Source organism: Lepidochelys kempii, chromosome 1, assembly GCF_965140285.1.
Source record: "Lepidochelys kempii isolate rLepKem1 chromosome 1, rLepKem1.hap1, whole genome shotgun sequence".
In the NCBI taxonomy this organism is placed as follows: domain Eukaryota; kingdom Metazoa; phylum Chordata; order Testudines; family Cheloniidae; genus Lepidochelys; species Lepidochelys kempii.
In genome coordinates, this window is record NC_136380.1 from 259231129 (window position 1) to 259301826 (window position 70698).

At 48.1% G+C, this 70698-nt stretch overlaps 3 protein-coding genes across 8 annotated transcripts in view; all 3 read right to left on the reverse strand.

The window, feature by feature from the left end:
• LOC140906462 (extracellular serine/threonine protein kinase FAM20C) overlaps window positions 1-1598 on the reverse strand; it is a 15115-nt gene extending 13517 nt beyond the window's left edge. The window contains exon 1 of the mRNA XM_073330460.2: window positions 1102-1598. Within this exon, the coding sequence (XP_073186561.2) occupies window positions 1102-1598 (497 nt within the window). The remainder of the gene's footprint in view (window positions 1-1101) is intronic.
• Window positions 1599-6524: 4926 nt separating this feature from the next.
• Window positions 6525-12510, reverse strand: DNAL4 (dynein axonemal light chain 4). 6 transcript variants are annotated; one of them, XM_073326650.2, is made up of 5 exons: window positions 12408-12510; window positions 10460-11983; window positions 8782-8865; window positions 7661-7727; window positions 6525-7100 (listed from the first exon to the last, which is right to left on the reverse strand). In XM_073326650.2, exons 2-5 carry the CDS (start codon window positions 10529-10531, stop codon window positions 7096-7098), a joined length of 228 nt encoding a protein of 75 aa, XP_073182751.1. In that variant the 5' UTR covers window positions 10532-11983; window positions 12408-12510; the 3' UTR covers window positions 6525-7095. The 6 variants fall into 6 exon arrangements, with proteins under 6 accessions (XP_073182751.1, XP_073182742.1, XP_073182720.1 ...); XM_073326641.2 differs by having other exon boundaries at window positions 6525-7727; window positions 10460-10676; window positions 11945-11983; window positions 12408-12509; XM_073326619.2 differs by having other exon boundaries at window positions 6525-7727; window positions 10460-10676; window positions 11840-11983; window positions 12408-12509.
• Window positions 12511-29363: 16853 nt separating this feature from the next.
• NPTXR (neuronal pentraxin receptor) lies at window positions 29364-56556 on the reverse strand. Its single transcript, XM_073326664.2, has 5 exons — window positions 55858-56556; window positions 37434-37656; window positions 36516-36769; window positions 35757-35936; window positions 29364-34936 (listed from the first exon to the last, which is right to left on the reverse strand). The coding sequence occupies exons 1-5, from the start codon at window positions 56470-56472 to the stop codon at window positions 34712-34714; spliced, it is 1497 nt and encodes a 498-aa protein (XP_073182765.1). The 5' UTR covers window positions 56473-56556; the 3' UTR covers window positions 29364-34711.
• Between the last annotated feature and the right edge of the window lie 14142 nt (window positions 56557-70698).

Genomic DNA, 70698 nt, shown 5'->3' on the forward strand with positions numbered 1-70698 from the left:
AACCACATGCCAACAGTGTGATCGTTGCACCACCAAGTCCCTTGCAGATGAGAGAACATCTCATGAAATGCAAGGCAGGAAGTAATGCTGAGATTGTAGGTAACTTAACTGTTGGTCATCTCATTTCAAAGGGGGGCAGTCTGGAGAACAGGAACGCAAATGGTGAGCGCTATGGAGAGGGGGAAGAGGACTTCCTATGCACTGCAAGATTAAAGACTATTGAGTTTGGAAAGGAGATGAGGCGATAGAATAAAGGTACCTTATATAATATAATGAATTGTATAGAGGTTCCCATTTGACTTCCTTTCAGGAGACAAGGACAAGGGGGCCCTCCCATTACAAGGAAGTACATTTAAAATGGACTAAAGGAAATACTTACTCACATCGTCTGATTTTGGCAGCCCAGTGAGACACTTTAAAGGGGCCTGATTGTCAGAAAGTGCCATGCAGCTGCCCTCTGAGGAGCCTCCAGTGCGGCTCGCAAAATCACTAGTCACTTCTGAAAACACAGGCCATAGCCAATAACCTGTGGAATTTACTGCCACAGGACAGCTGAGGCAAATAGTTTAGTAAAGTTTAAAAGGAGGCCCTTTATGAGATGTGGAATAACAGTGACTCTGACTAGGATAAAGTTACAATGGCCCATGCTCCTGGGCAGAAGCTGATCACCCACTGAATTCAAAACATCCCCACCCCCACAAAAATATGGTATGGTATTGCACAGTTAGGTGCATTATGGGGATTTTGTGCCTTCCTGCAGAGGATCTGACAATGGCCACTAACGGAGGAAGGCCCATGGCTGGCTTTATCTATACATGGGTAACAGCTTAGGATGCCACATTTATGGTAACAGCTCTGTGCTAGAACACAAGCCCTGCAAGGCTGGCTGGCCAGCTGGCATTGCATCCTCGCATTCTGGGATTGGGACCTGGCTCTTCTAAACCAAGGGGGGAAGAATGAGTTGGGACATCAAAATAATTATTTACCCAGGGTCCAAATACATTTAGGGCCAGCCCTGGCCACGATACCACGTTAGATGGACTATAGGCTGGTCTGGTTATTGTGTTCCTAAAGAATACGCTGGATTAGGTGGTCTCTCACCATTCATCACTCCCACTGTTTTTCAGTGTGAACTTCTCTTTGGGGTTGACACTGAAGAGCTTGTCTTCCTTCACCAGTTCCGGGATTGGGATCTTATAGAGGGGATGCTCAAAGAGTGCTGCCATCTTTGACCGCCCTGTCCGTGCCGACTTCACATCTTCCCACTGGTGCTCAAAGTCACCATCTCTGAGAACCATCTTGCTTCCACCACCTGCTGGTGGCCTCCCTTCCAGTGAACGGGAGCCTTTCTCCAAGGAGCCATTGCTGCCACTGAAATCCTGAAGGATCCGCAGGCTCAACTTTTTTTGAACTGAGACTAACGGGCCAGATGGTGGGAGGCCCAAGGGGTTTGCTGCTTTTGGGATACAGCTGCAGGAGCTGGGAGCAGCTGGGAGAGCCAAATCCAAAGCCATGTGCATCAAGAGAGCCAAGAGGAGGAGAAAGAAAAGCAAAATTTTAAATTTCCTCTGGAGCAGAATCTGCAGTCGGCGTAACATCCTCTCCAAGCTGATACACGTGGCAAGGAGCGAACATCCACGTGTGGGTAGGACAGAGTTAATACTTATGCGGTGTGATCCCCTTGCCAAAAACAAGAAGGATGGAGAAGTCCCAAGCAGTGTAGCACCCTGGATTTAGAGTTTCAGCGTTAAAAAACAAGGGCAATGCAGAAGTTGGGGTTTGCAGGTGAAAACTAAGCTAGCAACACCTGTCACCTTCTCTTCTGCTGCTGTTGCTGTTTCAGGACAAAAGGTGATTGTGTCTCTCCATAGCAGTGAGTCCGGAGCAGCTCCAAGGTCCCTTGTGGAGAGGACCCCCTGGATGTGGCAGCTGTCAGCAGGACAGAGAGAAGAAGGGAGGTTGCAGCTTGGTTTATCAGTGTTGATAAGAGAAGAGCAGGCAGTGCCAAGGTTAGAGTGAACAGGGCAAGTTCCAGATCAGTTTCAGCAAATTGTTCAATGACAGAAGTGACTGCAGACAATCCCCTCACCTAATCCACCCTGCAGCCTCTCTCCCGGACTGCTCTTCACATACTCAAATACCCCCCTCTGTTCACACTGACATACAATCATACATAGCCCCACACACTCACCCTGACATACCCACTCACATACCCCCCAGTCACCTTGCCATATACACTAATATGCCCTCATCTACATCTGCATTTATATCTACATGCATGCACCTACATATTCATCCACCTATAAAGAACTTGCTCCCACCTCCTGCTCGCAATGGGACACTCACAGATAACCACACACATATGTAAATATATTCACTCAACCACATATACACTAACATCCCCCCTCATACCTACAAGGCCTCTTGAACATACCAACCTCTTCACTGACATGCAGACACAGAGACACTCATACTGGATATATCAACAATTTAAGTATTGGCAGAGCTAGAAGAGAGGGACGGGACTGGCACATCAAGAGTGGCTGCAGATCAGGAGTGAGGTGTGCTGGCAAAGCTGCTTTAGGGGTCCCAGGCTTGTTGCTGTAAGTCAGGAGCAAGGTGGATGGTACAACTGCTTTGGGGAATCCTAGAACTGGAATAATAGAGGATGTTTTGGGTCAGAATTTAGGTACATCATCAATTCTGGGGTGGGGTTCCAGCACTGGAATAGCAAGGGGTGCTGATGTCATGCTAAAGGTGCCATGGAAGAGTTATTCAAGTACCTGCACTATATGATACCGGCCCCTTGCACTACATTGTTTCTGCTGATACCGCACTTTACAGAATGGGACAAGTAGGAATCAGAAGTGTGAGAGAGGAAGCTGCATCTTCACTCTGTTCCAAATGAGCTTGCTAGCAACTTTTTAAGCCAAATGGGTATGGAGGATTTCAATCTTTTTGAAGAGTTCCTTAACCCTGGGAAACCTTCCTGCAGGAAATTCACCTTTCCAGTGATGTATAGCACACAAAGCTGGTTCCATCAGGAAGGCCAAGGAGGTAAATAGAAGGGAGAGCTTCCCGGATTTAACCAACCCTGCAAAGCTTGCAATCACAAACTTAATGCAACAGGCAGTGGGACCTAGACCATCTTGTGGGTGAGAGGCCAGCACTGGGGTACAGGAGTCAAAGAGATGCCAGTTTTCTCTTTTAAATCTTCCTTTCACCTAGGAGATCTGGGGAAAGGAGAATAGATAACTCAGGGGGCTGGGGCTAAGATGTGAAGCCCTTCGTGGCCATGTCAGCAGATCCAACCTGGGCCCAGGTCCAGGGGGCTGGATGGCACCAGTGGGCACACACAGAGCCCCACTTTCTTTACACACATTCCTCTGACTCAGTATCACTTCCCTCCCTTTCACACTTTTCTTTCTGACACAGTCATACATTCTCTAGGACACATGCACACTCTCTTGAACACATACACACAGAGCTGCTGTGGAGAGAACGATGAGTTCTCTGCTTGCTCATGTCCCATGGTGCAATGGTTGCCTAGTAACGGTCTCCAGCTGACGCTTTTGGCCGCCCCAGATTCTGACAATGCTATATTTCATTCCTTGGCGCTGCAGTAATAACATGGCCGATAGTAAATGCACAGGTCTTATTTCCCCCTTTAGTCTCTGCTAAAGACATTAACTCTTAAGTGCATCCGTGTTCTGGGCTCACATGAGCAGAGCTTTCCAGCAAAATGACTGACTTCAAAAAGTCCTGCTGACCTAGCCAGGCAGCAGGGAGTGGATAAGGCTGAGGGACTGGGGAAAGGCTACAGAGCCCTTCACAGGGCGGCCACTGGTTCCAAGCTGGCCCTGGCCTGGGGGAACAAAGTGGCTCAAAGGGATTGCGGGTGGAATACAGACCCATTAGGTTCCTGCTTCCCAAAACCTTTTACCACCATAAGCTATTCAGTGGCTTATGTGAAATGAGTTGGTCACTGCTTTGTGAATGGGGACCCCCCACAACTGAGCAGTGGGGTTATCTCCTATGTCACAGGGCCAGGTCCGAGCTGGGTCGGTGTGTGGGGACCCCACACCTCCCCGGGTCACAGAGCTGGGTTTGAGGTCAGTCTGTGTGCAAGGATCCCATACCCAGCTTGTGGGCTCATCATCATCATCAGTGTATGTGTGGGAGCCTGCCCATTCACAAAGATCCCAGCCTTACACGAGAAGTGTTCAAAACCCTCATCCCTTGTGACAACAGTGAGTTAGTGTCACAGTGGGAAGCAGAAAGGAGGCTGGGCACGGCGCTGGCAACCCTCAGGCTCTGCATCACTTCAATGCCAGCATTAAATATTAACCAAAAGATTTTTCATGGAGTCAGGTCTGAGCCTGCAGCGAAACGAGAGATGGAGCGCTTCAAAGCCAACACTCCTCATCTGGCTGTGTAGCAGTGCATCTGGTTGCCATGACATCATTGCAGGGAAGTGATCAGATTCATGCCTCCCATCCCCTGCCTGCTGGAGTTGAGTCACCTTTGGGGCAGGGAGTCCATGATGGTCATTCCCTCTGCGACCTTTCCAGTGCTTTCAAGGACTCAGGGACTCCCCACCATGCAGTCCAATAGCAGAACGTTATGGATCCCTGCTCCCCTTCGCAGTAAAGTAAGTCACAAATGATTCACTGCTTATAATTGGATTTTGAAGGATTGTGGCCTTTCCCAACTGGCAGATAGGAAGGGTCATGCTGGTTGGTGCCGACACATGCCACCCTGCAGTTTTCCACCTCCCTCCCCACCTGTGACTCAAGCACTGTTTGATGGTAGGATGATGGTAACAGCACATGGACTGGGTGCCAGAAAAGTTACACTAGGACAAACCTCTCCTCTCCCTGCCCCTTAACACAGGAGAAACACACTTGCTGCCAGCCCAATAGGCATCTCCTTGAAACTCCATTGCTGATGCACTCATGGAACACGTTTGTAAGGTACGCACTCCAGCCAATAGTGAAAATGACTGTGGCTACTCCCAGAACAGAGTAGGCCCCAGAAAGGCCCAAGATTGCTGTCTGTAGAGGGAAGTGTTTGTTGGGAAAGGCATAGAAGAAGATGGGAACCTCCCAGATTCCTAAAGCAAGTGCAACTGGGGTAACTGAGGGGTTTTATCTTCCTGACGTGGGGTCTAATTGCTGGGGACCAGCCAACTTCAGCAGAATGTGCTTGTTTTGTGCAGGTCACAGAGACATGGCTGCAGCCACATGACCACTGGCCAGATAACAGATGGCTGGTGGGGCCAAGAGATTGTTTGCTGAGGTAACCCCCCTCCCTCTGTCTGATCTCTACAGGTCAACCTGACCCTAGCATGGGCACCCATGACCAGGATGCGTGTGTGTGTGCGCACACGTGCACAGCTATTAACTATTCATTAGCATGAAAGAAATAAAATTAAAGAAACTAAAGTGTCGTTTCAGAAACACCATAACAGCTTGCAAACCCACAAGAGGCAGGGCCTTCCAGAGTCACTTGCCTTACTTACCCTCTGGGCCCTAAGGAACGTAAACATAGCACTGAGGAGGATGGAAGACTTAGAACAAAAGGACCAAGATTTTCATTGGCTAAATGTCTGGATCACCCTGGAGCCCTTTCCAGTAGCGCTACGTTCGTTTAAAAAAAGGGGGAGCTGGCTCATTTGTGGGATGCAGCCTGTAATTCCTATAAGGTAAGAGAAACGGGAGTAGATGGCTCAAGGGATATGGGGATTTGCTACTCTAAGTCCCCACTTCCACATTGGGAAGGGGAAAATTTATTTCCCATCTGACAGGTGAGGCCTATGTGAAAGGACACAGGGCCTTTGCTCCTACTGCAAGTGGCACAGATAGTCTCATTTAAAAAATAAATTCTGATGGCTTTTGTAATACTAGATTATTTGTTTACAGTAGAATCCATGGTATGCCAAGCATTTTTCAGATGTTCAAGAAAGGATGGGCCCTGTCCTTAGAGCTCACAGTCTAAAGTAAAACAGAGATTAGGGGACAAATGGAGATTTTTTTTTTAAATGCAAGTCAATTAGTTCCACTTTTTTCTTTCCAAAGGCCTTGTGGATAGACAAGACCTGGCATGGACTGTAGCATTGTTGGGCTCTCGTCTGAGAATGCCAACAATTCAATGATCCACAGAGACTCAAATCCTCTTTAGAGGTTGCCCCTTTAGATCAGGACTGAGGCAGATTGGCAGAAGGTGTGGAGCGTGAGTAGTTTGCCCTGCTGCTGCTCATATTGAACCTGCTCTAGAGATAAAACAGACGACTTTGCTCTCCAGCATTGTTGATCTGGCAACCTTCCCTCAGCACTGAATCCTTCCACCAGCACAAAACCAAAATTAAAGAGGACAGAACTCCTTCCTCCCACTGCTACAAGTTACCCAGCCAACAGCAGAATAGTGAAGACATATCCCAAGTCTGAACTAAGTCACAGTTGGCTGCCTTCCCTTTGGGCCCCCACCTTGATGGGTTCTAAAGAGAAAACCTCAAACACAAAAGCCACCATTGTAATAAACTTTTTATTGTTAAAAAAAATCCCCATATTCATATAAATAAGCCATATATGTAAAATACAAGTAGGTTCATTCTCTCTCTTAACACCTTCCCCACAGCTTCAAAAAGATAAAACAGACTCAAGAACAAATGTATATTAAATCTCTGATGACTGACAAACTGGCAGCTCACATGGAGCCCCCCCCACTACCAGCCTCTAAACAAGATATGGAGTGTGCACAATACTGGCACCTATGGTGTGCAAAGAGTTTTTGCCTCTCTTAAGGATGCATTCAAATGCTGTATTGAGTTTTCACCCACTCCCCCGTGTGCCAGAAACTGCAAACATTTTAGAGCTATGCCACTGCTCAGTGGGTGTGAAAAGGAGGGGTCAGTTTGCACAGCAACCACCCACTGGGTTTGGATTTCTAAATTGTCACTTTCTTCTCACACCCAGGCAGCTCAGCTGTCATGTTCTTGTCCCAGAGAGTGGGAGAGAGGTGCAGGACAGCAGACTTAGCCCCCAGCACTGTTTGGGACAGTGGGGGAGGATCCTTCACATGACCTGTTCCAAAAGGTCATCCTAGATAGGGACAGAAAGAAAATGAGAGGGGAGGAATACTGTCAACATTGATCATCACCTTTCCGTGCTGTAGGAGGGACTTCAGAGAAGAGAGAAAATAGTGTGGAAAGACAGGAGAAGAAGATGGCATGGCTGGATTAGCACCCTTTTCCCTTTCACACACACTCCTAGCTCTGATGTATGGCTTCATAAACAGCACCCCATGGGATAACCTACCCACCAGATCCCTTCCTGCCTAACCTTATTGTTTAAGCAACGAGACACACAAGATCAAAGTGAGATACCCCTTGAATTTGGATTAGATAGCTCAGCAGATTTACATACGCACAGACACAGCGTATGAAAAAGAATCCCCAAATTTTCCTATTAAAAATAAAGCCCTGCCTCAAGATTGTACAAAAACCTGTGAAAGGAATGAAGAAATCCCTTGTATGTGGTGAGCCTTGGACATGAGGAGATGTGTCAGGAGCACTTCCAGACACAAACAGCCAGGCTGCCGCCAAAGAACATGTACAGCAGGTTCTTCACCTCGTGGGTGATCTCAAAGCCAAAGCCCTCACCAATCACTACATGCCACGAAGAGCCAAACTTCTTGTCCATTGTCTCTTTGATCATCTTAGCAGCACTCTGAGGAATAAAGAGAAAGAGTCCAGGAGTATGCAGAGGGAGCAGCAGGTCAGAGAGATGGGAGGGGTGTGTTTGTGCATACAAATTCCCCACTGTTGCCCTCTCTTTAACATGACTCTCAGGAGGAGGGTGAGAGCTAGGGTGAGGTTACAGTACAGCAGAACTCCACTGAGGAGTACCCAGACTCCTTTGCTGCAGACTTCTGAAAACCCAGTAGGAGATATTAGAGGTCTGTATTTAGAACCTGATTCTCCTCTCACTCGTTTGAATCAGGACTTGGCCCATTTAAGTCACACAAGAATGAGTTTGACAGGAGAATCAGATCATTATTCTTTATTGTTTTTGAGGGAATTCCTTTTTCCTTGCAGTGAATCAGCAAGACACAACTTTTGTGACTGGGCCAGGCTGTGAATAGCTCCTTCCCCCCACACTACGCATCAGCTAGAGAATGGATGGGAGATGTGGGGAGATGCTGGAGAGTGGCACAAGGCATTTTTCCCAGCCTGAGGGGCAAATGGAAGATATGAAAAACTCCCCCACTCTCCCTTCTAGTTCTTACTCATTCCCAGCACTGAACATGCATTGTAACAAGCAGACTGTCCCCTGTTGCTCAGCCAGAAATCATCTGAGACCAAGGGATAACGGGATGTACTAGACCAAGTATGTTAATTCAGGAGGGAGCAAAACCCCCCTACCTGTACAGCACCGCCAAGTGATACTTGGATCAGAGACCTCTCTCCCACTTTGCTCAGAATACAGAAAACTGGCTTACAAGAGCCAATGGGACGTAGACTAAGTTAGAACAGGCCTGAAGCTTCTCTCAATGCTCGGAGCCTAGTCTGAGACTCCAATCACCTTTCCTCCCCCATCCCTTTTCTCCTTGTGCCCAGTGCAGGAACAAAGCAGCAGAAAATCGGGACCAGAGTGTCTGACCTCCTTTCTGCCTCCCCCTTTACTCTTGCTCCAGAAGACTCTCCAAGTATGGAGACATATAGACAGAGTGATTGCAACCAGCATGTCCAGACAAAATAACCTTCTTAGCACTGACTGTTACCTCATTGTTGGTGGCGTATTTCTCACAGGCGGTGACACACAGCTCCATGGCCTCCACTCGCATCTCCTCTGGCATGTCTGTGTGCTGGGAAAAACAAGAGGGAGCTCAGCAACCCAAAGAGCTGGGCACAAGACAGAAGATCAGATAAACTGGTGTCAGCTGCTCCCTCCATCATGCCACAGCTGTGCCCTACAAATCACACATGCTACCTCCTCTGATCTGTACCACAGAGGACGCAAGAGCACCACCAATAGGAGCTCAAATGCCAAGGGTTTGAGATCAGAAATAGCTCTGCCTTTGGAGAAATGCAAATGTTCAAGATGGAAGAGGCTTATTAGGTCACCTCTTGTTCATCCCTCCCTCCCAGTCAATGCAGAATTGTTTCCTTCTTATATTCCAAAGATTCAGTGATTTAAGTTACAAGTGATGAAGTTTCCAATTTTTCCTTTAGGAGAGTATTCCACAGCCTAACATACCTTGCAGTGATAGCTATTTGAGGCTTTCCCTTCGCTCAGTTTCATCCTTTCACTCCTAGCTGTACCTCTGGGATCCTCCTAAACCATTCCTTTCCCTTCTTGGTGTGCTTCATTGCCACATAGCCAAGTTAGACATATTTAGGGCCAAATTCAGGAGTGTTGTGAGCAGTGGGGAGAGTTGGAGAAGAAAATGGGTGTAAGTGACAAAGCAACGAGACTTGTAACAATTTGGCATTCCTTGTGTTTCCAAGACAAGCGTGACACATACAATGAGTCAAGGTCTGCTCTCAGTGGCATCAGTGTAGTCAATGGGAGACCAGAGTAAGTGAGAGCAGAATAAAGGGTTGAGAAGAGGGAGTATATGAGAAAAAAATAACTAAAGGGGGAATTAAGATAAAGGGAAGGTGTGTTAGTTGTTCTCCTTCTAATGTCTTTTTCCTATACATCCCAACCTCTCCTGTATGGCCTCAACATGTCAGCTGCACTCATTTCTGCACAGCCACTCAATGCCAAATAGGTAAAAGTTATGCTCCGTTACTACTTACAACTAGTTTCTGAACAATTTATACTACTATTTACAACACTGGTGATTAGAGCCCTGACACTCCCATGGAACTGCACCTGTTTATTCCAAGCTGAATTTAAGATTTATTTATCTTAACCTTTCCTCATAGATCATAATATTTTGTGCTCATATTTTGGTAAAAGTAGGTAGGCAGCCCTTGGATATTACTGCAATAAGCCCTACAGGGAAATCTAAGTTACACATAGTTTCCCCTCTGTTCCATTATCTCATTGCCTAGAGAGGTTTTTTTTCCAAGCTCCTCTGAAAAACCCCAAGCTGCACAGAGTACCCTGAATGTGGTGGGAGTGCTGTAAAGGCAGCATGTTCAGTGCTGAAGGAGTGGGGTCAGAAAGGGATTGCTTTCTATTGCCCTAGCTTGCTGTGGCTGACTGAGTGGCAACATTAGTAAACTTTGGAGCAGGCTGCTTCTAAGTTGCCTCACAGTAGAGTGGAACATGGGGAAATGGTAGGAGGGTGCAGTCCTCAGGCAGAATTGATATGATACGATCATATTCTTGTAGCTACTCAGAAGTTGAGGACAAACTGATTTGGAGGGTAGGTATGAATGAAATACATTTATCTCCCATCCTTGTACCTTGACGTTCTCATGATCATACATGCCCACCCTTGTTCTTACCCTGATCAGCGGGAAGCTGTGAAGTCTTTTATAATCTGCCTCCTCCTTTTTCCCCTCCCCGGTGTCTGCCATGGTCCTTCCACTGTGACCCTGAGAGGGGGCAGAGGTGCCTACTTAGGACCAGCCAGATGCTGCAGTGCAGGTGGGCGAGAGGGATGGAACTCTCGAGAATCAGGGAGAGCACAGTTTCAGCAGAAGCAGGTGGTTCTCTGCCCAACTAGTTAAAAGAGGGGGGGGGGGGAGAAAGTTTAATTTTAAAAAGGTTCAGTTTGATCACTATGAGAAGCAAGATGTGAATCCTGCCATCTCCTCCATTGCTTACTGCTTCTCCATACCTTTTCCAGGGTATATAAATTAACCTGGAGAACTCTGTTACAAGATATTACAGAGACAAAGAGCTTACAAAAAGTTGTCACTTTCCATAGTCAAGACTTCAAATGTGCTGCACCTCTCAGGGCACAACTCCATAAAGAGACATATGGCTCTGACTTGATGGCAGCTTGGTTGCTAGTGAAGGGGCAGGACACAGTGAAATTACAGCAATGCTTTCCAACAGCCGAACAGAGAGCATAGCATCAACCATCCCCTGCCTTAGGCTGTTGTCCAATTCAGGACACAATACAGTTTGCAATGCGGCCAAAGTATGCATGCAACAGGAACAGATTTTGTGTGCATTTCAGGATGGAAATAGTTAATGGGTTGTTTTGGTTTGTTTTTCGACTTCTTTTTTCAACTCCAGGGTTTGCCAATCAGGGAAGTGCCACATCAGACTCTGTTGCACCACTTCTCTGGGCCTGTGCCTGGCCAGTCGCTCAGAAGGTGACGCAGTCCTACAGCACTCTCTGATGGGCAAATTCAGAACATTTCACCTTGGTCTCCTCTGGTTCTCCTATCTGGCATAAGACACTCCCCTATCCCCTCAAAGAAAACAGGAGCATTATAAGAGGTCCTGACAAGCTAATGATCCATCACTGGGCAATAACACACCCAGCACCTCTTTGAGGCCATAGTAAAGCCAGTCTACAGACACAATAACTGAAGTAACAAGTACTACGGCTACGGATTCCCCCAAAAGGGATTGTGGGAGTTTTACACATCCCTCTGAAATACTCAGTCAGCACGGAGTCACAGATGGTGGAAGCCAGGATAGCAAACTAGATGGCTGGAATGAGGCAGTTCCTTTGAGTTGTTGCGGTGTTTCAGGTTTATCTCCCAAACGTCATACCCACAACCCCAGGCCCCATGACATACACAATCCAGCTCCGAGTCCTTCATATACAGCAGACAGTTTAAACACACAAACAGGTTGGGAAGAAATGCTGCTGAGAGGCATTTCACCCATAAGTCTTTTAATTTTAAATAGAGCTGGTTTATAACAACCCCACGGAAGCGTCCTTGGAGACCCGTTCCTGTTTTGCGGCATCAGACCCGCTTCTGAGCACAGCACCTCCTTCACACGCCCCCTGCTCCAGGCATTGGACCCACCTGACATGGGGGCGATGGGGGGTAGAGGGAAAAGATGGCCTGGATGGAGGAAAAATAATCACACACACACAGAGAATGCTTTGGGCCTTGGTGTTTTATGCAGGGATCCTCACTGGGTGATTGGCAAGGGCGGGTTATCAGAGCCCCCACACACACACACAGAGCACAGGGGAGACCCCCCACTGGGTGGCTAGGGCCATCAAGCCATAGAAGGACAAGAGCCTCCCCACACCCCATCACGGAGGGGCCCGGCAGATCGCACAGGCCGGGGGAGGGGTTATCACCAGAACCTAGAAGGGACTGGGGGGAGGGGACGGCGCTATCCCGGGCGGGGGCTGGACCCTGGCTGCGGCAGGAGCCCCGGCTGGGTGGGGTCCCTGGCTGGGGGGCGGGGGCCTGCCCGCTGACAGCCCTGGCTGGGGGGCGTGGGCAGGGGTCGGGCGGGGGAGGGACTCGGTCTCACCTGCGCCTCCTCGGCTCTGAACCCCAAAATATCAGCTTCGCTCCGTTGTTAGGAAGAGAGACGTGCTTGCCTTAGCAACCAGCGCCGGAAGTCCCGCCTCCCCTTTCTCATTGGTTGGTTTGGAAAATTCGAAACGTCTTATTGGTTCCAAGGTTTGTCGATGGCGTGAAAGGGTCCTTCCTTCTCCTCGGGGCTGGGGTGGTAGGCGTCCAATACCTGCCTGATCACATGTGAGCTCAAAGTATTGGGAGGGAGCCCCTGTGGCAGTGGTTCAGGTTCTTGAGGGGTTGTGCTCAGAGCAGGCACTAGCCCCTCAGCGTCACGGGATATAGCTCCCACGCCCTGGCACGGCACCCTGACAACACAGTGCCACCCACATAGCAAAACCCTGCCTGCAAGAGCATGACACTGAGGCTGCCGTGCCATGCCAGTGGTGTGCACAGCACCACCCACACTGAGATAGCAGGGTGCGGGGAGACCGCTGCACCGTGCACTTCCATGCCCTGACACCACCCATGCCATGACAGTATAGCACCAGAGGCTGCTCAACAAAATCTACAGTCCTAGGCAACACTTCCATGTGCCCCATAACACTCAAATTGACCCGGCTGCCAATCTGTCATGACAAAGGTGCGGCCAGGCCAAATGTGATTTGCTAGGCAGCTGCAAGTGGCGTCACACGCTGGAGTGCGGTATTGCAATATCACTCAAATTGGCGCGGCGGCCCCTCTGTCATGATGGAGGGGCCAGCTGGATCAAATCTGCCACCCTTGGCAGCTGCCGAGGAATCTGTTACCCTAGGCAGGTGCCTAGCTGATATATAGCTAGATCAGCCTCTGCATGGCACAGTGAGACCTGCATACCATCACATTGCCATGCCATGGCATAATCCATGCCATGACACTATGGCATTGTGACACGTCCATGCCACAACACTATCCATGCCACGGCGCCACTGAGACTGGCAATTCATAAAACTGCCCTACTGTCACAACACTGTGAGGGCATCATGCCTGGGCATCACTGTGCCACAGCACTACCCACTCCAAGACGCCTTCATGCTGCTGCAATGTGCAGACCTGCCATGCTGTGATGTCATGACACGTCTATGCCACCCCAACACCTTGTCTTCTCGTGCTGACATTACCTTGAGGTTCACATCCCTGTTCATTAGTCCTCTGCAACAAGATCATTGCATTAGCAGCAGTGCTGCAATGCCACCTCCTTCCCCCTTGGAGGTGAGGAGTGTAATATTTTCAAGAGACAATTCTTCAAATAGATCAGGGCAGTTCTGGGGCCACTTGAGGGCTTTATGAGCTATTTACAGCATTGCCACAGGCCATCAAGGTTTAAAAATGGGTACTGAGCCCAAAAAGGTTGCTAACCAATACTTTAGGGCTTGTCTACACTTGAAAGTTAATTAAGATTAAGGCAAGTTGTGAATTTACAGACCAATAGCTGTTCCTGAATAACTCTCTTAGTCTGGAATATGAGTGCTTTGTTCCTGTTTAGCTTTAACCCCCTTTCACCCATGGCTATGCCACTTCCTTAGCATGATTAAGGACAGTTGTGGCCTGGGAGAGGGATGCCCCTGGACACCAGATCTGTAGGGGAGGGGCCATTGCTACCTAACCTCAGGCTTTTGACTTGAGAAGGAGACTTTTCTAATCAGCCATCAAAACCTAAAGACCCTGAACTGTGCATTCTGATCAGACAGACTGCAAAGACAATAGACCTTGAGCTCTACCATTATCTGAACCCACTTAAATTTTGGATGTAATGTTTTCGGGTTTAAAAAAACATTTTTGATATTAGGCCTCCACCCCTTTTAAATAGCAGAGAGTGCGGCTGGGAAGGGTCTGGAAAATCTCAAGCTTTTGAGTTTCTCGTTGTAAACTCATTTGGGAGAAGCCTAAGACTTTCATGTTGGGGAGGAGAAAAACGCCTGTATGAATCTTGGGGGAGGAAGGGGGGGGAGGAGGGGTAGGGGAAGGGTGTTATGGTTCAACAAGAAGCTGGCGTGACACTAACCACTCCCCCCCCCCCGGCCTCAGCAAAGACCTTTATACATTTCATTTCTGCTTGCTTTGAGGGTTTTCTATACCTGTAATTGTCTATGAAATCCTCTACGTCCCCAAAGTGATGCATCTCTTGCTATAGAGTAGGTCTGGTAAAAAAAAACAACAGAATTTCTGTCCTGTCAGAAATTCTGAGATTTTGAAATTTCATTTAGTTCTGAATTGGGATGAATAGTTGAAAGCTCAGCATTTTTTGCAAAATGAAATATTCTGAAAATATTTTGTCGCCACCTTAGGAAAATGTTTCATTTCAATAAGGTTGAAACATTTCATTTTGACTATAATATAATACTAAGTAATCAAACAGTTTTAATGATTTCCCATTGAAAATTTGGACAAAATCAATATGTTCCTGTGAAACATTTTGATTATGTGGAATCAGCATTTTCGGATGGAAAACTATTCCTTCAGAAAATGTTGATCAGCTCTACTGTCCAGTTAGCCAAGCATTGACTCCCTTCTAAACTAGAGGTTGAACAATTTAATAGGGCCTTTGGGCTAGATTAGCCCAAAGTCAATACATGAATGGCGTCCCCACCAGCAAGCTCCAACAGCAACACCCTGAGGAGAAATTTAGCTCCCCAAGCCCAACTGCTAGGCAGGGTACAGGCCTTTTAAGTGGGATGCTGTCCTTGCACTCTGCTTGCAGGCTCCATCTTTCCTATCAGCTTTTGGCTAGCATGTGTTTGAAGCTTCCGCCACCCCTGTCCAGCAGCTGGAAGAAGGAGCTCTCTCTCCCCAGAGATGAGTAGTGAGGAGTTCTTTCTGCTATTCTATCCAGGAGTGATTTCTAGAGGTAAGGGGCCATCCAAAAGAAGGCACAGAGGTAAGCATGAGAGAACATGAAAGGTGTAGTCAGATGCCCCTATCCCCAGCCTCCACATGGGTCTTCTTCCCCTCTGAATAACTTCAGTGCTCATCTAGGCTGCTGCTTATGCCTTTCCCAAGCAATAGTAGAGTGCCCTGACTCTTGACAATTTAACAGCTGGCCACAGGTTTCTAAATGCAGCAGCAATGAAACTGATCAGAGCTTTGTTAATATCATTTTCCTGACTAAGCAGTAGAGGCACTGGAGCTGTCTGTCTGCAGACTCAGGAAGATGATACCGCAGTGGTCTTATTTGATTTACATTAGGAAACTTTTTCCGCCACCATAAAGGATAGAAACTTAATGCTGCCTCTTGTCCTTCACTCATTTACAATCACTTCAATTCCTTTCACCACTTGATGTTTTACTCACCTCTTCCCTTTTTTTAATGTCACTGTTCTCTTGGAACGAGGCTGTAGCAGCACCCTGGCCATCCAGGGATGGGTAAAAGCTGGAGATCGTCTCTTTTGCAATGAATAGATAATTAAGAACAGGATCTCTGGGAGGAAGAAGATCTTTTTATTGCGATTTTGTTTCCAGGCAGCTGCTGTGATCTCTCCAGGGATGACATGAACTCTAGAGTCAGTTGTTTTTTAAATGCTGTAATCCCTGTGTAGTTCACCCACCCCTGTCATTAAGCAGCAAGTTAGAGAGGATTTCTTCTTCTTTTTTCCCCCCTCAATCTTTGATGCTGCCGAGTGAATAGATCCCACTGTATGAAGGTTCAGGATATGACAGATGGGACTAGGCTCCTTTGGGCATTCAAAGAAAGTGGCCAGAGAGGATGCTTTTCAGGGTATCCTGGGGCCTACTTGCAAGGGTTAGTCATTGGCAGCCACAAAATATAGGTGTGTTGCCGGCACCCAGTGCCGAGAGGCTGAACAACAGCTTGAGTGGTTTGTTACCCGGTGTGCTACACCCAATAATTACAACGGGGTGGAGAAGCAGAAAAGTTTATTTGCAGCTGCAAAAAGGTACAGGGAGAATAAAATCTCAAATCCTGCACAACAGAGCAGGAAGTTACACAGGCTTTTATACATTTTTTTTTTAGCATATTTATTTAATAGCAAGCTGCTTTAAGTATTTATATAGCCAGCTAATTCAGTTCCCAGCTAGTTCCCTGATTCTCTGTATCATTTGTTAAACTATATATAAAGCTGCTTTATTTAGCATTGTTTTTTTATATTTTTTTTGTTTGGCTTTGCTTAGTTTTAGGCAGTTTGACTTTGCAACATACTGTTGCAGATTTTTAGCATAACTGCTGTGTGTGCCTCCAGGCGGGGGGGCCAAGGACACTTGGGCCTAGCACACAGAGCTGCTGCGAGTGCCTCCAGGCAGGAGGGGGGGGCAAGGACACCGGGGCCTAGTGCGAGGGGGCTTCATTGACACTTGTGGTCTTCCATCCCCTCGAGTTACCTAGTGGCCATGCCCCAGTGTTCCCAACAACTCCCCCCTTTGAGAACACTCAACAGCCTTGGCTCTGAGTTTTCTCACTTGGGCTACTTATTTTTTTATAATATGACTTTGCATAAGCACTTTGTGATAGCCCTGAAGAGAATGACTTATTAACTTTTGCAAAAGGGCCCTGACACATGATACCGCACAGCATAATACCAGTAATACAAGCAGTACAGGAAAGAGAAGTTTTAATAGCAGGCTAAATAAACCATCAAGCCAAGACGACAAACCCCAGCCTGAAAACAAGGTTTGCAACCAATTGTTTTTTGGGGCAGTATAGGCAACCTGTGCTCCGGCTCGGGCATGGGCTTCAGCCTGTACCACCTTTTTTGTGGTAAGATTATTTGTAAGTGTTTTTTTAAAAGGGGAGGAACCATTACACCCACACTGTTGGCCTCCCCTGTTGGTTTTTATTTAATACCCATTAGCCCACTGTGTAATAACACAGGAGCTTTTTTTTACAGGATGCCTATAGGGATTAGATTGGTTTTGGGTAAAACATAACACTTTTTTAGTGAGTACTGCAACTGAATACTTCTGGTCCTAATAGGTGGCTTGCTGTAAAGAGGTTTTGTTTTAGAACGGTGAGTCCGTTTTTTTCTGCTTTTTGGTGGTGGCTAATTTTGCTAGGGTCAAGGGCAGCATGTCAAGGGGCATTCCCGTTTTGGGGGATAGTGGAGTTGGAGCACACACCCAGCAATCAGTCTGGTTTGTTAAAGTAGCAACATGGTGCGCAAGCAAAACAAAGGAGTTATGCTTCCGATATGCACAATTTGGAAATATCAATACAGAGAATAACAATGTTACCCAATTAATTATTACCAGAGTTTTTTTAACCCAGGGTCTCCAGTACCTGGGTGGGCCCATTTTAGCATTAAGGTGCCCGCTATTTGTGCCTTTTAAACAGTAGCTTTAGCCCGAGATTGTTACTAGATGAGGAGTCAGCAGGTTGGACGGTCCACTGTTCTGCTGACGAGGGGGCAGGTACTGCCTTCAGACAAGAGTGATGGATTCAGTTCTTGTGTTTCTTGATTTTTGCCGCTGTATGGGAGATCAGCAGGATGGTATAGGGTCCTTTTTACTTTTTTTGGAGAGGCTCGTCTTTCCAGGTGCGAACAAGCACAGAGTCACCGGGCTGTAAGGAGTGGACGGGAGAGTCCAAGGGGAGAGGCTGGGAATCCTTGGTATACCTGTGAAGAGACAAGAGAACAGCAGACAGGGAACACATATACTGTGACAAAAAAACATTACACAACTCCCATTCCCCTGACAGAACCGGGGTGCCATTCATGGGCCATGCCCTTTTAAACAATTTTAAAGGGACTGAGCCCTAATTTACCCTTTGGGAGAACGCGGATACGGAGTAGGACGAGGGGCAAAGCATCAGGCCATCGCAGTGAGGCTTCTTGGTACACTTTTGAGAGATGCCGTTTAAGGGTCTGATTGGTCCGCTCCACTACCCCACTGGCTTGCGGTCTCCAGGGCGTATGGAGTTTCCAGGGGATCTGTAAGGCATGTGAGATGCTTTGAATGATTTTTGACGTGAAGTGTGTCCCATTGTCAGATTTTATTTACAGGGGGAGTCTAAAGCGAGGAATGATCTCCTTAACAAACTTGAGGGCCACTGTTTTGGCAGTGCAGTTACGGCATGGGAAGGCTTCTGGCCGTTCGCTGAACCGATCCACTATAACAAGGAGATATTTGAACCCTTGGGTCCGGGGAAACTTAGTAAAGTCTATTTGCCACACTTGTCCGGGGCCCGGAGTGGGTTCTAGGGCAGCTGGTGGCACAGGATGTCCCGGTCGGGGGTTATTTTTTTGGCAGACTAAGCAGTCCGCTTGTACCTGGGCAGCCAGGGGTCGGAGTCCGGAAGTGATAAAGTATTTTCCCATTAGCTGGATAAGTGTTTTTCTGCCAGCATGAGTGGTTTGATGTAGTTTCTGCAGCACTGGCCGGATTAGGCCCTTTGGTAAGAGGACCTTTCCTTCTGGGGAATGGAGCCATCCCTCCTTTTCCCGGAGACTGAATTTGTCAGTTAGCTGTTTCTTCTCCCCAGAGTACTGAGGGGTTGGAAGCTTCCCTACTGATGGGATAAGGGCATGCATATGGGCGTTCTTAGCCTGAGGGGATGGCAGGGTGGCAGCATGCTTAGCCTCTTTATTTGCCCGGGCGTTACCTTTGGCCACATTTTGATCCTCCCTTTGATGGGCTTTACAGTGTACCACCGCCACTTCCGAGGGGAGTTGTACAGCTTCTAGGAGCCGGAGGATTTGGGGCCCGTACTTGACTGGGGAGCCTTGGGCTGTCAGCATTCCCCTTTGCTTTCATAGGCCAGCATGAGCATGCAGCACACCAAAAGCATACTTTGAATCAGTAAAAATGTTGACCCGCTTTTTTTTTGACAGTTCAAGTGCACGGGTCAGGGCTATTAGTTCGGCAAGCTGGGCAGAGGTCCCCGCAGGCAAACCTTCAGCTTCCACAGTGTCATGGAGGGTTACAACAGCATAACCCGCCCTCCTTTGCCCATCTATTACAGTACTGCTATCATTAGTGTACCACTTATAATTTGCATTTGGGAGAGGTACATTCTTTAAATCCGGACGGCTGGAGTACTGGACATTTATGATTTTTAAACAGTCATGTTTCTGTTCCTTTGTTTCTGGCAAGAGAGTGGCTGGGTTAAGGGAGGGGCAAGGCTGTAGGGTGACTTCAGAGTTCTCTAACAGCTTAGCCTGGTACCGAGCAATCCGAGCCTGGGTGAGCCAAAGCCCTCCCTTTGCATCCAATAAGGCTCGGACCATATGGGGAGTATAGATTTGCATAACCCCTCCCAATGTTAGCTTCTTTGCTTCCTTAAGCTATAGGGCAGTAGCTGCGACCGCCCGTAAACATGCCGGCCAACCCTTTGCAACCTGATTCAATTGCTTAGAAAAATAAGCCACAGGACGCTTCCATGCTCCTAACAGCTGTGTGAGCACTCCTAGGGCCACCCCCCTTTGTTCATGTACATACAACTGAAACGGCTTAGAGAGATCTGGCAGGCCCAGAGCTGGGGCTTTTATTAATTTTTTTTTTAGGATTTTAAATGCCCTGTCAGCCTCTGGGGTCCAATAGAAGGGGTCATGATCTGCTTCTTTTACACAGTTGTACAGGGGTTTAGCCCACAGTCCAAACTCTGGGATCCATATCCTGCAAAAGCCTGCCATACCCAGAAATGCCCTGAGCTGCTTACAATTATTTGGAGAGGAACTTGACAGATAGATTCCTTTCTTTTTTTTCGCTTGAACGCTGACGCTCCCCTTGCCTTAGCTGTAACCTGATCCCTTTCCACCTCAGACAACAAGGTTCTTAGGAAGATATTACAGTCGTCTCAATTGGCTTGTGACTACTGAGGCACCCCTTAAAGACTGAAATAAACCTGCTTGGGTTTGTTGAGAATTCCCCAGCCTGTGTTTTAAAAGCTGCTAAGTCTATTGGATTGAATGGCACATGGGTGTAAACTTGCATAGTGGTAGCCTGACGTCCGTCTGCCCCTGGGCAAGCCACAACCATCTCGGTAAGCAAAGGATAGAGTCCCACCGAGGGGGCAATCTCTATAACCCGAGGCATTCTACCCTTATACGGTGGGGGTGTGGGGGCCGAAGGGGACACCGGCTCTGCCATTACAGTGGGGGTTGGGGTCTGGGGACTAACATTAGCTACTACCGAACCAGTCGGAGTTAGATTACAGTGCTGTAAAATATCTGGTCGAGTACATAAAGTCAGAAACAAATGCGCATACATATGTTTATTCCATTTATTTATTTACTGACAAAACAAAACTAATTGGAGGATCGTGTTGTAATTAATTGACCCTCCTGGTGGCCACCACTCCTGGTTCTTTAGTTGATATTGAGGCCAGTCAACTGTACAGAATTGTTTTAATTGGCTCTTAGTCATTGGATCCGCACCAAATACCTTCCAGTTTGCTAGAATGCACTCTAGGGGCGTACACCGTGCCCTAACCTCTGAGCTCTGTCCCTGTCCCATACCTACAGGGTAACTCTGGGCGTCCCCAGGTTCCAAAAGAGCATATAATCCGGATTTTAAAAGGATCCTACCTGATTCAAGGGACCGGTTCTTCACCGTGGCCCTGCAGCTGCTCCTCCCCCACGTCTAAGGGACCGGTTCTTCACTGTGGTCCACAACAGCTTCTCCACTATATGAGTGCGTTGCACCGTTGTGCCCTCTGGGGTCGATCAAATCGCGTCTCCTCCGAGGCCCCCGATGAACTCACCGGTGCGCGCTGGGCGTCGGTTCTCGCCGCAATCCTCGACCTCCAGGAGGGGTCCGGGCAAGGCTAAATTGCAGCCTCGAGCCCACCCAGGGACGCCAAAAGCTGTTGCCGGCACCCAGTGCCGAGAGGCTGAACAACAGCTTGAGTGGTTTGTTACCCGGTGTGCTACACCCAATAATTACAACGGGGTGGAGAAGCAGAAAAGTTTATTTGCAGCTGCAAAAAGGTACAGGGAGAATAAAATCTCAAATGCTGCACAACAGAGCAGGAAGTTACACAGGCTTTTATACATTTTTTTTTTTAGCATATTTATTTAATAGCAAGCTGCTTTAAGTATTTATATAGCCAGCTAATTCAGTTCCCAGCTAGTTCCCTAATTCTCTGTATCATTTGTTAAACTATATATAAAGCTGCTTTATTTAGCATTGTTTTTTTATATTTTTTTTGTTTGGCTTTGCTTAGTTTTAGGCAGTTTGACTTTGCAACATACTGTTGCAAATTTTTAGCATAACTGCTGTGTGTGCCTCCAGGCGGGGGGGCCAAGGACACTTGGGCCTAGCACACAGAGCTGCTGCGAGTGCCTCCAGGCAGGAGGTCGGGGGCAAGGACACCGGGGCCTAGTGCGAGGGGGCTTCATTGACACTTGTGGTCTTCCATCCCCTCGAGTTACCTAGTGGCCATGCCCCAGTGTTCCCAACAACTGCTTCTTTGGGAACACATGTACTCACATGTGCATGTTTCCAAGTGGGGTGGGTGGAGTGGCCACATCTAGAGGGAGACTCCATTTCTGAAATGTTGGGTTTTTTTGGGGGTGTGTGTGTGAGGGGACTTGGGGGTCTCTCTGGAGCTCAGGGCCTAGATCAGCTCCTTCATTCCACCCAGTCTTAGGTCAGACCAAAGTCTCTTACCGATCTGTAGATAAAGTGACATTCAATAAAGAAAAAAATCAATATATTCTGCAGCATGGGAGGTGATTGTATCATGGTGTTTGTGGAATTGCTTTTTTTTTGAATGGGAAATTTAACCATTAATTGCAGTAAATGTTGATTTAAAAAAAAAATTTCATGGCCCCTGTTGAAAAATAGTCACTGCCTTTTGGCATTGCCTGCTTGTCAGCTCCTAAATTATTAACCCCACAGGGGGTGAGTTCTGGATCCTCCAGCTAATGGGAGTTTTCTTTCAATGTTCATGATATCCTCCTGATCAATGGCTGTAAGCAAAGGCTAGACTTCTGTTGGTGTCTCTGTTCCAATGTGGAGGGAAATCCTAAAGTTCTCTCGTCTTCCTGAATTTGGCCTCTCCTATAGCCTGTGCTGTGCAGGAGGTCAGATTAGATGATCGCAGAGGTCCCTTCTGACCTTATAATCTTTGACTCTATAAGCTCCACAGGAGCTTCTCGAACTGTGTTTAGTTTGGGGCAATGGAAACCCTGGCTGGCTCAAAAAGGTGCTGGCCTCTCTTCTCATTTAGGGAGCATCAGCTCTCAGAGGTGTGCTCTCTGAGCTAGAAACACGTTTTGCATGGCGCAGTGGGAGCTCTCGAGCCAGTCAGGATAGGGCACTGTGATCTAGTGTTTCCCACACCACGCACTCTCAGCTTGGCAAGTGGGAGGTGCTGTGATTCAGTCGTGCATAGGGCAGCAGGATCTCTCCAGCCACATCAGAGCAGGAGCTGTGATCTTGGTTTACTTGGGACAGCAGGACCTCTTTGGCTAGCTGACAGAAATGCCATAGTCGAGTTTCACTTGGAGCAGAGGCAGCTCTGAAGCGGGTGGATAGGGAGGTACTGTGTGAATCCTCCAGCTCAGGACATTGGGAGCTCCCTGCCTAGATAAATGGGCTGGTGGGATCTTGTCTCACAGAAGGCCTGGAACACAGCGTAATGCTTGGCCCTCCCCTGCTCCCAAATGGAAAGTCATCTGCTCCCTGTGCTGAGCACTCCCTCTCTGCTTCTAACAAGTGCCACAGAGATAAAACTGTCACCACGCCAGAGCAGAGAGGTTACTATAACCTCAATTCATATCAGACTACTGGTTATCTAGTCCTGTATCCTGTCAACAGCAGGGGTCAGTAGCAGATGCTCCAGAGGAAAGTCCAAGCAAGTCTATAATGAATAGCCGGCCCATCAGCTCTTCAGGACAGGGGCAGCCTATTATGTGTATGTGCAGAGCCTAGCATAATAGGGCTCTAGACGCAGCTGGGGCCTCTAGAGGCTGTGGCAATACTGATAGTAAATAGGGGATGTTTCTTCTAGCCCCCTGCCAATTAGTGGTTGGCTTATGCCCTGCATCATGAGGGTTTATATCCCTTGTATTTGTAAATGTAGAGTCTTTTTATCAGAGTTTATAAAGTCAGCAAGGATGATTGTCATCATCTAATTTGTCCACCTGTATAACACGGGCCATAGGACTTCCCAGAATTAACTCCTCTTTGAACTAGAGCAGATCTTTTAGAAAAACAGCCGATCTTGATCGAAAAATTGCCAGTGATGGAGAATCCACCACGACCCTTGGTAAATTGTCCCAGTGGTTCATTTCCCTCACTTAAAAATGTGTTAGTCTGAAATCGTCTAGCTTCAACTTTCAGCCATTGGCTTTTGTTGTACCTTTGTCTGCTAGATTGGAGAGCCCATTATCAAATTTTTGTTCCCCCTGTAGGTTCCCGTATGGTCTGTGATTGAGTCTAACCCTTTGTTTGATCTAATCCTAAACTCTTGGCCTCAGTGATATTTGTGGTGATGAGTTAGCTATGTGCCAGTATACAAAAATGTTTCTTTTGATCACTTTTAGTAGCATTGCCTCTCATGTTCATTGAATGACTTGCTGAGAGAGGGTAAAGAAGAGAGTTCACTTTATCTTCTCTATACCATTCCTTGTTCTCTCTTTCTCTGTCATGTCCTCTTTTAATCACCTCTTCTCTAAGTTAAACAGCACCAATCTTTTCAATCTCTCTTCATGTACAAGTCTTTCCACCAGCCCTCCGAGCAGTGTCCCAGCTCTGGATTCTTTTATTTCTGCCATGGCTTTTGATTTGGGGTGACCAGAACTGAAGCCAGTATTCAAGGTGAGCGTGTGCTGTCAATTGATATAGTTGCATCATAACATTTTCACTCTGACTTTTTTATTCCCTCCTTTATGCATCCTGACATTTTGTTTGCTTTTAATTTTAATTTTTTTTTTTTTTTGGCTGCTGCCGCACAAAGAGCAGAGGTTTTCACTGAGTGGCCCACAGTGGCGCTCGGATCTTTTTCCTGAGTGGCCACATTTAATTTAGAACACAGCAGTGTGTACAGGTAGTTCCAGTGAAGCCTTCCAGTGTGAGTTACCTTGCACTTATCTGTCACCGTGCTGTCCAATCGACTATCTGTTTTGGTCCCTCTGGAATTTCTGTTTTCAATAGCTTGACTAACCAACAAAATGTTGTGTCATTGGCACATTTTGCCACTTCACCCTTCACCTCCTTTCCTGATCACTAATAAATAAACGAACCACACTGATTCTAGCACAGCACGTTGGGGCACCTCCTACTAACATTTTGCCATGTTGAAAATTGACTATTTGTCTTCTGTCTCTCAACCAGTTTCTAGTCCGTTGCAGGATTTGATCTCTCATGCCATGACTATTTATTTTCCTTAATAGCTGCATAGAGAGGACTTTGTCAAAGGCTTTTTGAATAGCTAGATAAATTATATCAACCAGGTCGTCTTTATCCACCTTTTCGTTGACATCCCCAAAGAATTCTAAAAAATGAGAGCGATACGGCTTTCCTTTGCACAGCCTGTGCTGGTTTGTCCCTAGCAGACCATGTTCATCTAAGTTATATTATAACGCTACCTGGTAGTGACATGCGTGTAATTTTGGCCGGATCACTCATAGCACCTTTTTCAAGAGAAGTACACGTGCAAACCTCCAGTCCTCTTGTGCAACGGCTGATTTTAATGAGATGACATCCGATGAAGTGAGCTGTAGCTCACGAAAGCTTATGCTCAAATAAATTGGTTAGTCTCTAAGGTGTCACAAGTACTCCTTTTCTTTTTGCGGATACAGACTAACACGGCTGCTGCTCTGAAACCTGCCATATTTTTGTTAGCAGCTCAGTGTCACTCCTCCATTCCTTCAGAGATCCCTGATGAAATATCATTGGGTGCTGGTGACTTGCTTTTCTTTGGTTGATCAGTTTGCCCCAGCCCCTCCTTTTTCGACACCTCAGTCTGATTGCGCCTCATCTTGGTTACCTGAATAAAGTAGGTCTGGGTGAAATAGCTCTGCAGCACTGGATACAGTGAAGGATGATGGCAAAGAAATCAAGGCTGCTCTGCCTTATCCTCCTTAGTTGCTTCCCTTACTCTCTGGTAATACAACAGATGCTCCTGATCTTTTGCTGGTTGCCTGTTCCTAATATACTTAAGGAATTTCTTATTGATTTCTATGCCTTTGGCTATTTGCTGTTCCACTTGCTTCTAACCTTTCCAATTTCCACCTCACATTTTACTTGTGGCAGTTTTTGTTCCTTTCTATTGTTTTCCCTTAGTTTGGATTTCCAGGTCTGAAGGGATACCTATTTGGCTCCAATAACCCCTACAACCTCGCCAGTTAACCAGACTGCTTTGCTCCTTGCTTTCCAGCATCCTTTTTTGTCTAGGAGCTGTGACGGGGTCCACTCACTACAGGGGCAACTCCTTGTGGCTGGGTCTAGGAATTAGCTCTCTTCCTGTCTGGCGCCCCCATTTGTCAGTTGCTCATGCTGTGGCCCCTCTCCATGACTCGGGATGCTCCCTCTTTGTGACTCAGCCCTCCGACTAGGTCATGATGTAGTCCCACCAGACATACTGTCCAGATGCTGCCTCAGACAGTCTTCCAGTTCACATTTCCCAGCCCTGGACCCCTTTGCCAGTGTCTGGTAGGGGAACCTGGGGCTGCCCACTATTCCGGGTTCCAACCCAGAGACCCTATGACTAGCAGACTCAGACCCTGTTGCTGTTTACTGGGTATCTTCCTATCCCACCTCTCTATATCCTAGCCTATCCCTGGTTTATCATCAGCGATTCCTCTGTTCTCCATGGCTACTCCACCCTTCTCAGCCTCTTGCCAGACTTCCCAGTCCAGGGCAGGATCTAGGTCTTACTCTTCTGCTGGATCTCCTTCTTGTCCCTGACTAACTCCTTTCCCCCTCCAGGGAGTGACTGCAGTTGTCCTCCCTGCAGCCTCTTCCTGTACTCACTTCCAGGCTTATAATGCTAGCCCAGCTCCTCCCCCAGCTCGGCTTCATCTGCCATTAGGCCCTGTCAGTCTCTGATTCCCCTCCAGGTGCAACATCTAAGGTTAATTGGCCTCTCCTTGCCCACATTAACTTGCTCAGGGTTTGTGTGGGGCGGACACCCCAGCACAGGGGCATACATGCCTTCTGTGACTTTGATGGGCAGCTTGCCGTTGACTTCAGTGGAGCCAGGATATCATCCCAGAAGCCTCCAGGATGAGTCTAAGGATTGTAGTGTCCTGGGGTTTTGACTATAGCGTCTTTTTGACTGGTGTCCTCTTTATTTCTTTAAATCCCCTTTTCTACTATTTAGTACCACAGTGGTCACTTTCGGATGACGTCTCCCTAGAAGATGCTGCTCTAGTTATATGGAAGATCCCTATTACTTAATGGCTCAGTTATGGCTACGTCTTGAACTAGCTTCTGTGGGTTGCTGAGGAGTAAGACTCCAATTCAGCAAAGCACCTAAGCACATGCTTACAGGCCAGATCCTCAAAGGCATTTAGGCACCTAATGCTAATTGATTTCAATGGGAATTAGGTGCCTAAATCCCTTTGAGCATCTGGGCCTAAGTGCTTCGCTGAGTCAGGGCCTAAACCGAGAATAGCCTCTCCTTGGCTGTGGCTGCCACAGACGTAGCCTTAAAATTTCCCACCCGAGCTAGCACCAGACACAGCTCCATGAGCAGAAGCAACAGTGGAGAGCTTGTGCAGACTGGCTGCCAGTATTTTAACCACCATCTCGTCTAGCCCTGCTCAGAGCAGGTTGGGGTGATACTATGGGTAAAACTCTAGCAGATGCCAGTGCCTCATCTCTACAAGCACCCCCGCTATTGCTACCCCTGGTGGAGCTGTGCCAGTGACAGCAATGGTGAGAAATATTAAGGAAAAAAGTTTAGCGTAGACCCAGCCATTGTTTGCTTTCGAACTAGCTGTTCTAAGAAGTTTCTCCTGTCAACCTGGTCCCTGGTACGACCGGTTTACTTGTGGGTAGCTAAAAACACCCGTTATTACTGTTTGATTAGATTTCTTGCTCAGCTGAGCTCCCTCAGCATGGGAGCACATGAGCACGACATGTACACACATACTCAATGCTATTTTCTGATCGAGAGGCTGGTAGCACCATCCTCCTCGTATATTTGTATTCTTGCATTTGTATTCCTACCGCTTTCATCAGATAGTCCTCTCTGTGCAGAAGTGTTCTCTTTTGATCCTATAGAATCTGTTCCTCTTCCACCTGGGCCCCGAGCTAGTCAGTTCTTCCTGTATAGTTTATACCAAAGCACAACAGTATCCCATTGATTTTGTTTGTTTCAGAAATGTCTGTTATAACAAGCGCCTCTCCCATCTAGTTCAAGTCTGTTTTGTCTTTATGCTTTCCACATTGGTCTATGGATATTTATAGCTTTTATTTGTGACAGTGCACCTATTTTTAATTAGCCCCTTTATCTGACACCCTGTTACTTTTCTAGAAAGTCCCTCTCTTTGATCCAGCTCTGCTTCTCCTCCATGGCAGTTGAAATTTCTGTCCTAGTATCAAATAGAGAGTCAACTTTGTAGGCCTGACATCCCCAACAGACACCTTGTTCCAACCTGAATGCGCCTTGACAACTGTCAGCTTTCTCTCTGCTTGGAGGCTAAATAAATCTTGGCATTTTGCTGCACCAGCAATCTGGTTCCACTTTGGTTAAGGTGAGGCCCACCATTTCTATAGCAGCTCTCTCCTTTCTCAAAAGTGCCCTGGTGCCTTACATTTAGATGAAGTGAGCTGTAGCTCATGAAAGCTTATGCTCAAATAAATTGGTTAGTCTCTAAGGTGCCACAAGTCCTCCTGTTCTTTTTGCGGATACAGACTAACACGACTGCTACTCTGAAACCTTCCATTTAGACTGTGAGCTCTTTAGGCAGGGATCCTCTCTTTGTGCTGTGTTTGTATCACATCTAGTACAATGGGGTCCTGGTCCAGGACTAGGGCTTCCAGGTGCTACCCCAATACACATTAGCCCCTTTATAATGTTTTCTCATCCATGTGTTGAGTCCCGGATGGTCCTTCTGTCTAGCTTGCCCTTTGTGAGGCACTGGAAGCATTACAGAGAAAGCTACCATACCTGTCATAAAAGCCCTGGATTTAAGCCTTCGTCCCAATAATCTAAGGGCTTGGCTACACTTGCGAGTTAGAGCGCATTAAAGCAGCCCCAGCTGCCCTCGCTCACTATCCGACCACACTGGCAAGGCACGTAGAGCGCCCAGACTCCACAGCTAGAGAGCTCCTGGTACTCCACCTCGGCGAGAAAATTAACGCTTGCTGCATCTTGGCTGAAACGCTCGGGTGTCAGGGTGAACGAGGTGTTGCATTACTGCAGTCTGATCGGCCTCCGGAAATGTCCCACAATCCCCTTAAGTCAAGTGGCCACTCTTGTCATTGTTTTTGAATCACTGCAGGAATGCAGATATGCCCTTTGAAAGCTCTGTTTCTGACAGCTGGCTGCTTATCTTTGCTCCGAGACAAAGCAACCATTAATGTGGAATGCTGTGTGAGAGAGAGAGAAGTCGGGGGCGGGGGGAGTCTGCTACTGTCTGAACTTACAAGACAGCATACTGACATGCTCTCTTCCCCCCACATACACACAACACACTCCCTGTCACACTCCACCCCACCCCCTCACCCCCCATTTGAAAAGCACGTTGCAGCACTTGCATGCTGAGACAGCTGCCCAAAATGCACCACTCCCAATGCAGCTGCAAGTGCCGCAAATGTGGCCACGCCAATGCGCTGTCAGCTGTCAGTGTGGACAGACTGCAGCGCTTTCCCTACTGCACTCTCTGAAGGCTGGTTTAACTCAAAGCGCTCTACATCTGCAACTGTAGCCATGCCCTAAGTTTAGCTTCCAGGACCTCTCCCTCATACCAATCCGCACCAGGAACACGGCGCTCACTAGCCACTGTCTAGGTGTCTCGGCAGCTCCACCACCTTTGCCTCAAGTTGGCAAGTCACTGGATGGTTCTTAAGCTCCCAGAGGGAATCAAACATAAACGTCACGTTTATTGTTCACAGCTTTACAAAAGAAAAATAGATATGATACATATACACGCGTGCGCACGTGGAATCTCATGTCACGGATGTACAAAAGAGAGAGAGCAAGAGAGAGGGAGGGAGCGGCTTGGCGTAGTTGTTCCCCCTCCCCCACCCCAGTCATGGTGCACTAAGATCACAGTGTTTTACAATTTGAACATGATTGTGTTTGAGGCCCCCCCCCCCAACGTCCCTCCCTCCAGCAGGGCGTTAGCTGCATCTCAGTGTGAGCATAGGGCAGCTAGAGGAGAGGCAGGAGATCCAGTCAGAACAGACACTAGAATAATCCAGGAAACAACAATGTATTTGTCTGTCTCCCCTGCACCCCCACTTCCCCACCTTGTGTAGCTGAGAGAGAAAAGGGAAACGATCCTACAGGTGGAACCACCAGACATGGAAAGTGGAAGGTTTTGAGGAGGGGAAAGCAAAACACGACACGAGCAATCACAAAACCCCAAAGTACCCCCCCCTCCCCCGCCCAACAGTGTATGCAGACATCAGTGGCTTCACGCAGCTTGGAAACACTGAGCGGTCATGCACTCCAAAGGAAAATGAACTCCCCCACCTGCAGCTTCAAGTCCAGCAGCTTTCAATCCCGCGCCCCCCAAGCTGCTTCCCCTCTAAGGGTGCTGGCTCTTTCCCTGTGCTCTGGTGAAAGTCCATCCTCAACTCCCCTTTCCTCCCACACCTGCTGAGCAGCTAAGAAGCACAGGCAGGCTACCTCCACATGTCATTAGCAAGTGACGGGGCTATGGAGCAGGCATGACTACTCAGACTGGACTATCTATCCCTTGGGATATTGTTTTCCCTTCCTTTCTGTACTCTGGCCCCAGGGAATTCATCTTGGATTCTTCCTACTCTCCTTCTTGTTCTCTAATGTTGATCTGGAAAACATGCCCCAGGGAGCACCTCTTCCCCCTTTCCTTTGATTAGCTCACTACAGAGGTGGCACCCACCACTTGCTGGGCAGCCCAGGAAAGCATTGTCCTAGCTAACCCAGCCATGCTGGCCCTTTCCCAACTCCCAACTGCCTTTGACCTTGATATGCAGAACCTTTTCTGCCCCAAAGATCCTCCACCAGAAGGCAGCACAGAGTCTAGCAAAGCAGGTGCAATGGCCAACCATGAGCACTCCCATCAAGGAAAATACCCTCTGCCCGCAGCCTACCAAGGGGAGTCAGTGAAGAAGGGGAAATGCAGATTGTTGGCCAAATGGAAAGAGGAAACATATTGGCTCTATTTCAGAAGAGACTCCAGTTGCAACCCTGAGATCAGGGTGTAACGGCTTGCTTCACTTTTCCCCACCCAGGGCTGTAACTGAGGCCTTTCCAGCAGCAGAGTGGGGAACAGCTAGTTACTGACCCAGCATCTAAGTGTTCAGGGTCAGATAAAATACAAGAAGAAGCCTTCAAACCCCAAAGGGCCTGATTCATCTCTCACTCTACCAGTGACACTCCAAAGCAACTTCAGTCAAGTCAGTGGAGTTACATCAGGCTGGTGCCAGAGAGAAGAATCAGGCCCTGAACTTGTTTTAGGGGGAAAGATTTGGGATCACAGTTTGCTTTTTGTCTGCATGCTTCCCAGTCCTGGCTGCAAGTGGGACATGCCCACCCCAAATCCCTGCATGGCTGGGGGGTGGAGAAAGAAGGCTGAGCAAAGGAACACACCCAGCTGCAATCCCAGGTTTGAAAAGTTGCATTCTGAGTGGCTCAGAGAGAACACACCAGTTTCTACGCTACAGCCAATCAGATTTGGACCTGGTGCAAATGAAACTCAGTTGACTACAATGGAGCTGCTTTAACATAAGCCAGAGTTGAATCTGGCTCAATCTCTCCATACATACAGCAGATATGAAAATATATAGCATAGAAAGAGAACGCATGCTGGTGTGGTAGAGAGGCTTGATCAGCATGGGATGACCACGTTATTCCTGGGTGGCACGGCGCTGAGCGAGTTATTCAGGTCATCCTAATTCAGTACCAATAGAACACTCAGATCACCCTACCCCATCAGAGAGCCTGTTTAGGCCACAGAAAAATGCTTTAAGAAATGGTGAAGAGGTGCTAACAACATTATTGGAACTACCTTGTATCCCTCTGCTTGTAGTCAGGTTTCCTGCATACCAGGAGTCTAACTGTACATGTCTCAAAGGCAGGGGTGAAAGTAAAGGACGGAGCACAGTTCTATCCCCACTGCGAAAAGCAGAGGGAGCGCTCCCCTCTCTCTCCTTGCCTAGAAAAATCATGCGGCCTCCCAGCTCCCCCATCCCTGTCCTCTGGTGCAGAGAAAGCTCCTTGTGCTGTTTCCATCTACTTTTTTACCGCCCAGAGGGAAAGGTCAACTTGTGCTTTTCTAAAACCTCTAAAAGGCCTCTCTAATACACCATCACGTCATGGTTTTGAGGTCAAGATACCTCCTGATCTATTAGAGCTGGAAACAAAAACTCCTTGTCAGTGGTAAAAGCATCTGATTTTAACTTTGGTGTGTCACAAGATACTAGACCTTGTCCGTGGGTGGGCATCCTGAGCCTCCAGCTTTGTAATTTTGGTGGGGGGAACATTCCACCTCTAGAGCGGGGAGAATTAGGGAACATTTCTTGGCAGGTTGGCTGGTTTTTAAAGGCAGCTGTTTAAATTGCTTCAGAGGTTTGGAATGTTCGAAGTATTTCCAGTGGAGATGGCTTATTGGACAGAATGCAGGGGAGGAAGCCAACAGTGCCTGATAAATGCATCTTTCATGCGGCTAGCACCACTCCCTATATAGTATAAACGTGTGTGTGTGTTTGCATTTACTGTATTCTTAGGACTAAAAAGGGTTTGCTGATGAGATGGAGTTTGAGTCATATTATATAAATATAGCTATCCGTAAAAAAAATTATCAGTAAAGTTGGCATTAGCTTTGCCACCCATTCTATTGACTGTAACTACCTGCTTTCCAAGAGGTGTAAGATGTATTTGATTGACTAGGACTGGAGGGGGTTGATGGGTAGGAACAGTAATAGATTGAAGGCAATGCTGTCAAGTAGCTTTAGGCCCAGCATTTAAGTGTGGTAAAAGCACGGCCTCACAAAATTTACGATGATAAATGTCAGGGCATTGTGGGGGGGTGGGGTGAGGGGGGACAACAGTGCTTTTCAAGGAGGACTGGACTATTGGAAACACAAACACAACAGCCAGGGGCGGCTCTACCAATTTTGCCGCCCCAAGCAGTCGCCGCCGAATTGCCGCTGCGCCCGGAAGAGCGGCGGGCTGCTGCCCAAAAGCTGCCGCGGCGGGAAGAGCCGAATTGCCGCTGCGGGACACGGACTGCCGCCCCATTCTGAATGCTGCCCCAAGCACCTGCTTGGAAAGCTGGTGCCTGGAGCCAGCCCTGACAACAGCATCAGGCTGGGTTATGGGAATTAGGAAGTGAAACTAAAGCAGAAAGTGAAACTGACTAGGCTTGTTTCCTGGTCCCAGCTCCGTGACATGCAAAAAGCAAACAAACTGCATCAGTGAGAATAAGGCAATCAGGCTGGGATTTGCAGAAGAGCCTGAAGGAATTATGTGCCCAAATCCCATTGAATTTCAATGGGAACTGAGTGCCTAGCTCCCTTAGGTTCCTTTGCAAATCCCAGTCAAAGGCCTGGTCTACATTTAAAAGTTTTACAGGATAACCATGTTGGATGGGGATGTGTGTGATTTTTTTTTAACAAAAGTAGTTATAGTTGTACCAGTATAAAGTGCCTTATACAAGCAGATCTTATTCCACTCCCTGAACCAGAATAAGCCATACCAGTACAATTACCAGTACAAGTATTTTGATACCCATATAACTGCACCCACACTACGGTCGGGGTTAATTTGCTTTGTTTGCTTTAACTATACGGGTACAGTTAACCCAGCAAAACTTTCTGGGGTACTCAAGCCCTTCGCATGTTCTAACTCTGTTGGCTTCAGTATTAGGAGGAGCTAGCAAGTGTAACACAGTCAAGGCTTTGGTTTTAAGTCTGTGGGACAGATTTGCCCCCTGCTTCTGCAGGCAGTACCAGGCTGAGGGGAGAGAGCACCTCCAGGAGAAGGCAATTAGTGTCCCCAATGTGTGCTCCACGGGAGGAAGGGCGGGGGGGTTCCACACAATCTGCCCGCAGCTCCAGCACACTGAGGCCGCACCAGCTGTTACCCTGTCCTGCTTTTACCCTTTCCCTACCCAGCACCATTCACTTCTGAGACTGGACTGATCCCAGGCAGGGAGTTCCTTGCATCACCCTCCCCCCCCCATATTTCAGGCTGACTTCCTCCTACTGTGAGCTGTCCACCAGGGCTTGGGCCAGTGGAATGAATCTAGCCCTGTGAGTTTTGCATTGACAGTCTCCCTTTCAGGGGATTTAAAGGGGATGTGGGAGGAGTGGAGGGAATGAACAATCCTATTTTAAGAAAGGAAACAGGAATGGGACAGCTTTTGAGAATCGATCAGGGGCTTGTTCTTGTCCCCCATTGTTCAGAGGCTACAAGACTTTTTCATGTAGTGAATATTAAAAGTCTGAGTTTCTCAAATCTGCCGACAGGATGGAGAAGCCCAAACTAAATGGGATTTGAGCTTCCAAATGCCCCTAGGGCAGCTGTGAGAAACTCAGCCTTAAAGTATTAAGTTCTACCCAGGATGAGTTTGGCCCATTTGTGGGGGAAATTAACAAAACCTGTTGAGTCCTCTGTGGAACCCAGGTGTTGGTATCTATAGCAGACGGGGGGAATCCAAGGGGAATCCCAGCTGGCAGGACCATGGAGCTAATATCTGGAAGAGGGTTTTTCACTGTGACACTCCCAGTGGAACATGCAGTTAGCTTGGGTATTCCCAGTCAGCCAGTGGCTTCCCCAGGACCAATGCCCCGCCAACTAGGCTCTATGGCCTTTGCAGTTCCACCCAGTACCCACACTAGACTATGCAATGCTAGCAATAGGATGTGCAGAGAGGAGAAATGTTGGCTCGGGAGTTCCCATGGTACCTATGGCTCCCTCATCCTCACACCAGAGCCACCCCCTGGTGGTGCCATTGTATGGATGGTTGGTGGAGGACCTTGCCACTCACTTGTTACGAGTCAAATAGGCCTTAACTGGCACAATCAAACAAACAGCGTCAAATTTCTTTGAGTTCAGATGGTTTTCTTGCTCCTCCCTCCTCCCTCCCCGAGTGGATTCAGAACTCAAGATGTTTCTATTTGGGAAAAAGGGGATCCCTGCCACCTCATTCCTTAGGTGACGTGGAGACAGTGGAAGTCGCTGTCATGCTCCTTTCCATAGGTGGGGGTGGAGGGGGGTTCTCATGCCTTCATCCTCTCCTCACACATCTCAAAGCTCCACTTGGTGGCACCCCCAAGGACCTCCACTAGTTCGTCGTCCCACTGGATCACGTTGCCTTGCAGGTGGGAGGTGCAGTTGGCCAGGCCCAGGATCTCCGTGGGCGTCAGGATGTGGTCCCATATGTTGAACTGAGCTATCTCGCCGACGAAGGCCTGGGTTGCGTCAAATCGACCGCCCAGCGTATCCTGAACCAGCACATTGGGGGTGAGGGGTATCAGCCCATTAACAGAGAAATGGTAGAAAGGGAGAGGGAGAGACAGTGAATGAGAGACATACAAAGGAAACGAGGGGGAGGGAAAGAGAGAGAGAGAGAGAAAGGAAAAGTGAGAGGAGAGAAAAGGTAAAATAGAGAGGGAAAAAGAAGAAACAAACAGAAATGGAGAAAAAACAAAGGAAATCAAATGGCAAGAGTGAACAAAGGAAAGAGAGAGACATGGAGAGAAAGTGAGAGAGAGACAGACAAGGGTAGAGCGAATACAATGAATGAATATGGCCACTGCATTACTCCTGACTACCTCAGATTTCTCTTCCTGGGGATCCCCTTTCCCAGGTGATCCGGAGGGGCGCTGTTACTGTAAACACACACAGCCAACAATGGCTGCAGACTGAATACGGCATTGCCAAGCGAACTCCCACCCAAACTCCCAGGTGCTCTACAAGCATCCGCGGGCTATAACTGAGCTTGGACCTGGAAGCAATCAGGGAGGGGATTCCAAAAAGAACCCGGGCTCTTGCTGTGCAGGGCTGACACAGGCAACCCCTCCCAGCACCACTGAGGAGAGGATGAGGGAGGCGGACGCTGCAGCAGTCAACAGTGGTCCCTCTGATCAGCTGAGGAGCTGTCCTGACCAGCTCCAGATAGGGTGGTAACTGCAGTCTGGGGAGAGTGCTAGAGGGGACACCAGTTTTCTGCTTTTGAGGCTTACAAATACCCCAGAAGGCTGTGCATATTCCACAGAATACCAGGTTAATTGTTCCCAAGATGATGCAGCAACTGCAACCTACCTGCTCCTGGCCCAGGATTATCACCCCGTGGGGTTTGATGGGATGCCAGGCGGCCAGGCTCTCACTGGACCCGCGCTGCTCACCGTCCTCATATGCCCACCACACGCCATCCCGGGTGGTCCAGGCGATGCAGATGTGGTGCCATTTCCCATCCTTCAGATTTAGGGGCAGCTGGGCAACCTTAAAAAAACCCAAAACCAAACCAGGGGTGTCATGGGGCTGCCTTAAAAGCCACAGCGCACCCTTGGCATGTTGTGGGACAATCTCTCCCAGCAGTCACTTGCAGCAGCAGGTCAGGAGTCCTGCACAGACCTTCTCCCACTGGCTCTGACATGCAGCAGCCTGATTTTCAGGGATAGTGTAGAGGGGAACTGGGAGATGCAGGGAGGGGGCGGAGGAGAGATCCTCAGGACTGTGCCTGGAAAGAGGAGGATCCCCTCAGGAGGGAGGAGGTGGAGAGAGGGAAACAGAAAGGAGACAAATAAGAGAGAAAGGGAGAGGTAGGAAAGGGGAGGGGGAAGGAGCAGGGAGAAGGAAAGAGCAGGGGTGGGTAAATAAGGTTTCTGAGTTAGAAACAATAGGGTCTGGTAGTCACACCTCTCCTCTCTCCAGGACAAGGGGAAGCATGGAAGTAATCCCGATCAATGGGAGTAGGGTGGGAGGCTCCTCCCTCTCCCCGCTCCCCCTCTCCAGGAAAGGGTGGCAAACACGCTTACTTCCGCCTATGCTCCCTGCTCGGAGGCTCTAACCCCTCCTGACCTTGTCGTTGATGAGCAGCTCCATGGGGTTGTGTCCCCACTCCATCAGCACAATCTCATTGGCTTGTCCAGGGGCAGAATAGGAGAAAGGAGTGCCCAGCCCAGACGAGGCCTTGGACTTCAGCCACATGCAGATTGTGAAGGCGAAAAGCTCCGGCAGGCTCTTCTTCATGCGTGCGTACATGTAGTTGGTCCGTACAGGGATGGTCACCTTGTAGGCATCTGGAGGGTTGAAGTCTGGTGCTACTGGGTGCTCTTGGGCAAACAAAGGAGAGCGGGGAAAGAAACAGGGCTACAGGTGAGTAACAGTGGGAGCTGCAGAGGGACTGTCCCGCATGGAAACACTGAAAATTAAACCAATCCAACACTGAAATCAACCCTACAGAATGGAACCCTTGCTGACAAAGGCCACTGACAGCACTTGCAGCTCAGCACCATCCTGCCTCCATGTACAGCACCAGCTCAGCTGCAACTGTTAACAACCACTGTCAGTGGTGGTTCTGTTTCGTGGCATAGACAAGGCTGCATTGAAAGGGCATGGTGCAATCAAACAGGCCAGGCAGCAATAGCCCAATGAGCACAGTGCATAGGAGAGATTTGAAAGAACACCCTTACTGCTCAATGTCTGGCCCTTCAGACTCTGTGCCCTATATTTGAACCTGGCCCGAGTCCAGGTTAGATTGTAATCTCCTTAGGCCACAGGCTGTGTTGCCACTTATTTGTACAGAGTCAGATACACTGAAAAATAATCGTTAGAGTGACACGGTATTTCATCTCTAGCCCAAAGCATCTACCCTTCCTCCTGATTAAGAATGGTGAGGCACTGTCATGTGCATAGATGGCAGGCGGGGGATAGGATTTTTTGAATCAGCCAGGAGCAGATCATGGTTTAATCAGACTCTCCCCTACCAGTACTGACCCTGTTCCAACTCAGAGACCCGGCTCTGGAGAACACTCAGCTCCTTCTCCACCTCTTGTTGCTGCTGGTCATTGTTGCTAGTAACGGAGGAGTGCTCTTTCTCCAGAGACAGTATCTTGGAGAGGAGCTGCTCCTCTAGCTCCTCCATCTCGGTGTGGAGCACATCTCGGGTCAGCACAGGGGAGGAGGTGGTGGAGATGTTGGCTCGTGCTGGGAGCTCCTGCTGCACTCGGAAAGAGAGGTGAAGAACGGGGAGGGGAGAGGGAAAGGAAGAAAGACAAAAATCAGGGATAAACATAACCACAAAGATGAAAACAAATTACCCAGCCCCATCTCTTCAGAGTCACCTGGGGATAAAGCCCTGGACTTCCAAGTCAAACTGGTTGGTCTTTAAGGGCCTCCGTCTTCATGTGACCCTCACCTTTAGGAGACTCCATTAGTTTCATTACAAACATATCTGACATTAAGCACGTCAACTGGTTACCCTTCATGATCCTTCCCTGTTACCTTGGGGTTGAATAGACAAAGGGACTTCCATTGATGTCAGTTCTGTCTTTGGACAAACTTTCTCCATGGAGAAAGGAGACCATGGGGCTGTGACTGGAAATTTTGTGAGGATTTTCCCAATGGCCAGCATTGGACACTAGATGGGGGGGCTCTGAGTTACTACGGAGAATACTTTCCCAGGTGTGTGGCTGGTGGGTCTTGCCCACGTGCTCAGGGTCCAACAAATCGCCATATTTGGGGTCGGGAAGGAATGTTCCCCCGTGTCAGATTGGGATTTTTTCGCCTTCCCCTTCAGCGCGGCACATGGGTCACTTGGTGGTTTAAACTGGTGTAAATGGTGAATTCGCTGTAACTTGAAGTCTTTAAATCATGATTTGAGGACTCCAGTAACTCAGCCAGTGGTTAGGGGGCCTATCACAGGAGAGGGAGGGTGAAGTTCTGTAGCCTGCGACGTGTGGGAGGTCCGACTAGATGATCACAATGGTCCCTTCTGACCTTAAAGGCTCTGAGTCTATAACAGTGGCTGGGGCTGAGCAAGGAAAGATCAGAGGTCCTCTCCCTCCCTGCCGCTCTCATCTCCGACTTTCAGGCGACTGTCATTGTAACATCACAAAGTGGTGCTGTAATCCTCTTAGCTCAGCTCAGTCGCTGCTCTCTCTCTGTGCTGCTCTCTCTCTGTGTTTGTGTGTGAGGTCACAGCAGGTAGTACATGGCAAAGTGTGGGGAGGACCCCAACAGGAGATAAGGCCCCAGCTGGTAAAGCTCCCCACCAGGGTGTGTATTAACTTGTATAACAGAATCTTGGGGTGCAGTGGCCGCACCTACAGTGTCTCCAGTTGCTGGGAGTTTAAATCCCAGTGCTGAGATTTACAGATCATGCCTGCGCTGCCCACCCCAAACTCTCGAAGTCCTACCTCCCCATGGACCAGGCTCAGAGTAAAACCTGCACTGGACTCTTTGAGGCAGGCTCTGCTTTGGCTATTGCAAAGCCCTGGTCAGGAACATTGAGGGCATGTCCCAAGATGTTACGGCATTTTCAAAAGACCCAACCATCATCCTGCAGGCTCCCTAGCGGACACCAGGCCAGATGGGAGAAGGGGATGGTATTACTCAGTGGTGGTGGAATCTGTGGTGAGAGGGGAAAGCTGAATGAAAGGGTATTGCCCTTGGGGGGCCCTGCTGCACAGCCTTTGTCTATGCCCCTGTCCATTCTGGCAGAAGGGCTCAGTTCAGCCAGAGAAACCCTCCTATTCAACCCCATCCCCAGCTGACACTGTTCGCAAGGACAGGGTATTGTCTTAGCCTAAAATGTGCTGCCTCCTGTACGTAATCAGTTCGGTGATGGCAGATGGTGCTGTGGGAGTCAGCGCTCGACACCATCCCACACGCCTCCTGCTCTTAACGCCAGCGTGGTGAAGGCGAGGTGGCTGCTGCCGGGATTCATTCCCCCTCCAGTATCAGCTCTTCTCTGGACTAGCTTACACTCTCTGCCTCCCTTTGCGCTGGGCTTCACAAATCCTCTCAAGGCTACTGATGCCAGGGCCGGGGTGCCTGTATGTGTGTGGGTTTGTAACTGTGGTCACCTTCCACCCTCTTCCCGTTCCAGCCCTCCTCCTGCCCGTGCGGAATTGAGGAGCTGCCTCATGCTATCTCCCATTCTCTTCCCCCAGAGAAACAAACTTCTTTTATTTCCCCCGTGTATCCCTCTTGCTATGTTAAGCTTAGGCTCTCCTACAGACGCAGGGTCGGGTGGGAAAGAACAGCTGTGACGCTCAGCCTTTGCCCCCCAGAGCTGGCCTGAGATGAGGTCATGGCACTCAAGGCTTCTGGATAATCACTGCTTAGTTAATGACTTGGGGAGAGGGCATTTGGGGGTACGACCAGCTCAGGTGAGCGCTGATATCGGCTCAAAGTGGCAAGCGAGGAAGGAAAATGTGCCAGGGGCAGGGAAACTGACCTGAAAGATCAAACACTGTCTCTGTCTCTTGCTTTCTTTCCAGGTGTCTGGAGTATAGGTTCCTCCCCCACCTAGTTTGTCTGTTTACAGGTAACCAATCCATCTCTGCCTGCCTGTCCCACCCCTGCCTGTGGCGTATTGGTCTGTTTTTATACACATGTACATCTGTCCTGCTTTTCCATCAATGCCTCCTGCCTCTTTTCGAGTTGGATTTGCAAGAAGTATTGATGGTTGGAAAAACCTTCCTCATTGAGACATCCCTCAATTGATAATTCCTGTTACAGACCTAGACTAGAGAGAGGAAGGATACAAAACACCATTCACTGACCAGCTGGGATGTTAAACTGAGCGTCTTGCACCCACCTCCAATGAAGCATTACATGAAAGTCCCTTCCACCCATCTCTAGTGAGATGTTACACCAATGTCGCTTCTGCCCCTCCCCAGTGGCTTGTCCAGTTGGGAGTGAAGGACCCTCTGGCCCTTTTGGAAAAATTCGGGGGCTAATTCTGATACCCACGCAAATCTTTTCCTCACAGTAAAACAGGCTCCATTATCCCAGGCCATGTGCTCGCTCTGTCAGTTGCTGTGCTCCGAGGTCTGACTGGGGATAGGGCACGGCAGTGGGAGTGGTGAAGCTCTCCCCACGCCCCACCAAAAATCCCCAACTCCACCCACAATCCCAGACTAGCTAGAGATCTGATAAAAGGACCAGACATGAAATAGTTCATAACTGAAACTGACATCTTTAGGGTTAGAATCAACTCCCCAGTGACAGGAACAGGAACTCTTAATACCACTCTCAAGACCAAAAGTCTGCTTTGTGCATAGGATCAACGAGCAGAGGGGAATGGAAAAGGAATCTCTGTACACACCACATGGTGGGCTGGGCCACAGCTGCTCCTCTGCAGGGCTGTGATTGAGGATGAGACCCCTGGGCATGCAGTGCTGGGGTTCTTGCACTGTCCTCTGAAGCACCTGCTGCTGCTGACGGTCAGAGACAAGATACTGGGGTAGACGGTCTGGCAATTCCTGTGCTCCTATGAATCTGCAGGCCACTTCACTGCACCTCCACCTGCCCATACCTTGACATAGGGTCACTGTACATGACCTGCCTCCCCACCCCAACACACAGCGGAACCCACAGCAGTTAGTTCCACTGTACTTAAGACCATCAGTGCTGACAGGATTGGGGCAGCATTTGCAACATAAGAGTAGCAGCAATGTCTAATGTTCTTCATCAGTAGATCTCAAAGCACATTACATGACTGTCCCCATTTTACAGATGGGAAAACAGAAGCACAGAGATGTGAAGGGATTTACCCAAGTCACCCATCAGGCCAATGGCAGAGCTGGGAATAGAACCCAGGTGTCCTAAGTTCTTGTCCATGCTCTAACCACTAGGCCACCCCCCCACACATAGCATTATCATTTCTCTCCAAACTGCATTGGGTCTGTGTTCTGAAGGTCTTTTCCACAGCCCTAAAGACTAGAAACTGAATGCTAATGTTCAGTGAGAGTTTCAATGTAGAGCTGGTTGAAAAAAAGGAAATTATTTTCCATACATATTTTGAATGAAATGAATTTGTTTTAATTTTTGTGTGTGTGGAATTTTCCACTTCATCAACCAAATGACTCAGAATGATTTTTTTCTTTTAAATTCTTTAGTGGAAAAACTGGAAACATTTCAAACACATTTTTCACACTGTTCAAAAATCCATTTGTCATCAACAGAAAAAACCTTTTAAACAAGTTATTTTCCTTCCACCCTGCTTAGATGTTAAAGAAACTGATGGGCCTGCAGGCTGTTCTACTGCAAACTGGCTTGGTCTGAGCCCAGACTGCACTGCCAACAGGCACCTCACCACCACGTGGGCTAGGAAAGGGATCCAGAGAAAATTCTCCATTTTCTGCTTTGCTTCATTGGAAACTGTCACAGGGTGGTGACTTCCTGTGTTTTCACAGCCTAGAAGCTTCTGCAAAGGCCAGCAAAAGTGGATTTCTGGCTGATTTCTATTATCACTGCCAGCAGCACTTCCGGTTCCCTAGCTGGGAAGAACTGGTATTGCCCAGAATCCAAATGGGGATCTCCAGGAGTGCCCTCTAAGGCAAGCATTTCTATTCACACAGAAAGCGGGCCCCACCCAGGCTAGCTCCATTCTGTGCTCCACTCCTCCAGCACCCAGAGCTTAGGGAGGAACACTGAGACTCAGAAGTGTGGCTAGTAGACACCAGTGTGTGACGCATTAACATGTTGAAATCCATCTTTCCTTGGACTCCAGAATCCAATGCCAGCATAATTTCATCCCACCCTACAGGACAGTTTCTATTTCCCTGTCAATGCCCTGAGGATTCCGCACCATCATTTATCTCTGCTTCTTGGAATATATCGACACAGCAAACCTCTCCCGACCCTCCAGGGGTAGCAAGTCTCCAACCCTGGATCAATTGACTTGGGCTCATGGGGCTCACACTGTGCGGCTAAAAGTAGCAGTGTAGATGTTCCGGCTCAGGCTGGAGCTCAGGCTCTGAGACCCTCCCCAGTCGCCAGGTTTTGGAGCCCAGGCTCCAGCCAGAGCACAAACATTGACACTGCTGTTTTTAGCCCCACAACCTGAGCTCCGTGAGCCCAAATCAGTTGACCTGGGCTCTGAGTCTTGCTTCTGTGTTTCTTTTTTTTGCTGTGTAGACATACCCTTTACTGGCCAGAAGGGGATTGGCTGTTAAGGGGACACGAGGCCCTTTTCCTGCGCTGGGGGCTAAGAACACTGTTCCACAGTATTTCAGCCTGTGGAACAAAGACCAGAGCTGGGAATTAAACCAAGGTCCACTGGACCGCTGTGCAAAGTGCTGACACTTGGATAGACAGATGTGTTGTTTGACTTGTGCCCTATTTATCTATCTAATCTATCTATCAGCAGTTATATTTTTATAAGGGTGACATACATTGCTGTGCTGGGCCAAAGAGAGATCCCAGCTGGATTCCCGTCCTAGACCTCTGGCTCAGGGGGAAGGGGAAGGAGGTTCCTGCACCCCTGTAGTGGCCCCTTTGGCTCATATGGGAACAGCTCTCTCAGGGTTCTAAGAGAAGTCTATTCAATTTGATAAACAGGCACAGAAGATTCCAGGCCTGGTTCTGATTTCCCTCACATTGGTGCAAATCAGGAGTCCTGCTGCTGAGCTCAGTGGAGTCACACTGGCATAAAGCCGGTGTGAGTGAGAGGAGAGTCAGGCCATCTGTCTGGAAGTCTAACTGGAAGGTTTAAACAGGTAGGAGAGCCTATCGGGGAATGTCTTGCATGCAGCTTTCCCACTGCTGGCAACAAAAGTAACTCCCAAGGGAATCACAGACTTGGAATAGGAGCTATTCAAGCTAAGCAGCAACAAAAGAATTCATTAGCATGCCCGGAAATTTAAAACAAAGCAGCTCTGTGTAATTAGATTGAAATAAGCAAACAGGCTGTAGGGTTAAAGTGGACTCCATTCAAGCAAACCTATACAAATGGAACAGCTCCTCCTCCTCCCAGCTCTTCCCTAAGCTCTCACTAGCATGCTCAGGTACATATTGAATTTCCTCACTCCTGCTCTCTTCAGTTAGTGGTAGCTAGAATAGTCTCTTCCTGTAGTTAATCCACACACGGTCTTTTTCCCCTGAAAGGGAGATCAGTGTTTGGCATTCTCTGCCCCCCTTCCAGGTTTTGGTGCAGGAGCTGTTGCGGGTCTCAGATCATGTATGTTGTGAGCTCTCAGATCTTGACTGAAGTGTTGGGTGGTGTTGAAACTTTAACAAGGATGTTCCTTCATCAAAATCTTCATTAGTCATAGGAGTGATGTAGGTGTCCAGATAAACAAACTAAAATTATAGAGCCAGCTCTTCAGATGATGGTCTGGTTCAAAGGGTTTTTAAACAGTCTGACTAAAATCGCCTTCTCCTCTCTACTGGCTGTGTGAAGTCACTAGTTCAAGAGTTTTCCAGGGCAAACAAGACCTGAATTTTTAAGGTAAACAAACAAGCAGAAACCTCTCACACGCACACTTTCAGGCCTTCTTTATTCATCATCAGTAGAGCTGGGTGGAGAAAGGGAGTCCCCTTTCACACAGGCTTTAGATACTTTGAAATCTGGTGTCATTCCAATTAGGAATGAAAACAAAATTCTTTGCAAATGAAGCCCCTACCCCGGGGAAGTTCGCCTTGTGTGTTGCCATGGAGCCCTGGGCCCTGGAAGCCCTGGGCTTCCCAGCCCCAAGGCAGTCTGGCGAGCTACCCTGAAGCTGCAGACCCAGGAAGTACTGGGGTCTCCAGCCCTGGGCAGTCCAGCAGGCAGGCTGCTGAGGAGCCAGGAGGGGGCAATCTTGTGGGAAATGAGGCAGTTTTGAAACCTACCTGGCAAAACATATTGACTCAATGAATGAGCAAATTCTGACGAAAAAATATTTGGTCAGAAATTTGCCGACTGGCTCTGATCCAAAAGAAACAAAGAAAGGGCACAAGCTCATTTTAATATTAAGTTTTGCAGGTCACCTTAGTAGATCATTAGATTCATTGAGTTTAAGGCCAGGAGGAACCTTCATGGTCAAATAGTATGACCTCCTGCAAAACACAAGCCAGAAAACCTCACCCAGTAATTCCTGAATCAAGCTCATAACTTCCGTTTGAGAGAAAGATATCCAGTCTTGATTTAAAGACTTCAAGCAATGGAGAATCCACCACATTCCTTGGTAATTTATTCACTGGTTAATTACCTCACTGTTAAAAATGTGGACCTTATTTCTAATCTAAATTTATCTGACTTCATTCTCCAACCACTGGGTCTTGCTCTGCCTTGTTCTGCTAGGTCAAAGATCTGTCTCCTCTCAGACCAGAAGTCAGGATGGAGTCCTGCCCGTCAGCATGTTGGGTATGTCTCCTTTCTTTGGAATGGTGAACTGGGATGGTCTAGGATCAGAAAGGCATATTCCACACAATCTATTTCCTGAGAAAGAGCAGGGAGGGCTACTGGTGAACAACTTTCTTTCTCATCTTCTTTGCATTAATAATAACAGCATTAATAATAGAGCAATAATTCCAGGACTGTCTGGCAAAGACTCATGCAGAGAGATGGACTTCCTAGCAACCTAGTAGGTGGGAGAAGACCAGCTGCCTCTGCTGTGCTTTTTTAGCTAAGCCGGTGATAACGGAACCTCTTTCTGAATAATAATCATTTAAAAAAAACCATCACAAACTGCATCACTTCTCTGGTTATTCTATCAAGGGAAAAAACATCCCCACTGTGGGTAAAATGAGGCATAGAATATACTTTTAAAATACAGATGAATTGACAAGAAAATGATCCCTCAGCAAAGAGGTGATAGTTAGAGGGGGGTGAATTCTCTCTTTAGTCAACTGCCTGCTGAGTACTTCTCTATCCTGGCCTCCTTCAGGGCAAAAGATGCTTTAATTGCAATTACAGTCATAGAATTGTAAGCATTAAAGATGAAAAAGATCTATTATGCTATCTAGTTCCACCCCCTGCCACCAGCCAATGCAGGATTGTCCTCTAAAATCTATTCCCTGGTGGTATTTCCATTCTAGCTTTAATTGTCCCAAACAACAGGGCTCCCACCACTTTCCTTGGGAGACTATTCTATAGCCTTTGAAGTTCTCACTGTTAGGAACACATTTCCTGATCTCCAGCCACATTTTCCCTTTGCTCAAATTTGTGCCATTACTTCTAGTTACTCCCCATGGGGCACATGGTGCTTTTGGTGTAAGCAAAATGACACATTGATAAAGACACAGAAAGGAGAAGAGAAAGCTGAGGAGAGGAACATCAGGGAAGGGGGATGGATGGAGAGGAGGGAAAGCTGAATGAGTCATTTACATGCCCATGAGAGGAATAATTTATGATCAGGTGTGTGTGGGGGGTGCCCTGCTTTGTTTTGGTGGGGTTATTTACTTGTGCTCCCTGTTGGTTTTAGCTTTTATTTATTTATTTACTATTACTGTTGCTGCGGATTTTGAGGGCTTTTCTAATCCATTTAGGCTGCTTGGATATTACAAAGGCTGCAGAGATACTGTCTGCTACACCCTTTGATTGTTCTAGCTCTGGATTTAAATGCCATGTCCCTGTTTATATGTTCAGCTCCACCTGTTAATAGAAAAGAGCTCTTGTCACTGTTGTTAGCATCATGACAATCTGCCCTACACTGATCAATAAAGGTTTGTTTCTCTCCCTCATTCCCTCTGACTGACTGCCTTTTCTTTCTTTTCCTTCTTTCCTTTCTTTCTCTGTAACGTCCTTTCTTTCTTCTGGCAGCTTCCTCCATTTCTCTCTCTCTCTGAAACTTTTCTCTCTTTCTCTAGCTCCCTTCATACCACATTCTCTCTCTAATTATTTTTGTCTCTCTCTCCTACCTTTTTTGTCTCTTTTTGTATTGATCTGTCTAGCTCAGTTTATCTGTTCTCTCCCCTGACTCCGCTGATTCCTGGATGGGTCACAAAGATGATCTTGTATCCGATCTAAGGAGAACCAGACTACAGTATTGGCTTTGGCACTGTCAGCATATGGGACGATGAGCCCTCGTAACCTGCCCACACACGGAGCCTTCACTTGTCACCACTTTCCCTGTGTGCTGACTGAAAGGGACAGTAAGAATGTCATCCCACTTCCCTAGCAGAGAACCTCAATCAACCCTAGCAGGGGGCGGTGCAAAATCAGACCTGCAGAGCCCCAGAAAACTTCAGAAAGCAACAGAAGTCAGTGGTGGGTGGAAAGGGCTTGGCAACTGGGCAGGAGACAGTGGAAACTGTCACTGTGGAGCAGAGCATAAGGTTTCGGCAGCTGGGAGGGGGTTTGTCTCTGGGGGGCGGGGAGGGAAGATTTCAGAAGCTGTGAGAGGGTCAGTTTGGGGCTGCAAGGAGAGAGGGCTTCAGAAGCTGGTTGGGGTTTTGGATGGTGGTGCTTGTCCCTGGGAGTGTTAAAGAGGGTTCCGCTCTACATCACCTTTCACATGGAGGTGGGGGGGTCAGCCAGATGGGAAGGTTTGTGCTAGGTTGGGAGATGCCAACAAGGGCCCCTGCACCTCAAAACTTGGCTTGTGCTTGGGGTTGGCAGCAAAGAGCATGATTTTTGGACAGGCTCCTCTGGGTTAGCTCATCTTCTAGGAGAGGGTGAGGAGCAGTTAGGATTGACTAGTGGGATCTGTCTGGCCATTCCTATAACGACTCTGCTTGGCCCAGGTGGGAAGCAAGACAGGAGGTTTACGGAGTATGAGGACACCATTTACAGCTCTCCCTGGAACTATCATGTTAGCCTCACTCTTTGTGGGAAGAGACAAAAATGTATTTGCCAAACGATTGGATGGTGAATGGTTCCCGCAGCCTTTCACCTCCAGGTCAGCAGTTCCAGCCTGGTCCCAGGCCAGTGGACCAGGAAATAAATACCTCCTGACACGTGGTCAGTGGCTTGTGCAGAATTAGCTGAGGGGTGTTTCAATCCCATTCCTAGTGGGACAGATTTTCACAGCACAAAACCATCATCCCATCGGGGGCTTAATTGCCCAGCTCACCAGAGAGGCCCAGGATTGACAGGGCCATGGACACTGAACTCCCCACATCAAAGGGCTTCCCCTACAGTCAGCATTAAGATACAGTGGAGTGATGGAAATTTTCACTGCCGCCAGCTGAGCTGTGCCCTGTGCTGGCAATTTCAGTTTCCAGGGCTGCCAGTCTAGCACCTTTCCCCTCAGACCAAATGACTTCAGAGCCGTAACTGCGGCACTAATGTCATTTTCCACTGCCCTTTTGGTAGGAGGGAATGTACGGAATGACTTCTGAAAAGCTGTTCATTCAGCTCAGTGCTACCCACCTGCCAAAGCGAAGGCAGCAAGCGGGGGGTGGGCAGCGGGGGCTTCTTTATGCCTTTGTGCTGCCAAGCCAACAAAAAGATTGAAATTTGCCAGTTAATATTAACCACATTAAATGTCAACGTCTGGAGTGGTGGGGGGAAGCCAGCACCTTGGCAATCTGTGAGTCTTGGGACTTGATTGGTTTCTATTCGTTGTCAAGCAAATGCACTTTCATTTATATAAGGAGATCAAAGCCCCTCGTTTAACTAATGCATTACAAAATCTGTTCCCACTGCTTTTGTTACAATCTCCCCCCCCTTCCCTTCCTCCAATATGTTCACCTTAACTGCTAAGATAAAGAGGACAGGACCAAGGACTAATGCCCCGTATACTCATGGGAAACCTCTCAGTCTAGATTGCATCACTTGGGAGCCATGGGACCAGTCCTCCCCCTGTCTTTGCAGAGACTCCTCTGGAAGCAACACCATTGTGGTTCCACTGTGCAAGGGGGTGTAGCAGAGGTCCATAAAGGGAGCTCAGCTTTGTGGGGACCCATGCACACTGGCATGCAGGGGGCAGATGGGATTGAAGTGGTTTGCGGAAAAAATGGGGCTGGAGAATTCTTGTTATCACAGTAGGACCTAGAGGCTCCAGCTGAGACTAGAGCTCCATTGTGCTAGGTACTGTACGCACACATAGCAAAAGAGATTCTGCTCCTACATGGATTCCCCCCCCCCCCCCCCGTCCTGCCAAGCCTCACTTCCTCCTCTCCCCCATGGAGATGGCCACAGGTGCTACTGTAGCATTAGGACTGCATTAGCCTGAGCACAGCCTTTCTACAGCCACTCTGCAGCCTGGGGCTGGGCACTGCCTCAGTACACTTGCTCCATATGAATGACAAGAAACCATTCCTATCAGAGAGGCTTGTTAGACTGCAGACCAGTCTCCCGGGGAAGAGGTAGAAAGCCCTGGTGCTGAAGTCACTTAAAATTCACCGAGACAAAGCCACTACAGATGTACCATAGAGAACCACCTTACAGTGGAGGTGGGGGTGGAGAGTGGACCAGATGTGACAAAATAGCCTTTTTCCACCTAGGATCTTTTTTTCCTGGTTAGAGGCCCAATGTCTCTGCTTTGCCATGAACTGAAATGGGATGGATGTGCCTGTTTTTCTCCATAGCAGATTCCCTTAGACAAAGGTACACTAGTAATTTATGTAATAGGCCAAAACATTACAGTTTACAACAATGACATGGCAGTTACTGGGTGATTAGTGTAGAATAGTATTGTGGTTTAATAAGGGTTAGTTCCTTTATAAAACTCTGGATTGGCTTGTCCGTTTCCCTTCCACCTTTACCCATTTCAGATGGGTGCTGGAGTGGAGAAGGCTCCACAGACTGAAAGCAGCAAATTGGGTTAAGGTTAATTGTTTTCTCTTAAGTTTGGGGCTTAAAATAATTTAACTGGTACCTCTGGCATCACTGGCTTTGCAAGCCAAGAACAGATGCCCAAGCATAGGTATGCGTGTGTGTGTCTAGAGAGACATGGAGAGAACGTGAGAAAATAGAAAAAAATACTGCACAGGAAGAAGAAAGGAAGACTCGCTTGGCAGACTGAGCGGCTGGCGGGATTAAGCAATTGGTTATAGAAGCTTTTATCTCTAGGCACCTGTTTGAATTTAGCCTGAGTTCGGTAGTGTCGGAAGAGTTGTTCCCATCTGACGATGACTGTCTGATGGCCTATGTGAAATGAGTTAGGTAACCCATTCCATTTCCATAGTGGACAGGTGTCCACATTCCACACACAAATCCAACACAACGGACGCTGTTCTTCCCTTCTCTATCTGCAGTCTCAGCAGGAAGGCTGGGGACTGAAAGGCCCAAGGATACCCTCAGCTGGTAGGGGTCTCTTCAGAGCGAGCTGGGTGCACAGTTGCTGAGGGTGGTGTGCCTGGGAAGTGTTACTGGTTCTGTCTGTTGTGCCCCTGTTCTTTGGGGATAGGGGATTCTAGCCTCCAGGATTATCAAGCCAGCCTGTCTCACCACAGCTAAATCACTTTAAAAAAATTAAGAACGAAACTACTTAATAGGGGGTTTTTAAAGCACCAATAAATCCTGTTATGTCTGACAGCCACACTAACAGCATCCAGATTATATTAATAATCTTCTTTCAAATCCCTCCCAAAACTCACTTCTCCTGCAAAACCTGCATATGTTAACCCATGTCAATAAAAAGACTGTTGCTTAATGTGCTTGTTACCAGATAGATGCTCTAAGACAGAACCTTCCTATGAGTCTCCCAGTGCATTTGGTTTTGTCTGTCTATTGAGACTAAGCTCCTGAAGGCAGGGAACAGCTCTTTTTCTATTCCTTATTCAGTGCCAAGAGCTCTGTCAGTCCCAAAGAAAGACTTCTGACATGACAGATCCCCACCAATTGATTCTTTCCCCCCACTTTATCCCCCTCCCACGCACAGACAGAATTTTTATCTTTAAAAACATCCTTAGCAGAAAGCAAATAAAACTGGAAGCTGAGGTGCAGAGACACAACCCAGCACCACAATCTGGATCAAAAAGCACAGAAATCATAATTAGAAGAGACATATTAGGCCATATCTTGTCGAACTCCCCTCATCTCCAACTACTGCAGAATATTCCCCATACAGTTTATTTTCTAGAGCTTTGTCCAATCCTATCTAAAAGTGCCAACTTGCTAGGGCTTCCACTCCTTCCCTTGGAAGACTGTTCCACAGGCTAAGAAATCTTGCCCTTAAGGAATGTTTCTTAAGATTCAGGTGAAGTTTACCCTTTGCTCAATTCCATCCTATTGCTCCTAGTGATACCCACATTGAACAATTCCTCCCCCTCCTTAAAAGCAACACCTTTCAAATACCTGTGGTCTGTTATGCGCTCAGCTCTTTTAATCTTCCTTCTTTGGTCAATCACTCCCATCCCCAATAATTTTGGTTGCTTCCTCCAGGTTGCTGACAACTTCCTCTTCCTCTGCCCTCTTCTTGGCATCAGGTGCCGAAAATTGAATGCAGTATTTTAGAGGCTGACTAATCAAGCTGTGTCAAGAGGGACTATCATATTTCTGCTTCATAATGGGATGTTTTGTCTTGTATTAGGTGTAGGGTGACCATATTTCCCTATGCTGAATATGGGACACCTGGTAACCATTACTCGTATTCAAGCAAGTTCAATGGCAATCAATTGTACAAACGTTCAAACTAACATCAAGTTGACTGAGCCCCTGTTAAAAAGAAATACTGAGTAGTTCGATTATTTTTATTTACCGTCTTATCTTTAAGGCTTTAAGGTTCACATGGGGAGGGGTGACACATTACCATTACCCTCTGATCCCACTGAGAGTTACCAAAAGAAACTACAGCATTTGCTCAAGAAACTCCCTGAAAAAGCACAAGATCAAATCCGCACAGACACACCCCTGGAACCCCAACCTGGGATATTCTATCTACTACCCAAGATCCATAAACCTGGAAATCCTGGGTGCCCCATCATCTCAGGCATTGGCACCCTGACAGCAGGATTGTCTGACTATGTAGACTCCCTCCTCAGGCCCTACGCTACCAGCACTCCCAGATACCTTCGAGACACCACTGACTTCCTGAGGAAACTACAATCCATCAGTGATCTTCCTGATAACACCATCCTGGCCACTAAGGATGTAGAAGCCCTCTACACCAACATTCCACACAAAGATGGACTACAAGCCATCAAGAACACTATCCCCGATAATGTCACGGCTAACCTGGTGGCTGAACTTTGTGACTTTGTCCTTATCCATAACTATTTTACATTTGGGGACAATGTATACCTTCAGATCAGTGGCACTGCTATGGGTACCCACATGGCCCCACAGTATGCCAACATTTTTATGGCTGACTTAGAACAACGCTTCCTCAGCTCTCGTCCCCTAACGCACCTACTCTACTTGCGCTATATTGATGACATCTTCATCATCTGGACCCATGGAAAAGAAGCCCTTGAGGAATTCCACCATGATTTCAACAATTTCCATCCCACCATCAACCTCAGCCTGGTCCAGTCCACACAAGAGATCCACTTCCTGGACACTACAGTGCTAATAAACGATGGTCACATAAACACCACCCTATACCGGAAACCTACTGACCGCTATTCCTACCTACATGCCTCCAGCTTTCACCCTGATCACACCACACGATCCATCGTCTACAGCCAAGCTCTGCAATACAACCGCATTTGCTCCAACCCCTCAGACAGAGACAAACACCTACAAGATCTCTATCAAGCATTCTTACAACTACAATACCCACCTGCGGAAGTGAAGAAACAGACTGATAGAGCCAGAAGAGTTCCCAGAAGTCACCTACTACAGGACAGGCCTAACAAAGAAAATAACAGAACGCCACTAGCCGTCACCTTCAGCCCCCAACTAAAACCCCTCCAACGCATTATTAAGGATCTACAACCTATCCTGAAGGATGACCCAACACTCTCACAAATCTTGGGAGACAGGCCAGTCCTTGCCTACAGACAGCCCCCCAACCTGAAGCAAATACTCACCAAAAACCACATACCACACAACAGAACCACTAACCCAGGAACCTATCCTTGCAACAAAGCCTGTTGCCAACTGTGCCCACATATCTATTCAGGGGACACCATCACAGGGCCTAATAACATCAGCCACACTATCAGAGGCGCGTTCACCTGCACATCCACCAATGTGATATATGCCATCATGTGCCAGCAATGCCCCTCTGCCATGTACATTGGTCAAACTGGACAGTCTCTACGTAAAAGAATAAATGGACACAAATCAGATGTCAAGAATTATAACATTCATAAACCAGTCAGAGAACACTTCAATCTCTCTGGTCACACGATTACAGACATGAAAGTTGCTATATTACAACAAAAATACTTCAAATCCAGACTCCAGCGAGAAACTGTTGAATTGGAATTCATTTGCAAATTGGATACAATTAATTTAGGCTTGAATAGAGACTGGGAGTGGCTAAGTCATTATGCAAGGTAACCTATTTCCCCTTGTTTTTTCCTACCCCCACCGCACCTCAGACGTTCTTGTTAAACCCTGGATTTGTGCTGGAAATGGCCCACCTTTATTATCATACACATTGTAAGGAGAGTGATCACTTTAGATAAGCTATTACCAGCAGGAGAGTGGGGTGGGAGGAGGTATTTTTTCATGCTTTGTGTGTATATAAAAAGATCTTCTACACTTTCCACAGTATGCATCCGATGAAGTGAGCTGTAGCTCACAAAAGCTTATTATCTAACTTGTCATCTCATGATGTTCAATGAGATGAAATGTAATGCACACCCACCACCATATATACTCACTCTCTCTCTCTCTGGGTTTCTGTGCGTTGTACTGTCCTTCTGTGTGTGTGTTTGTGTGTGTGTGAAAGAGAGAGAGAGAGACTTTTCCTCTCTACCCCTCTGTGTGTGTCCAGTTGTGTTTGTGTGTTTCTCTCACTCAGTCTTTGCATCTTTCTGACCCTCTGCCCATGTGTCTCTCCATTCTGAAGGGTTTCTTTGGGTCTGGTGTGTCTGGCTCTCTCTCTAGATGGGTCTTTGTCTCCTTGCATGTGTGTCTTTGTGTGTCTGTCTCACACTGTGTGTGTGACAGTCTTTTCCTCGGTTCCTATGTGTACCTGTTTCTCTCCTCTGTGTGCATGTTGTTCTCTGGGAGCTCACTAGTTCTTCTCACTCTGTATGTCTGTGTGGATCTGTAATCCATGCGTGTTTCATAGTCTGTTCCTATGTGTGTGCACTTGCCTCTCTCTTTGTCTCGCCATCCTGCATATCTGTCTCTCTCCGTGTCTTTGTTTGTCTCTATCTCTTCTTGTGTTTTTCTTCATATCTGTTGCACGGATAATCTGAGTGGCTTCACGTATTGTGTTAGCTCTTTCTCTGTGTGTGTGTGTATCAGCCTCTCTCTCTCTCACTGTATGTGCCTAAGTGTGTTTCTCTCCTTTTCTCTCTTTCTTGCACACAGAAAGTTATTCCTGATGACATTGTCTCTAGGAGAGGGATCATCCCTGTCCACCCATCTCTAGATTCCATGCTTATAGGATTCCCCCAACATATAGCTCTCCCCCTTCCTGTGTGGAAGATGATGAGCTGCCTTCATGGCATACTCTTCTCCCCCGTGAATCCACTGAGAGCTCTCCAGGGGTTGAGAGACATTGATGTGGACAGGTGAGTCAGGACAGGCCCTGACATCAGCCTGGGTTAACTTTTCACTCTCCCATGCTGAGAGCCCCCTTTTCATTCATAGATAGAAATGGGTGGGGAATCCCTTGCAAGGGAGTCAGATGCAGGGGGATGAGTGGGCCCTGGAGTCAGTCATGACATCCAGGTTTCTATACAGATGGCCCTGGCCTCTGACAGATCTCCTGAGATCCAAACAGATCTTGGGAAGATCCTTGGGTTCTGAGTGGCAAACTCATGCTCATTCCACAGGGAAGGGGCAACCCTTTACTCGCTATAAGAAACATGTCTCCTCATTAAGTACCCAGATGACATGCTACCCACCTTGAGTAAAATCCTGACCTCACCAAAGTCATGGACTTCAATGGGGCCAGGATTTCACCCCTTGAAGGTACACAAATTCATCAGTATCTCCCAGCTTGAGATCTAGCCCGAGGGCATTCCAGAAAGAAAAGAGACATTTAACTCACTTTGCAAAGGTGTATATCATCTCTGAGATTGCCACCAGCCACTAACAACATGAAAATTCAGTTTCCACACACAGACCCTCCCACACCCACCCACCAAGGGGAACAGCTGTTGTATGTCTTTATGTAAGGCTGGCTTTCATCCCCTTGTAACCAGACTGGAGACTGAAACACTGGCAGTGACCCCAAAGCAGGGACAAGAAGAGGAATAGCACTGCAGGCAAGCAGAAAATGACACAGAGCCCTTTCTTGAATGTAAACAAAAATGTCCATGGCCTCACTTTCATAATTCATTATTTCTTATGTAAGCAATATTCATTATTGTTAGGAAATATTCTGCCACCTTTGCTCCCACTGAGCAGTACAGAGCCTTATTCTGCAAGCAGTCCCATTGCAATCAGTGACATAACTGGATAACTAAGGAACTACTCATTATGTGCGAAGGCAGCAGAATCTAGCCCTACTAACTCCATGGTGCTACCCTCTCCCACAGCAATAGGACTATGGGCAGAGTGAGGTACTACTCTGTGGGAGCATTGGTGGCCTGCTCTGGCCCTGGGCAATTAATAGTATAGATATGTAGGGAATGGAGAAAACATGAGTTCAAAATAAACTCGACGGTGGAGTTGAAAGGGACACACGTCCGCATTTATGAAGAAGAGATGTCTACAAAATGTTTCAATGGATACCTATAAAATGTCCTAAGGTCTTTTACATAAGTAATAGTCTTTGAAGGGAAGTGATGAAAGCCCCATCCCCTGAGAGTCAATTAAAACTAGGCTGGAATATTCTGTGGGGAACAATCCAACATTGGTGGGGCATCTGGAAGCGTGAGAGGAGGGCATGAAATATCCATTTTTATGTATTATATATTGTATATACACACACACACGCAATATCGCTATAATTTCCACCTCTGAATTCTATGAAAGCTACTTGTTTTATTTCAATGAAAGCTTTTTATCAGAGGAAATCTCACATCGAAGAGTAGGGAGAAACCAGAGAAAAGGTGGCAAGGAATCAAACACACACTCACAGGTATTCAATCCATTATACTGTGTCCCCATTTCACCACCACCGCCCACACAGCCAGCCACCCACCCATGGGCCCACAGTTCCCAGAGCCAACAGTCAGGGCTTGCCTGGCTGGGTCTGATTTACCAGAGTACATTACATCTCTGATTTAATTACATGAAGTATTCAAATACACTAACCCCCCTCCCCCCAACCCCTCAGGCATTGGCAATCTAGGAAAAGCCTGGAGAGGGCCGTGCAAAGCAGGGGAGGAGAAGGCTCAGCCGTGGGAGCTGACAGGCTGAGGGGCACGGAGTGGGGAGGAAGGAGAGGAGGGGGAAGAGGGGAGATCGGCAGGGGAGGGCGCGGGGCTGCGGGGGGACGGGATGGGGGGGGTGGGTTTCACGCCTTGCCTCTATCTTGTCGATCCTGTCTTTCAGCGACCGGACAGCATCCTCCATCTCCTGGACCACGGCCGGCGAGTCCCAGGGCAGGTCGCCCATGGTGTCTTTCCGGGGCCCGCCCCAGAGAGAGGCGCTGTCCTGGAAGCTCCGCTCCAGCCCGTTCTCGCACTGGCTCAGCTTGCCCGTCAGCTCGCGGATGGTCTCCTGGTCGCTCAGGATCTGGTCCTTCTGCTGCAGCGCCGTCTGCCTCAGCTGCTCGGCCGCGGCGTGCAGGAAGAAGAGGTCCCCGGCGGGCGCGGGGCCGTCCCCCGGCGGGGGGCTGTCGGAGGGGCACTCGGCCGGCAGCGGGGTGCAGAGGAAGCGGCTGAAGAGCTGCTGGCGCTGCTGCTGGCGGGGCCGGGCGCTGCTGGAGAGCAGCTCCAGCAGGGAGTCCTGGGGGCCGCCCGAGAAGCTCTGCCCAGCACCGTGGAGAGCGCCCGGCCCCTTGTCGGCGGCGGAGGCCGGCAGCAGGGCGGCGGCGGCGGCGCTGGAGTCATTGTCAGCACCCTGGAGAGCCCCGGCGGGGCTGGCCGCAGGGTGGACGCTCGCGATGATGCAAATGATTGCACCAAGGAAAGCGAGCATCCCTGCGGCCAGGAGCACGGCCAGAAACTTCAGGGTGGCAGCTGCGAGGGGGGCCCGGCCAGGAGAAAACAAGGCGGGCGGGCGCCCCGGGAGCGAGAGAGCGCGAGGCGGAGCGGGCGCTGCCTGAGGAGCCCCCGGCTGCCTTGTGCCGCTGGAACCAGCGCGGCGCCGAGTGTCTCCGGCTGGGGCTGGGGCTAGGGGGGGGGGGGGGGGGGCTGATGGGCACGTCACTGACTCTGCCCCTCCGGGTTCCCTCCCCGCCCTTCCCCGCACCCGTTCGGCGCCGGCCCGGGAGCGCAGCCCGCCTCGCTCCGGCGCTCAGAGGCGCGAGAGGGGAAAGAGAAGAGACCCAGCCCGGGAGCTGCTGCTGCTGCTGAGCACCGCAGCCCCAGCCAGCGCAGGAGATCAAATACAGTCCTCGGAACCCTCCCACCCAGCTGGGAGCTGGCATCGCCCCCTCCCTGGGCAAACGGGGGCTGCCACTTCATGGATTGGGGCCCCACTCCCAGAATCCACCACGTGGCCCCCTGCACCCCACCTAGCCCGGGCTGTTAAACACATTTCTTTAAGCAAGGGGGTAGGGTTGCCAGTTTCGGTAGGTTTCATCACATAACATCGTCTTTAATTAAAGATTAATCTTTAATGCCTGGAGACTCCAGGACAGTCCTGGAGGGTTGGCAAGCCTGCAAGGGGGTGGAGGTGGGGAGTCATACAATAAGAATAATTTTAAAGCAACAGCTAAGGGCTGCCAACAGGAACCCAACAGAACCCAACAAGAAGCTGCCAATAAGAACCCGTAAGAGGCTTGTTCTATTTCCTCTTATTTTCTTTATTGCTATGTCAAATAGGAAAAGGCTTTGTCTTCTGGGAGGTGTTGAGCGTTTCAAAAATGTTAGACACATGAGTGGGGTTGTTATGTGTCTCTGAGTCTAAAACGAATTGCTTTCTTCCTTTAAAAATTATTAAAGGTAAATAACTATACCCAGAAATATAAAGCAGCTCCTCCTTTAGCCAACATTACTGAAGTGCCATGCACACCGGTAGCCTAAAGACAATTAAATAAAATCATAGCAGCCCCCAGGCAGCCTTCCCAGGATCACATGTGTTCAGGAGTTTGGGAGATGTCTATGGGTAGTATTGTATATTGTATAGGAAGGATTAGATTTTTATTGGTAAATGTTGATTTTACTATACCTGCACAGACCAATGAGAACATGTTTCCATTAAATAATAAATAATAAGAAAATGCTGCTTGAGACCTTATTAAATTATTTAGATTTTTGAATTGGGCTTTCTATAAAGGGACTAGCAACTGGACAGTAAAAACAGGTCTGATTTGTTGACTTAAGGATATTTACTTTGTGTATTTGGACACATGATGTTGACAAATCTTGTTTTCACAGCTTAAAAAGCTTTAACTTTTTGAATTGCAGCATCAGCTGTCATTAAATAATGATCTGATCCCACTCCCAATTTCCTGTATTTGTGAACATTTAAACTGATAAAAATTAAAAATGCTTTAAAATAAACCTTGATCTTTTCAGTCAAAATTATATGGTCAAAAATCAAACTCTGCCAAGGTTGTTTATGTGCCTGACCCAGAGCCCAGTGATGTCAGTGGAAAGACTCCCATTGGCTGCAATGGGCTGAGGATCCAGCCCCATCTGGTGGGTGCCTGAGGGTCTGTGTGTCCTCTTGGTGGGTGGGTGCCAGCATGAGTGTAGATGTGTCATGTGAGGAGCCATCCACGTGGCATCTTGTCATCACATGGATGCAGGAGAGTGTGTTGGCATGCTTGGGTGTTGGAACCTCGAGTGTGATGGGGTCTAGCTTTTGGATGTCAGTAGCTGGATGGCTCTCCTTGCTTTATTTGACTGTAAACTGTTGGCCTGTCTTCCCAGCCCAGGAAAGAATCAGCACCATGTCCAGATCTCTTTCAGGTCCTTCCCTCAGGGAATGGTTTATTAACTCAAGCAAAAACTCACAAAGAAACACATGACAAAGTTATTTTGCTAAACAACAACTATCCATAGATGCCTAGAGGCCTTTCACTCTGCCTGCCTCCCTCTGCTCCAGGGCCACTCACAGGAGCTTACCCCCATCTCACAGCTCTTCCTGAGCTCTCTCAGTCCTTTATAGGGATCTCCTGCCTCCTTCCCAGCTGGGTGTGATAATAGAACAAGGCTGGCTGCTCCTAGGCCCCCTGACCCTTAATGGGGCAGACCACCTTGTTACATCTACACTCTCCAGCTCCTTGCTTTTCTTGCTACACCCTCTCTTTCTGCCCTGTTAGAGTGTAAGTTCATCCACTTCAACCAGCTTGCGCTGACTTACCAACATGTAATCTGCTACATCATTTGTCATCTTTGAATTTGGCCTATTAGGATGATGAGGGTTTACAGGTATAAAAGCCACAGTCAACATTAACAGAGACAAAAGGAGAGCAAGAAGCCTCAATTCCCATGGAGAAGCAGCCGCCAATGGGATGTTCTAAACATGCATTTCTCTATATTCTTCCCAAATTGGTCACTAGTTACCAAGGAATTAAAGTCTTAAGTAGTTCAAATATAAATGAAATACCCAAATTTTAGAACCTCGGGGAAGATAAGTTATCAGAATTCTCAGTGAAAACTTGTGGCACCAATTATCCTTAACGTAAAAGTAAATATGCCCTCAGTCTTTTCCTTTAGAACATGAACCATTTCCCTGGACTAGGCAATAGGTTTTGGAGGAATTTGACTTATGAGAAAAGACTAAACTACTTAAATATGTCTAGATTTGCCAAAGTTTAGTGCTTTCCTGAGGGAGGATCCCAATGAAGATATGATAATTCCCTTCAAGTATATGAAAGGTGTAAACACCAAGGAGAAGTAGGAATTGTTCAGAGTGTTCTTCTTTGGTCCACAAATGAAAGGGGCTGGAGATCTTGTGAGATGCATGTTTTCCCCTCCCTGCAAGAGTGCTTGTTCTTCCTGATTTCAGCTGACCCATAAAGTCTGAGTTAGAGGTCTAAACTCCTATACAATGAATAGGGAGAAATAGGCACCTTAGTTCATGACCCATAAAAGCCAACATGCTAGGTAGGGAGCCACCTAAGCTAGCCAATGGGGGGTGCTGAGGAGAAGAGTGTGTACTAAGGAGGTGCCTATCTCTGCTTAGTTATCCATGAATGGGGAGACACTGCCTGGAGTCCGGCTGCTCAGGCATCCAAGGCATTTCTTGTGGCAATGAGTTAGGTGCCGGCCTTGCACCACAGTATGTCTAGAGGAGGAGGTAGCACTACCCATGTTATAACTTTAGCCCAGTGTTTAAAGCACTTGCTTGGGATGTAGGAGATCTAGGTTCAATTTCCCCCTCTCTGACAGAGTGGGAGAAGGGAGCCCCCGTCAAGGCTGAATCCTCACTCTGGCACTTTGAGTGGAGAAGGTGGGGGACTGCAAGGATTTTAAAAATTAATACTGGCCACTCCAGGCTTGTGTTAAACTCCCAAGGTTACAGGTTTTCTCTGACCTTGGCTTGGTAAATGCTGCCACCACCCAAATGCAAAAAAACCCCTTAGACCCAGGAAGGAGCACTTGGGAATTCCTCCCTGTGGGGTACCCTAAAGCCCTTTCACACAAACCCCCTCCAGGGAAGAGCTGAGAAAGAAAACAAAGGAAATTAGCTGTTGCTACTAGCTAATCAGACAACATGTACAAACCTCTTAGGACACCAAAATTCAATCCTGCTCTTAAAAAAGGTAAATTTTATTAAAAACAAAAAAGAAAGAAAATACATCTGGAATTTAGGCTTTCGCTAGATTTTAAAAAGAGCAATTCCAAAAATTAAGCACCCAAAATAGCTTTCTTGGGGGGTTCAGATTAAAGTTACAAGCAAACCAAAGCATCTGGGGTTAGCACAGAGGCATCCATTAGCCATAAGAAATAAACAGAAATAACCCTAATCGCGTCTTTCTAAACATTCCTGATCTACTTACACATTTGGGAGTTTCAGATAAGTAATTCTAAATATGATCTGATAATTTATTATTATACCTGGCTTAAAGCTGCTTACAGCATTGCTTCTTTGTGTGTCCGCTCTTCGGAGAACAACCACAGACACAAATGGAAAGCTTCTTTTCCAATTTTAAAAAGTTCTAGCCTTCCCATTGGCTCTTTTGGTCAGGTGCCTTTTCTTTACCTGGGGGACTTTGTTAACCCTTTACAGGTAAAGCAAGCAGAGAACAGCCACCAAGAGGGACTTTATACTAGGGTGAGCAGATGTCCTGTTTTTAAAGGGACAGTCCCGTATTTAAGGCCTCCTGCGGGTCTCCCAACTTTTTCTTAAAAGCTGGCAAATTGTCCCATATTTTCTGTCTCCTCTTCCCTTCAGTATTGGTGGGTCCCATGAGCAGTGGGGAGAGGGGTCCAGTGGCTGGCGATGGGGGTGGTTGTGCAAGGCTGGTGGCGGGGCAAAGCTGCAGCGCACAGGGTTGGCCGCTCCCCTTGCTGCTCCATCAGCACAGCCCCCACTGTGTGCCAGGGCCTCACACCCCCCCGCCCCCGCATTCTGTTTCTGACCGGCACTGGCTATGAGCTGCGGTAGCTGGTGAGTGCGGGCAGGCGCCAGGTGTCAGCCAGTTACATGTCGCCCATCAGCCCTTTATGTGCTCCCTCTCTTGCTGTCCTCTTCCTGCTTTGCCCTTCACTCCCCCCAACCCCACTGTCCTCCATATGCCTCCCATCCCCTGTTGGGGCACCTCCCGCTCCCAGGGCTGTGTGGAGAACCAGCCCCTGATCGGAGCACTCAGCTCACCAACAGCCTGGCTGGCAGATGTTATGACTCTTTCCTTCCCGCAGTGCCTGTGGCTGGGTCAGTGACCCAGAAAAGCCCAAGAGCCTCCGGCTAAGGGTGCTGGGCAGGAGGAGCTGAGTTCTGCATGTGCGAAAGCCCTGCATAGTACTGACGCAAGGAAGCCTCTTTGCTCCTCAGCTAAGCTCTGGAGTGGTAGGGGGAGCAATTTCCAGCCTGTTTGCACCCCAACCCTGCAGACTCCACAGCAGCCACCTGGGCAGCGGCTTAGCACCCTCTTCACTCTCCAGCCCTCTGCCCTAGGTCTTGCCCCCAGGGAGCGCTGGACTGCTCTGTCCCCTAGATACCCTCACCTGCTGAGCCACCTCTCTGGCCGGATTCGCTGAAGCCCCTGCAGTCAGGTATCCTGAGCCCTGGTGCACAATGCATCCTTAGGACTTAACCCCTTCCTGCCTGTGCTGTAGCTGGGGGACAGGAGGTGGCTATGTATGTTGGTGGCCAGCAGCAGCCTGGAGGTGTTAGCTGCCTTTCAACACTGTTAAGGTAGGAAAGGACAAGCTGCTTCCAGCCATAGCAGAGTGGGAAGGTGGGGGGAAGAGATGAGCTCTGCAAAGCACAGGCCAAGTCATCCCTTCCCCTGACTCCCCTGCGGCTGGAAGCAGCTCCCGTCCCTTCCCTCCCACAAAGTTCCGAAAGGCTGCTGCTGGCCACATTCTGGTGTGAATCCTGGCAGAAATCTGGGGAGGGGGGCATGTGAACCTGTGTGCCCCCTGCCCATGTGTTGCCTCGAGAAGACGTGTTGCCAGGCACCAGGAGAGGCGGGTCCATCCCGGGTCCCCAGCAAGGCATGGAGGGCAGAGAGCGCCAGGCAGGGAGGGTCAGGTCGGTTAGTCACCTCCCTGTGTGAGAGGGGTGTACGGGAGTGTGTGTGTCACGTCTCCCTGTGTGAACTCTACAGCCTTAAAGATAAAAGGTAAATAAAAAGAATCCAACTACACAGTATTTCTTTTTAACAGGGGCTCAGTCAACTTGATGTTAATTTGAATATTTGTACTGCAGAATTCTGATTGCCATTGAATTCGCTTGAATATGAGTAATTTTACCAGGTCCCATATTCAGCATCGGGAAATATGGTCACCCTATTTATAGCTAACTGGCTGGCTGGGTGTCCATAAACGGGAGCTCCCGCCCCTTCATTTATCACTTGGCCTCCCCATTCAAATCCTATCACTAACTCTAAGCACTGAGCTATGGGGTAGGCCGATGTGAGGCTCCCTCAGCCTCTCCTGCCAAAGCTTATTTACAGTGGAACAATTAACAACTCCTGGAGCAGGAGGACTGGCTGCCCCTGGCTCTCCTACCTCACAGGTGGGTGGGCCAAACACTGGACTACAGAGTCACTCTCTCTCTCTGGCCTATTGACTGTTCCACTAGGGATAAATAGTTAAATAGTCACTAGACCTGAGAGAGAGAGAGAGAGAGAGAGTGGTTCTGTAGTCTGGTGATCATGGCCCCGACTTAGGAGGTGGGAGACCCATAGTCCAGTCCCCTCTGCTCCAATCTCTCTTTCGCTATTTATCCAGAGCTGAATGACTTCAACAGGAGAGACTGAGGGAACCCTACATCAGAATGTCCCCTAGCCCAGTGGTTAGACCAGCTCTCTGCTGAGAGACAGTATTTGAACAAGGTGTCTCGTCTCCTCATCTGGCAGAGTGGGGGGAACTGAACCTGGGTCTCCCACATCCCAGGTGAGTTCTCTAACCACTGGGCTAAAAGCTATTAAGTGGGCAGCACCACCTCCTCCTACTCCTCATCTTGAATGGTAAGCAACACACCTACCGGATTGAGCCCCATGCAACTTAGGTGGCTGAATGCCTGTCTTCCCCAGGTTTGTGAATAGCTCTGGGGCCTAGGAAGGAGATAGGCACCTGGACAGCTAGTGTGAATCAGCTGTGCGTATACCCACAGGCAGAAACTTAAGCGCCTAGGGAACTTTTACCCTGCAAATTAAGGCACCAAGTGAGTTTAGGTGCCTATGGCGTTTGGCAGGATTTTGTGGATGTAGCAGAGCTTAAAATTGTGACTTCGGCATTAATAGCCCAGACTTAGGCACTTAAGTAACTTTGTGGATCCTACCCCCAGTGACTTGACTCATTTAAAAAAGGATTGAATGGAGCACTGGAGAATATACTATAGGGAATAGACCTGCATTAGCCAGAGGTGGGGAAGTACAGACAAGACATGACCTACATTAATAAGTATTTTCTCTAACTCCTGTGAAAGAGAGAGCATAGTGAGCAGAGCTCTCTTCCTTGGAGGAAAGATGTCAGGGCAACTTAACAGAGAATATCAGACTGACAAGTTTTTATTCAGAAATACAAGGAAATCTGCTACTATCTTGAGAGTAATAACCCTGTGTTAATGTTCCCCTTATAATTGTTCTTTACATTAAGTACGACTTTAAAGTCCTTTGCACTGTAGTGTTTGACTTATACAAAGCTACACATACTTTTCCTGTCCCTGTACTGCCTATTTCTATTCTCCCCTCTCTGCAAGTACAAGAGAAGCAGTAGGTGCAAAGTTTTCAGGCAATTTATCCAAGTGATTTTTTTAATCAGAAAAGCCTATTCAGAGATTGCCTCCTCCTGCTGGTTTGATGGCTACCACTCTGCTCTTGTGCTCAAGACTTACGCCACCCAGAGAAGGAGTGAGATGTTTTTTCTGTATTTGAGAAATAAAAAACCACCACCATCACATTACAGTGGACCTAAACAACATGCTCTGTACCCATGGTTTCTTTCTCCTTGATAGCTTCTCTTGTAGCAGTTACTGTTAATAACCAAGCCTGCTATAGGCCATGAACACATACACTTCCCCTCCTCGACAGGCTGATATCACCAATATGCCAGTATACAAATGAAGAACTAAAGCAGAGAGAAGAGATGGATGGAAACCAAATGAAATTGATTTTAAGCACCACTCAATAACAGCATGAAATATTCTTCCAGTTGGCAGAGGGGGTGAAAACAACTCTAACAGTGGACATGAAATATTAAAGTCTACATCTTCTAGTACCACAAGCAGTAAGTGCCCAGGCTTGTTTTACTGGCTATAAGCAGAATGAGGAGGCACAAATCCTCCCCAGGGCCAGCATGACACAGCCCTGGTCTACACTTTGGGGTTAGCTCAAATTTAGCCATGTTAGGTCAATTTTAAAATGAATGCGTCTACACAACCAACCCCTTTCCGTCGACCTAAAGGACTCTTAAAATCGACTTCTGTACTCCTCCCCGGTGAGGGGATTAGCGCTAAAATCGACCTTGCTGGGTTGAATTTGGGGTAGTGCACACACAATTCGACAGTATTGGCCTCCAGGAGTTATCCCAGAGTGCTCCAGTGTGACCGCTCTGGATAGCACTTTGAACTCTGATGCACAGGTACACAGTAAAAGCCCCGGGAAATTTTGAATTTCATTTCCTGTTTGGTCAGCGTGTCGAGCTCAGCAGCACAGGTGACCATGCAGTCCCCCCAGAATTGCAAACGAGCTCCAGCATGGACCGAAAGGGAGACACTGGATCTGACTGCTGTATGGGGAGAAGAATCTGTGCAGGCCGAACTCCAATCAAAAAGAAGAAATGCTAATATATATGCCAAAATTGCACAGAGCATGGTGGAGAGAGGCTACAACAGGGACACACAGCAGTGCTGCATGAAAGTTAAGGAGCTCAGGCAAGCCTACCAAAAGACAAAGGAGGCAAACGGTTGCTCCGGGTCAGAGCCCCATACATGCCGCTTCTATGATCAGCTGCATGGCATTCTAGGGGGGGACCCTACCACTACCCCACCACTGTCCATGGACACCTGCAAGGGAGGAGTCTCACGCAACAGGGAGGAGGATTTTGTGGATGAGGAAGAGGAGTAGTAGTAGTAGTAGTAGGAGAATGCACAACAGACAAGCAGTGAATCTGTTCTCCCCGGCAGCCAGGACCTTTTCATCACCCTGGAGCCAATACCCTCCCAAGGCGGGATCCCCAATCCTGAAGCCGGGGAAGGCACCTCTGGTGAGTGCACATTTGTAACTACAGTACAGGGTTTAAAAACAATAGTGTTTAATATTTGATTTGCCCTGAAGAATTGGGATGCATTCGCAGCCAGTACAGCTACTGGAAAAGTCTGTTAACGTATCTGGGGATGGTGCGGGAATCCTCCAGGGACATCTCCATGAAGCTCTCCTGGAGGTACTCTGAAAGCCTTTGCAGAAGGTTTCTGGGGAGGGCTGCCTGATTTCGTCCTCCACGGTAGGACACTTTACCACGCCAAGCCAGTAGCAAGTAGTCTGGAATCATTGCAGCACAAAGCATGGCAGCGAATGGTCCTGGGTTTTGGTCGCATTCAAGCAACATTCGGTGTTTATCTTTCTGTGTTAGCCTCAGGAGAGTGATATCATTCATGGTCACCTGGCTGAAATAGGGGAAATTTTGTAAGGGAACAGTAAAAGGACCCTGTTCATGATGGGTTGTCTGCGGTTGGCTAAAAGGAATCATCCCAGAGAATAGCCATGTGGTGGGGTGGGGGAAGGTGTGTGCTGCACATCCACCCGAAAACCGTATCCCTTCCTTTTAAATGTGAAACCCAACTGGCATTGCTTGCTATGGGAAAGGATGGCGCTGCAGTTTGAAACCATTCCCACATGTTATGAAGGTGGAAGAAGCCAACCCCGCATACCAAAAGGCTTACCATGGCTGCCTGGAAACCGAATTCTATTGCCCAGCCTTTGTGATGTGTCATCATACCAGCAGGCGCTCAATATAAAAGGCAAAATGCGACCTTGCACCTAAAGCACATGTGCTATCTTTGGTGAATTGCTTGATTCACTGTGAAAGAGTCTCCCTTTTGTTCTCAGAAATGTATCATCTTAAATTTTACTCTCCCTTTTTATCTGCCCCCAGGTGCAAATGTTTCTATGCTTCCCCTATCATCTCTATCCCTGAGGTTATCGCAGATTAGAAGGTGAAAAAAATGCACTCGCGATGACATGTTTTCTGAGCTCATGCAGTCCTCCCGCACTGATAGGGCACAGCTTAATGCATGGAGGCATTCAGTGGCAGAGGCCAGGAAAGCATTAAGTGAGCGCGAAGAGCAGAAGCAGGAGGCGATGCTGAGGCTAATGGGGGAGCAAATGGACATGATGAGGCATCTGTTGGAGCTGCAGGAAAGCCAACAAGAGCACAGACCCCTGCTGCATCCATTGTATAACCACCTGCCCTCCTCCCCAAGTTCCATATCCTCCTCACCCAAATGCCCAAGAATGTGAGGTGGGAGGCTCTAGGCACCCAGCCACTCCACTACAGAGGATGGCCAAGCAATCGAAGGCTGTCATTCAGACAGTTTGATTTTTAGTGTGGCTACAATAAGCAATGTGGCCTTGTCCTTCCCTCCTCCTGCACCACACCCCACCTGGGCTACCTTGTCAGTTACCTCACTTTTTCTTTAATTAATAAAGAAAGAATGCATGGTTTCAAAACAATAGTTACTTTATTTCCTTTGCCAGCTGTGATCGAAGTGGGGAGGGTGGTTGGCTTACAGGGAATTAAAATCAACAAAGGGGGCGGGTTTGCAGCAAGGAGAAACACACACAGCTGTCACACTGTAGCCTGGCCAGTCATGAAACTGGTTTTCAAAGCTTCTCTGATGTGCAGTGCACCTAGCTGTGCTCTTCTAATCGCCCTGGTGTCTGGCTAATCAAAATCGGCTGCCAGGCGATTTGTCTCAACCTCCCACCCCACCATAAATGTCTCCCCCTTACTCTCACAGATAGTATGGAGCACACAGCAAGCAGCAATAACAATGGGAATGTTGGTTGCGCTAAGGTCTAACCTAGTCAGCAAACAGCGCCAGCGAGCTTTTAAACGTCCAAAGGCACATTCTATCACCATTCTGAACTTGCTCAGCCTACAGTTGAACTGCTCCTTACTACTGTCCAGGCTTCCTGTGTACGGCTTCATGAGCCATGGGAGCAAGGGGTAGGCTGGGTCCCCAAGGATAACTATTGGCATTTCAACATCCCCAATGGTAATTTTCTGGTCTGGGAAGTAAGTCCCTTCTTGCAACTGCTCGAACAGCCCAGAGTTCCTAAAGATGCGAGTGTCATGCACCTTTCCTGGCCATCCCACGTTGATGTCGGTGAAACATCCCTTGTGATCCACCAGTGCTTGCAGCACCATTGAAAAGTACCCCTTTTGGTTTATATACTGGTTGGCAAGGTGGTCTGGTGCCAAGATAGGGATATGTGTTCTGTCTATCACCCCACCACAGTTAGGGATCCCCATTGCAGCAAAGCCATCCAGTATGAGCTGCACATTTCCTAGAGTCACTACCCTTGATAGCAGAACGTCAGTGATTGGATTGGCTACTTGGATCACAGCAGTCCCCACAGTAGACTTTCCCACTCCAAACTGATTTCCGACTGACTGGTAGCAGTCAGGCGTTGCAAGCTTCCACAGGGCTATCGCCACTCGCTTCTTAACTGTCAGGGCAGATCTCATCTTGGTATTCCTGCTCTTCAGGGTGGGGTAAAGCAACTCACAGAGTTCCAGGAAAGTGGTTTTACGCATGCGAAAGTTTCGCAGCCACTGTGAATCATCCCATATCTGCAACACTATGTGGTCCCACCAGTCTGTGCTTGTTTGCCGGGCCCAGAATTGGTGTTCCACTGTATCAATCAGCTCCACTGCCTCCATGATGTCCCAATTGCCACAGCCCGTGCTTTCAGGAATGTCTGTGTCCATGTCCTCATCACAATCATCCTCGTCGTGCTGGTGTCTCTTAGCCCGGTTCTGCATATACTCCAGGATAATGCATGAGGTGTTTACAATGCTCACAACAGCAGTGGTGAGCTGAACGGTCTCCATGCTTGCCGTGGTATGGTGTCTGCACGGGTAACCCAGGAAAAAAAGTGCAAAATGATTGTCTGCCATTGCTTTCACGGAGGGAGGGAGGGGCAACTGATGACATGTACCAAAAACACCCTCGACAATGTTTTTGCCCCATCAGGCACTGGGAGCTTAACCCAGAATTCCAATGGGCAGCAGAGACTGCGGGAACTGTGGGATAGCTACCCACAGTGCACCACTCCGTAAGTCGATGCTAGCCACGGTATTGAGGACACACTCCGTCAACTTGATGCGCTTAGTGGGGACATACCCAATTGACTGTATAAAATCGATTCCTAAAAATTGACTTGTATAAAATCGACCTAATTTCATAGTGTAGACATAGCCACAGAGTCAGTGTTCATAGAATCAAAAGAGATGGAAACAGAATATTGAACTCTGGCTAGTGCAGAATTGTTCCCTACAGAACAAGTACATCCTTTCTAGCTACTGTAAGCAACCCACCCCACTTCTTGCATTGTACAATACCCATAGGAACTGCCAGACCAGTTCAAACCAGATTTCTATCTAGGCCAATACCACTTCTCAGACAGCAACCAGGACCACATGCTCCAGAGGCAAGAAATCCTATAGGTTTCAGAGTAACAGCCGTGTTAGTCTGTATTCGCAAAAAGAAAAGGAGTACTTGTGGCACCTTAGAGACTAACCAATTTATTTGAGCATGAGCTTTCGTGAGCTACAGCTCACTTCATCGGATGCATACTGTGGAAACTGCAGAAGACATTATATACACAGAGACCATGAAACAATACCTCCTCCCACCCCACTCTCCTGCTGGTAATAGCTTATCTAAAGTGATCATCAAGTTGGGCCATTTCCAGCACAAATCCAGGTTTTCTCACCCTCCGCCCCCCCCCCACCACAAACTCACTCTCCTGCTGGTAATAGCCCATCCAAAATGACCACTCTCTTTAAAATGTGTATGATAATCAAGGTGGGCCATTTCCAGCACAAATCCAGGTTTTCTCACCCCCCCCCACACACACAAACTCACTCTCCTGCTGGCAATAGCTCATCCAAACTGACCACTGGGCCATTTCCAGCATAAATCCAAGTTTAACCAGAACATTGGGGGCGGGGTTAGAAAAAAACAAGGGGAAATAGGCTACCTTGCATAATGACTTAGCCACTCCCAGTCTCTATTTAAGCCTAAATTAATTGTATCCAATTTGCAAATAAATTCCAATTCAGCAGTTTCTCGCTGGAGTCTGGATTTGAAGTTTTTTTGTTGTAAGATAGCGACCTTCATGTCTGTGATTGCGTGACCAGAGAGATTGAAGTGTTCTCCGACTGGTTTATGAATGTTATAATTCCTGACATCTGATTTGTGTCCATTTATTCTTTTACATAGAGATTGTCCAGTTTGACCAATGTACATGGCAGAGGGGCATTGCTGGCACATGATGGCATATATCACATTGGTGGATGTGCAGGTGAACGAGCCTCTGATAGTGTGGCTGATGTTATTAGGCCCTTTGATGGTGTCCTCTGAATAGATGTGTGGGCACAGTTGGCAATGGGCTTTGTTGCAAGGATAGGTTCCTGGGTAGGTGGTTCTGTTGTGTAGTATGTGGTTGCTGGTGAGTATTTGCTTCAGGTTGGGGGGCTGTCTGTAGGCAAGGACTGGCCTGTCTCCCAAGATTTGTGAGAGTGTTGGGTCATCCTTCAGGATAGGTTGTAGATCCTTAATAATGCGTTGGAGGGGTTTTAGTTGGGGGCTGAAGGTGACGGCTAGTGGCGTTCTGTTATTTTCTTTGTTAGGCCTGTCCTGTAGTAGGTGACTTCTGGGAACTCTTCTGGCTCTATCAGTCTGTTTCTTCACTTCCGCAGGTGGGTATTGTAGTTGTAAGAATGCTTGATAGAGATCTTGTAGGTGTTTGTCTCTGTCTGAGGGGTTGGAGCAAATGCGGTTGTATTGCAGAGCTTGGCTGTAGACAATGGATCGTGTGGTGTGGTCAGGGTGAAAGCTGGAGGCATGTAGGTAGGAATAGCGGTCAGTAGGTTTCCGGTATAGGGTGGTGTTTATGTGACCATTGTTTATTAGCACTGTAGTGTCCAGGAAGTGGATCTCTTGTGTGGACTGGACCAGGCTGAGGTTGATGGTGGGATGGAAATTGTTGAAATCATGGTGGAATTCCTCAAGGGCTTCTTTTCCATGGGTCCAGATGATGAAGATATCATCAATATAGCGCAAGTAGAGTAGGGGCGTTAGGGGACGAGAGCTGAGGAAGCGTTGTTCTAAGTCAGCCATAAAAATGTTGGCATACTGTGGGGCCATGCGGGTACCCATAGCAGTGCCACTGATCTGAAGGTATACATTGTCCCCAAATGTAAAATAGTTATGGGTAAGGACAAAGTCACAAAGTTCAGCCACCAGGTTAGCCGTGACATTATCGGGGATAGTGTTCTTGACGGCTTGTAGTCCATTTTTGTGTGGAATGTTGGTGTAGAGGGCTTCTACATCCATAGTGGCCAAGATGGT

Coding starts and splice junctions, on each gene's coding strand:
- NPTXR (XM_073326664.2), bottom strand. CDS start 56,472: ATGCTCGCTTTCCTTGGTGCAATCATTTGCATCATCGCGAGCGTCCAC. Junction 36,770..37,433: donor GGTCTCTGAGTTGGAACAGG/GTCAGTACTGGT, acceptor TGTTTGCCCAAG/AGCACCCAGTAGCACCAGAC. Junction 35,937..36,515: donor AGCTGCTCATCAACGACAAG/GTCAGGAGGGGT, acceptor GGTTTTTTTAAG/GTTGCCCAGCTGCCCCTAAA.
- DNAL4 (XM_073326641.2), bottom strand. CDS start 10,531: ATGGCAGACACCGGGGAGGGGAAAAAGGAGGAGGCAGATTATAAAAGA. Junction 8,866..10,459: donor ACAGCTTCCCGCTGATCAGG/GTAAGAACAAGG, acceptor TGTTTTTCCCAG/CACACAGACATGCCAGAGGA. Junction 7,728..8,781: donor AATACGCCACCAACAATGAG/GTAACAGTCAGT, acceptor TTTATTCCTCAG/AGTGCTGCTAAGATGATCAA.